The sequence below is a fragment of the Sciurus carolinensis genome, chromosome X (genome assembly GCF_902686445.1).
Source record: "Sciurus carolinensis chromosome X, mSciCar1.2, whole genome shotgun sequence".
NCBI lineage: Eukaryota > Metazoa > Chordata > Mammalia > Rodentia > Sciuridae > Sciurus > Sciurus carolinensis.
Window position 1 is genome coordinate 16,415,060 of NC_062232.1, and position 72,089 is coordinate 16,487,148.

General features: G+C 36.9%; 1 protein-coding gene and 1 non-coding gene across 9 annotated transcripts; one reads left to right on the forward strand and one right to left on the reverse strand.

Moving 5' to 3' along the window:
* Nucleotides 1-5,101: 5,101 nt before the first annotated feature.
* Zfx (zinc finger protein X-linked) lies at nt 5,102-54,973 on the reverse strand. 8 transcript variants are annotated; one of them, XM_047536476.1, is made up of 9 exons: nt 54,329-54,814; nt 48,161-48,191; nt 34,450-34,538; nt 30,696-31,265; nt 13,293-13,442; nt 12,717-12,860; nt 12,191-12,343; nt 11,514-11,654; nt 5,102-10,691 (listed from the first exon to the last, which is right to left on the reverse strand). In XM_047536476.1, exons 3-9 carry the CDS (start codon nt 34,508-34,510, stop codon nt 9,508-9,510), a joined length of 2,403 nt encoding a protein of 800 aa, XP_047392432.1. In that variant the 5' UTR covers nt 34,511-34,538; nt 48,161-48,191; nt 54,329-54,814; the 3' UTR covers nt 5,102-9,507. The 8 variants fall into 8 exon arrangements, with proteins under 8 accessions (XP_047392432.1, XP_047392434.1, XP_047392431.1 ...); XM_047536478.1 differs by lacking the exons at nt 48,161-48,191; nt 54,329-54,814 and adding an exon at nt 54,866-54,973; XM_047536475.1 differs by lacking the exon at nt 48,161-48,191.
* On the forward strand, nt 50,431-50,537 carry LOC124972785 (U6 spliceosomal RNA). Its single transcript, XR_007106559.1, has one exon. It is a non-coding gene; the product is annotated as a U6 spliceosomal RNA (small nuclear RNA).
* Nucleotides 54,974-72,089: the final 17,116 nt, after the last annotated feature.

Below are 72,089 nucleotides of genomic sequence, written 5' to 3' on the forward strand. Positions count from 1 at the left end.
GTTGATTGACCAGCAGCATCAGCATCACCAGGGAACTTGCAAGAAATGCAGAATCACAGGCCCTACTCCACTGATATGGTTTGGATAAGTGGCCCCCAAAGGTCCATGATGTTAGACTTGGCTCCCAGCATGGTGATATTGAGGTGGTGGGACCTTTAAGAGGTGGGGCCTACTAGGGGTCTTAAGATGATGAGGAGGTCATTGCAAGCATCACCTTAGGGGGATAATGAGGCCTCAGTCCCTTCCTCTTCCTCTTTTGCTCCCTGGCCATGAAGTAAGTGGCTCTGCTCCACCACATCTCCCACAATGATAGCTGCTTTGCCACAGGCCTAAAAGAAACAGGGCCAAACAATAATGGACTGGAACCTCCATAATTGTGAACCAAAATAAACCTTTTCTCTTTATAAGTTGATTATCTCAGGTATTTGTTATAGTGATGAAAAGCTAACTAATAAACCCACTGAATTAGAAATGACACTTTCACAATATCTCACGGGTGAGACATATGTACACTAATATTTGAGAAGTACTGACCTAGAGAAAATGATTTACAAAGGAAATATAGATACAAAAATTTAAGAAGAAAAGCTGACATCACAATTAATATAGAGGAGATCAGGAAAAAAAAAGACCTACCATTTATAAAGAGGTATCAGACTCAAATGCTTTCACAACTGAGTTTTGATTAATCATTAAAAATCAGAAAATGCCTCTCATTTTTAAACTATTCCAGAGTATAGAAAAATTTTCAAGTTTTTCTTATAAAACTAAAGTTACATTAATATTTGAACCTGATAACAATAGTACAAAATGAGAAAACATTAGAATTATAAACATAGATATAAAAACTCTAAATAAAATGCTAACCCATTTAAGCAACAGTATAGTTAAAGAACCATAAAATTTGCCTAAGTAGGGTACTTTGATCTTAGAAACTTAGTATGGTTTAACCTTGGAAAAAATCTATCAGTGTAATCCAATGTACTTATCAACAGAGAAAATCAAGTAATTTTAGCTATAGGTGGCTAAAAGATATTTGATAATATTGGTCATTTCTAATAAGATCTCTAAAATAATGAAAGAACCTATCTAACCTTGGTAAATGTTATTTTCCAACACCAACATTATATTAAATGGTTAAATACTGAAGTATTGCCATTAAAATCAGAAATGATACGGAAATACCTACTATAATATGTACTAGTCAGCAATGTTTTAGAAGTTCTAACTGATATAAAACACAAAATGGAAATCATTGACATCTTTTTTCTGATATGACTGCACACACAGAAATTCAGAAGACTCCTAAAGTATAATTAGAATTGGGAAGATAATGTGGTAGATTGTGTACATTAAAAATATACATAAACCAATAGCTTTTCTCTATACTCTAGCAGTATCTAGGCATCTACAAAAATTTATCCTGTACTTGTGAAAAGTATATGACCTATATGATGAAAGCAAAACTATTTCATGAAGGACTATAAAATAAAACTAAAATAAATGTAGAAACATGGATGTGAGAATAATATGATGAAAACATCAAGCTCAATTTAATATTAAAAATTCATGCAATTTCAATTTTAAAAATCCCAGTAAGTCTTTTAAGGGAAACTGGGTTAAATTATTTTAATATTCTTATGGAAGAATAAATGTAAAGAAAACTATGAAAAAGAAAAGAACTGAAGATGGACTTACTTTTTTTTTTTTTTTTTTTTGTGGTGCTGGGGATAGAACCCAGGGCTTTGTGCATGCAAGGCAAGCACTCTACCAACTGAGTTACATCCCCAGCCCTGGACTTGCTTTTTGGTATTAAAATTCACCAGAGTACTGTAAAACAGTATGACATCAGCAGAACAACAACAAATAAATCAGCAAAATAAAATAGATGTCAGAAATAAATCCAAGGATATACATAAAGTGTCATTTCAGTTCATGGCGGTAAAGGATGACTTACTGCATAAACAGCATTCTAATAATTGGCTCTCTGTCCAAGAGAAAAGAGAAACGAGACCCCTTACCAAACAACATATACCAAAAACATTTAATTGTATAAAAATCCAAACAAAATTAAAATAATAAAAATATCAGAAGAAAACCTAAGCACACATTTGTAGAATCTTGGAGTAGAGATGATCTTTTTAACCAGGACGAGAGTTATAAAGGAAAAATATAAACATATTTGAACACACAAATATTAAAGATTTTATGTATCAAAAGATTGTATAAACAGTAACAAGATAAATCAGACTATAAAAATGGGCAGCAAATGTATTAGAAAGTTAATAGGCCTTACAAAAGATTCCCAATAGAAAATGGAGCACAGAACTTGAACAATTTCTCAAGAGACAACACAAAGAACTATCAGATATATAAAAGTATTAAACTCTACTCAAAGTCCAGTCAAAACAAATTCAATGACAACATATTATTTGTTTAACCTGTGAAATCGGCCGTAACACCCACTGTAAGACCAAGGGGAATGGATCCTCCCATATATTGCTGGAGAAGTGTGAATTGATTTAATCCTAGTAATTTATCATCAGCACCTGCTATGCATCTCTCTATTCTAGGTGAACAGCAACAAAAAGAACAGACAAAAATCTCTGCATTCCTGGAATTTACATTCCAGCAGAAAATAATTTGGTAATATCTAGTAACATTTTTAAAATAGCACTTGATTTTTCACATCTTGGGGGAAGCCATTCTACAGAAATCAAAGCACAAATACAAAGGATTATATGTACAAGGATAGTCACTCCAGCCTTCTTGTAGTGGCAGAAAACTGAAAACTACCTAAATGTCCATCAAAAGAGTACTGGTTGACTGAATTATGGTAGGTTCAATCTGTATTCCCTTACTGAAGAAAATGAGATTGAGTTTGGCCTACTGACCCAGAGGAATGAACATATTAAGTGACTTGTAAAGATAAATAATCTCATTTTAAAATCCTTTAAGCTTTCTCGGGGTGTCTCTTTATATAGGTTTATATGAGCATGAAGGGAAGATCTACCATCTGTTAACTATGATTACCTCAAGAAAATAAGCTTGGAGGAAGTATGGGGGTGAGATCATTTTTTCTTTATACTTACTTGTATAACATTTGTTCCAATAACACATATTTTGCAGCTGAAGAAATCTAATAAAATTAAAATTCCCTGGTTATAGTGGTGCATACCTATAATTCCAGCAACTCAGAAGGCTGAGGCAGGAGGATCACAAGCTTGAGGCCAGCTTTAGCAACTTAGCTAGACCATGTTCTCAAAAAAATAAAAAGGGCTGGGGTTGTAGCTCAGTGGCAAAGCACCCCTGGGTTCAAATTTTAACCCCTGGGTTAAAATTAAAAATTTAAAACTCAGTAAAGACATTTTTAAAAGGATAGTAATAGTCCAGGTTACTATGGGGTTGAGGGGGAAAGTATTTTACTTTCTTCTTTGTATCCTTCTATATTTTCCATATTCTCTCCAAAAGAATATGCATTTCAGAGAACTGTTTAAAGGCAACCAATAGATTTGGTAATACACTTGATGTTGAAAAGAAAATCGTCACAGAATGGAATCAATGCTGAGGTTACAAGTCAGATAAAAGACTTAAGTGTATAGACTAAGATCACAAGAGAACAATTTCTTGAATAAAAGTGGCATTGTGAAAGATCATTTTTTTCAAATTTTTGTTACAAAAGCATGCGATAAAATTAACTTGTAAGACCTCCATCTTTGTATAGCTGTAAATTTGCCCTTCAAAAATTATTTTTAAATTTTTTTTGCCATTTTTTTTTTAGTTGACGGACCTTTATTTTTATGTGGTGCTGAGAATCAAACCCAGTGCCTCACACATGCTAGGCAAGTGCTCTACCACTGAGCCACAATCCCAGCCCCCCAAAATTACTTTTCTGAAAAATAACCAAAGCATGCTGCTTGGGAGAAATAGCAACTAAACCTTTGAAAATCTGTTACAACTACCACTTCAGGAGAGAGCAGTTTAAAAATCATTAGGAGGAAGATGGACACAAAATAAACAAGGCTGAAGTGGAGGAGAATCTCACATTTTGCTACCGTTCTAATCATAAGAGGACAACCTAGAATTGGACTAACCTATATTAGGATGGAATAAGGCAACTCTTTTCCACCTTTTCCTGTGTTACATCCTTGGACAGCTGTGGAGGATGCTCCATTTCTCTGGTAAGAGACCGAACCAGTCTCTTTTAAGCTCATGGAGGAGTGGCAGGTAGGATCCCTGCCTTTAAGTGACTGACTGCTATCAGTCAAAGCCTACACTGAGGGGAAATAAACTGGAGGTAGACCTATTTCCACCTCTGGGGCTCCCAATTCAGCTTTACTAGCAAAAGTCACACGTTAAACTGGTGGTTTTTTGTGTCTGTTTTCAATGTAGTTAGAACCCAGAGGGGAGGACAGATATTAAAACCTCCAAAACCTCAACAGATAACTTTGCAATACTTCCCCATATTTCAAAGAATCTCAAGTAAAAGGAAATGGGTTCTGCATTTAAAGTCAATCACGAGCATGGGCATTCAAAAATCAATCTCTTGGAAAACAAAATAATTAATACAGGTCTAGTTAACTATTGTATAATTTTGGCCAATGTGTTTAGATATTTCTGTGGTAATTTACATAGCTAAATGCTATCTGGAATTCCTAAGTAGGTTTTCAGAAACAAAGCATCCCTAGTGGCTTTAAGCTACTCGTGGCTTTCTTTATGCAGTGGTATTCATCAATATCAGCAAGACAAGTGATATAGGAGGCGATGGAATGGAAGAAATCAAGTAAAGTAAAACGATTCTTGATTTTGACCTCAAATTTGATGGACTAAGTATTTCCATCTTGGAGGTCAGGAAGCAATTTTAAAATCCGAGTAGGTACAGATGCCATGCCTGATATGCAATAATAATGGTTACCTTGGTGCAAGAAGTGCTAATCAAGGGTTTGCACCACTTCTAGATTGTAAGAAGGATTTATTAACTGTTATCTGAGTCTCATTTAAACATGGATGTGGATGCATATGTGTGTGTGTGTCTCCTGTCTATAGCCAACACTCCACTAGGGTAACTTAAAACAAAATAGTAATTTATTTACAACGATAGCAAAGATGTCAAAAATAACAGGAACAATATATAACAAATCCAAGAATTATTTTATGAAAAAGGCAAACAATATATACATGAAACAAAAGATAAAAACAAGTAAAATTCATAGGGCAAACTTAATTTTGACCTTATCTAAAAAGCTGCAGAATGTGGCAAAATGAATTTTGGATTTGAATTACTTAAGTAATCCTGGGCCAATTAAACACACACACACACACACACACCTTTTTTCTCTTATACTTGTCAAATTCTCCTCTGAATTCAATTTACCTTTGAGGAATGCAACTGTGGGAGTGTATTAGAATACTTAGGAAGTGTAGTCTATTTACATGTTTGTGCACTAAAGAATATATTTACTGGCAGTCTCACACCTTAACGGTAAACTGAAGGTAGGAAACTTTCTGGTCCTATTTCACTTTCACCATTTATTTCTGGTTGCTTTGTGATTTTTCTCATTTACCACCCAAAATGTTATGCCAGCGATCCTTTAAGTTCCTCAAGTGCTCTAAAATAGTGTTTTCCAAACTTGATTTGAGCATGCGACAATTACTCGGGGAACATGTTACTAGATCACTGGGCCCCACACCCAGTTTCCCAGTCCAAGGGGAACTGGGTAGGGCTGAGAATTTGCATCTTTATTGAAGTCCCACCATGCTGCCAGCACTGCCAAGTCATACTTTAGAAACCACTGCTCTGAAATATCACCCCTTTTAAGGTTTTGATGGTCATGCTTCTCCCTACATGAATCCTAGAATTTGTGGGAAATTAAAAAAATTGCTAATACTGAGATTCCCAAAGAATAGAGCAACATGTTACTTGACTGGTCAGGACCATAGTTGGATTAGATGTCATTTGTCAGGCACTCTATTACAACAAAGTTTTTTCAGCATGGTCTGGTTTTGTTGCATTTATAGCTCTGGACAGTGATGGTCATCACATTCTCTTGGTCATTTATCTCAAGTTTTGGTGGTTTACTGTTTCACCTATTAGGTCAATGTTTTGCTCCTACAGTTGAACTGCAGAATCTCGCCTTCAAAAATCAAAGGTGTCACAAATCTCTTTCAATTTCTGAAAACTTTTCCCTAACTTCTAATTTTTACTATGACAATGGCCATCCTCTACTGTGTCAGCATCTACTAGAACCCTACAAACTGGGCACAGAGGGGTAACTTGAGGGCAGGGCTTCTATCGTGGAGTGGATAGCAGTCCCCACTGATTAAATGTGCTGTGGATTGATACTGAAATGAACTTTAAGTGCTCTCAAAACCCACTTTACGCATGGGTAATTTATATCAGGGGAATTGGAGATGCTAATAAAACAAATCCTTTATGAAGATAAAAGAAAAAATGAATTTCAAGGACATGCTCATCAAAGGACTCACCAATCACCTCTTAACTTCTCTGAAATATTACTTGCAAATTCACAGGACTGAAATATTATCAGTTTGCATCCGAGTCACAAAATTCAAAGCAATCAAGCATTTTGCATTCCACTGCTGCATAAAAGGGAATTAAGAAATGGGGGGATGAAAATAATCCACTGCTTTTGATGTTTATTAGGTTTACAAAAACTGTACATTTTTTTTTTTCCTTAAGAAAAAGCATTAACTTAGTACTGGTATCAAATAGACTAAACATTCATTAACAGGAAAATATTCTGATTTTTATTTTTGCACGTTATTCTCAAGTACACAATTACAATAATGTCACACATCCCTATATGATTTTCTTTTTATGTATTTTACTTTTTTTACAAAGTATACAGAGGGAGGGACATACAATATTTAATAGGATATTTCTACAGAACAATAACTTATATTATGTCCTTGTAAAAATCTGTACCTCTTTAAAACATTTAACTGAAACATCCATTTTTTAGCTTTGCTAATCAAATTGTTTTAAGAATTAAAACTAGGTTGTAACTAATGTCAGTACATAACAGTGACTACAATTTCATTTTCTCTTTATACAGACAAATACATTTTATATTCACTTGACCAAACCCTTAAATACCTTTTAAAGGCTTCAATATTGTGCTTTAAAAAGAAAAGAACTGTGTATGATTCCAGATTATGTAAAGAGAAATATAAAGTGTGTAAAGTGTTGTGTTCTTTATCTTTCAGTTTATTTAAAAAAATATAGTTAAATGACCCAATCATTTATATTTTCTGTAATAATTTTACAGGATGTTCTAAAATTAATAAATTTCTATTTTAAGTGTTTTACATTATTTCTGGGGAAAATAAAAATTAAGGGAGATTTTAAAGGTTCTCACAAAAAAACAGACAGAGCTTTCAAGAACAGTAGGGCAATGAATGACAGAATTGTAAGTTACTTTTTTAAAAAGCATGTTATGGAGGCCGACAGGACACAGGCATTCCCTATGGGGCAGGCTAGAGAAACCCATGCCTTGACTTTGACTGCATTTAGGCTGGAGTTCACATGAGCCTAAAGCACTTGATTCAGAACTAGCCTAAATCAATCTCACACTTCAGGGGCTTGCCAAACACCGAATATTTAGATTTCTAACCCTAAAAATATAACTCTTGAATACAAATATTGATGGCAAAGAGAAAGACAAAAGGTAAAAACCTAACGGCACAAAGGGATGGAGCACCATAATGAGGTGGCAAGGCAGCTATCAAGTGGGAAGAAAATTTCTGAATCTCCCATGATGTGCCAGATCCATGTGCCAACAGCCAATTCCAGGGACCTCCCCACCCCAAACAAAAAACTGTTTTCTGTTCTCCAAGAGTCTTAACATAACTAAATTCTAATCAACCAAATTCATTTTATAAATGTTATGACTCCGATTCAGACCTACATGTTAAAAATTGCCAACTCTCGAAGAAAAACAAAACTGAAAGACTTGGTGAAGTTCCAAATAAGGCCTCAAACTTTCCTTATGCACTTGGAACACACCTCTATCTTCTAACCTAAGCCAACTTGAGTGTTAAAAAGTTTTTTAAAAGTTTGCTAACTTTAACTGCCTAAGAACTAACAGAGCAGGCTGAACTTGCCAAGTGTAAGTCATAATTAGCACCCGTTCTCTGGTCCATGGAGCCATCACTTCTTCTCTGTCCCCCTCATTTGGTGAGACAGAGCTCTCTCTCTCCAGCTTCTCAGAGAGAACTGAGGGAGTCACGTCTGGATATTCATTAGCTTTTCAGAAAAATATAAAGGCATGGAGCTGAAACTGTATGAAAACATTCTATCTAAAAACATCTTAACCTCTATTTTTTTTTTCAATTACCAAAGATATTTAAAAGAAAATACCTTTACTCTTTAAAAATACTAGTGTCCTTATTTTCCTTCTAATTCTTCACCTGAGTAGTCTCTCTGAAGAGCATGACTTACAAAATGCTCTCTCATGCATCCCTGGATCTTTCATGTTATTGTAAATTTAATACTTTTCATTATAGATTTTAAACAACTACTACTTGGGGTTGTGTGTATAAATATGTAAAATAAGCAATACACACAGATACATGTTATATATATGTGTATATATATATATATATATAATTCAGGGTACATTTACATATATAAAGTTGCAAAGATCCTATGAGCCACAAGTTACCTCTAGGAGATTCCAAAATGCAGTCCTCAGTAAATTTCATTTGTAGCACACAACCATTCCAAGACAAAGCAGCACTGACAAAATAATCAAAATACAACAGGAGCAAGCAAAATTTTCCAATAAAGTTTTCTAAAAGTTTGCTATGCTAACAAAAGATGTAAATAGTCCAAAGAAAGCCAAAAAGAAGTATATTTTGTGTGCTAAACAAAATGAAAAGTAAACACGAACCCAGCCACTATTCTTAACTCAGCAATGCCAGGGACGCAAAAGCTCAAATGGAAACTTTCATTGTCATATGGTCTGAAAATATTAAACAGAACAAGTAAACCCTTCCACGCTGTGATCATTAGACGTGACTATAAAATCTCCCATTCATATTCAATGTCTCTGACAATTTTATTGTGAGAAATTTATGGGGAAAAAGAAAATGAGTCAACATGAATACTTTCAGAGTTACCAATCTAAAGTTACCTTAAGTTAAAAGATCTTAGAAGAGTACCATCAAGGTAGGCAAGGTAAATATTTAAATAAATATAAAACTTCTAAGATAGAAAAATTCAGTATAGAACCAGGGATTACTTTATTAAAAGCAACTAACTTGTTGCTACCTTTCCCCATTTATTAAACAAACTGAATAGAATTCAGAACACGCTACTGAACAAAATGAAAAAAAAAAAAAAAAAAAAGTCAACTAGAAGCAATAATTCTATTTGTACACAGCATAAATCAATATACAGTATTGTATGTGAACAAGACTGATTGGCTTTAAAATGAATTTCCTGCTTCAAGGCCAGTATCTCTACAAATGTCTGTAGAAGTATTGTTAGGGCAGGCCAACTTCTTTGTGATGTCGCATTATGTGCTGGTTCTTTTCTGAAGGTCTTCGGAAGCCTTTCTTGCAGTACTCACAGCGATGAGGATAGTCTTTTGTATGAATGGAAATAACGTGCCGTTTAAAGCCTGAGGCATCTGTAGTGCTATACTCACAGTACTCACACTGATATACTTTCCGGCCACTGTGTGTCTTCATATGCTTTTTAAGCTCATTCTGTTGCCTAAATCCCTTTCTACATCTCTTACACCTAAATGGAAGGTCCTTTGTGTGAACCGAGAGAATATGGCGACTTAGAACAAACGGATCTGCAATCTTAAAGTCACAATGTCTACACTGGTGCATTTTTTTACCCTTGTGGGCAGCCACATGTTTCTTGAGTTCCGAAGGCCTGTGAAAGCCTTTATCACACATGTCACACTTGTGGGGGTAGTCCTTTGTGTGAACTGAAATTATGTGTCGCTTCAAATCACTGGAGTTCGAACTCTTGTGGTCGCAATGCAAACACTGGTGTGTTTTGCTTTCTTGGTGGATAAGAGCATGTTGCTGCACCTCTTTGGTATCTGAGAAAGTCAGAAGACAAATGTCACATTTGAACGGCATCTCTTTACTATGCTTAGTTTTTACATGCGTTTTCAAGTTAGAAGAGTCTGCAGACCTATATTCGCAGTACTGGCATTGGTACGGCTTCTCACCAGTATGGATTCGCATGTGCTTTTTGAGCTCCGATGGGTGCCGAAAACCTTTACCGCACTCTACACAAATATGAGGAAAGTTCTTGCTGTGGACTGCCAAAAGGTGGCGATTCAATAACCCTTGTTCAGCTGTCTCATATTCACAGAATTTACACTTGTGCATTTTGTTGGCTCCTTTTTCCTTATGCACCATTTTGTGAGTAAACAAAGCCCCAGCGTGAGAGAAATGCTTGCCACACTCATCGCATTCGATGGCCTTCTCTGCCTTGCTGGTCAGCTTGTGGCTCTCCAGGTGATTGTGTAAACTTATCTTCTTGTTGGTAGTGTAATCACAGTCAGTACAGCGGTACTTCTTCTTGGCAAGGTGTTCAGGATGGTTTTTCATGTGCCTTTTCAAGAAACCTCGTGACTTAAACTTCTTCCCACAAATCATGCAAGGGTAGACAGTCAAGGGATGTCCATCAGGGCCAATAATTATTGCTAAAAAAGGAAAAGAAAAGATCATAAGGGATCGAATCAAGTTCTGTTTTGGCTTCTTCAAAAATTTAGTATGTGCTCTGAATACTATTGGCCACGGGCTCACTCTTGTTATGCTATCCCTTTTATCATTTTTCAACATAAGAGATATAATGAGAACCTGGTCTGGAAACTTCACTAAGTAGAACTGTACCAACCTCACTCCCTTCAGTTTAACAAAATTAATGAATAAATATGTAACTTCTATTAACCAGTGGTTAAAACCTTATCAATTCAGAAATCTGGGGGAAATTATTCATAGAAAGTAAAGTTTTGTAATCAAAATTCCTACTTTGGTTATTAAAAAAAAAAATTTATGCTAATTTACATTAAAACCTAAATATATCTATAAAATTTTTAGTATGCAAGTCATTATACAAGGATAGACAGGAATGTCACATGCTTTGAAGGACTTAGACTGCTGCTCTGTAAATTATGCCTGCTTTATGCTGACATAATTAGGTTCTTTAAATATACTAATTTTTTTTTTTTTACAAAAAGTTAATGCTTGCAACATATTTGAGGAATTGCTTTTCATTTCCACATAAAAATCATCCAAGTTTTAAAGATTTTCATCCATGTTTGATCCATTTCCCGTTTCTTTTTATCCAAGGAAATCATTCATGAATATCACTGAATTCTGAAAATTATATTTTCAAATTCAATACATAAAAACTACATGTGGTCTAGCAGCTAAAATGCCATCATGACACCCCTGTGGATACATTCTAGTTTCCTCTGAGAGCTCACAGAGCTCGCTGCGCCATAGAACTCGTGCGCCCTCACCTGTTTGGTACTGCCTGGAATCAGGTCTTCTCCTTTTCTTTGGTTTTTGCTTAGCCAGTCTGCCGAGGCCAGCAGACTCATCTATGTGCAAGAGGGCACTTGCAGTGCCATTCCGGTTTTCAATTCCATCAGAATTATTACCTAACAATGCGCATTAGAAAACAAAATTATACAGTATTATAAATTATAAAGAATTAGGAATTCTTTATTAACTATGACAATGAAACGTAAGCCATGATACTCATGAATGACAGAAATGCCCCATTCTAGGTAATGGGTTTTATGAGCACATTTATTATAGTGAGACTGTAGGAAATGTCTAACTTCCAAAGCTAAAAACACATGTCAGCATTTTCCCCATGGACTCCCTTTGTGTCTCCCCAAATTATAAAGTCATGGGCCAGATATAATCAAGATGAAAGTTTCAGCTTGAAAGCCTGTGTACTTCTTGCAATACTTCCTTCTACATAATATACACATGAAGGAAATTCCTGTTAAAAATAAAGACAAAAAATAGACTTTATAATCTTCCTCTACTCTTGCTTAAGTCAAATAATCTTGATAGGGAACTGGTAGTTCAGATTTCTGAAACCTAAAACCACAGAAACTGTTTTCCAACCACGAATTGCAGTTCAAGAACCAACTCAGCCAATCCTCAGGGTTCCTGTGTGACTTACCGTAAGCTGCTGCCCATGCAATTGGCATGAAGGTTTTGATTTCATTGTCATCCATTTGCTGTTCATGCACAGCAGCAGCAGCTGCTGCTGCTGCAGCATCCTCCTCTCCTACAATCACTTCCATATAAACTTCATCAGCAATTTCAGCAACATCTATATAGAAAATATAAAAACTTTCTGACCAGGTTTACAGAGATCAAAGGAAAGATACTTATACCTGAATTCAGTTAATAAATAGAAAGAAGGTGCAAGTATTACATACCAAACAACATAGCTTTCATGTAATAAGCACTCAATAAACATCTATTGAAGGAATCATTCATTTCTTGGCTTTCATCATAATTTGGTTTTAAAGCAACATTTTAAACATACATAGTCATTGATGCTTCTCTCAGAATATGGCAGTATAATAAGTACTAAAATGATGCTACTTGTTCTCTTCAAATATTGGCCATTTTTAACAAAGAGGGAAAGAGGAAGCTATAAAAACATAAAATTTTCTCCCACAAAAAGGCCACCTACTTACTTAAATCTTCATCTTCTTGCTGAGAGTCATTGACAGTCATATAAACCATCTTTTCCCTGGGAACACGAATACTGCTGTTCTGATCAAGCAGTTCAACTCCATGATCATTCTCAGGCTCACTCTCCACAATGTCTACGGTTCCACCTATCGGAGAAGACAACTCCAAGAATTTATTTGAAAACTTCATTTCCACTTCTTCTCCCTTTTAACATACTTTTGAAAAATTACTTTTATATATGCTTTTCTGTCACTACATTAGAATTCTTGCTTAAAAGTTATCTCCAGCTGGGCATGGTGGCACATGCCTGTAATCCCAGCTACTCCGAGGCTGAGGTGGAAGGATCTCAAGTTCAAGGCCAGCCTAGACAACTCAGCAAGAAAGACCCTGTCTCAAAATAAAAAATAAAAGGGGTTGGGGATGTAGCTCAGTGGTAGAGCACCCCTGGGTTCAATTCCCTGTACTGCATGAAAAAAAGTTATCTTCAGAAAATATTTCAAATGCTGTCGCTCTAATCCAAAAGTAATCAGATTGAGTTATTTGATCAGGATGTATAATGTGCTAAGGTTTCCTCTTACCTAAGTCATCCTCTCCAGGGTCAGCTTTAAAAATGTACACCTTGATGACTTCAGGACAAGTGCCATCCACTTTACAAGGATCGATTTCCGACTCTGCATCCATAGTCATTCCAGATGAACCGTCATGTTCTATTTTTCCAGCATCATCCACTAAATAGGCAGGAAATACATCACAATTAAGATACATAAATAAAACATCACTGTTTTCCAAAGTCCTTTTCACAGCTGAGCATGGTGGTACATGCCTGTAATCCCAGCAACTCGGGAGACAGAGGCAAGGCCCTTGGCAGTTTAGCAAGACTGTCTCAAATTAAAACATAAAAAGGCTGCAGATCCAACTCCATGGTAGTGTTCCTAAGTTCAATCTCCAGTACAAAATAAAGAGAGAATCCTTTCACAAATATAAACTCTAACTTGATTCACATAAAATGTTGATGTTTTTACCTAGACAAGTAGAAGTTCAATAAATACATTTCTTTATAAAGACGTTTTAAAATAGGATCAGATGTTAAAGCAAAGACTGCTACATAGAGAAAACTACCCTGATACCCTAGAAAACTGTAACAAAGCAATATAACTAGCCTGTGCTAAGCCATAGGTAAAAGTATTCCTACATTTAAGTTATTTATTTATTAATACAATACATACTGTGAATTGAACTGAGAGGTACTACCCATGAGTTACATCCCTTTTCATTTTGATGCAAGGTATCACCAAGTTGCCAAGGCTGCCTTGAACCCAAGATCCTCCTGCCTTAGCCTCCTGAGTCACCCAGGTTTTAGGCATATCTCCACGCCCAGTTAACAAATATTTTTTTAATACTTAAGATAAGGAGTTTCAAAGAATGCCCTAGTAGTAAAATCAAAAAAACAGTCTTCATATAAATATTTTATAAGCACTACTTCATGGTTACTATTCTTGAATATCATTTGATCTGATCTATTTCCATCAGAATAAGACACTTAAAAATAATTAAATATGAATGCCAGACAGGTGCACTGTAATGAGATGGTCAATGGAAATTCTGCTTAATCTTGAAACTGTGCATAGTTTTATATACACATCATACACACAAATTTATTACAGTAATGAGTCCAGGTTCCTGATGGCAAGTGCAGCAATATGAGAATTCAAGTATATTCTCATATACCCACTGTCCTCCCAAATGGCTGTGTTACATTGAAAGGAAAAAACAGAGGTACATATAATTACTAGTAGCAGAGAGCCAGGATATACAACCAACATTACATTTTTTAAGGCTTCATAAAAGTAGCCAAGGAAATAAGTGTGCTATTATGCATAAGAATTAGAAAATAAAACAGGAAAAAAACAATGTCTTAAAAAAGACTGCTGGGGATGTAGCTCAGTGATAGAGTGCCCATGAGTTCCAATCCTAATACAAAAATAAAAACAAAAAAATAAACCAGACTCTAGATTTGAAAAATACCCAAAATATAATCCCCATACAATGTAACCTTACACTACACATCACTTCTGAGCATTTCTAGCACAAGATAAAGTGTGGCTAACGTTAATAAAACTTAGCACGTAGGGCAATTTTTTTGCAAAAACTGAATCCAACGATGTTATTCTATTAAAGAAACACTGCAGGAACGTTCTCTCTGCTCTAGGTCCAGCTAAAGACCAAACAGAAGAGAGCAGGACCAAGGCCCAGAAATGGTTTGTTTAGCTTGTCTTCAATACCCTCAACAAGTCTTTCCATTTCCCCTTTTCCCTTTTTGTTGCCTTTCTGGTTTTCCACTGCTAGACAGATCTATTTCCTTTTGGTTGGACATTTATGTTTTCTTCAATTCAGCAAACAGTAAATCACAATGGTATATTAGATTTTATGGAAGGTATTGGAGATACAAATATAAAAAAGTGATAGACTCCAGAGGTTTATAGTCTAGTGGGAAAACAGACAAATAGATAATTATTTTTAAATACAGCAATGCAGCTACCATTTATTAAGTGATTAAATTTAAGTACTATTTAATACAACAACTCTGTGAGGGAGTTGGACCAGTACTATTGACATTTTACAATACAGCAAACTTAAGTATAAAGAACTTGAGTTAAAGTCACACAAAATTCAAATCTCAAGCCACATGAGTCCTAAGAATTGATGGCTGCCATAGAAACAAAGAAAGGATGTATCACTCAGGCTAAGAACTTCTGGGGTTTGGAGGAGATGGAAACTGGCAAGGACCATGGATTTTTGAAAAATTAATAAATAGTATAACTATCTAAAGATGACTTCATTTAACTACGGTACATATGCACAATGGAATATTAGCCTTAAAGAATGAAATTATGGCATTTGCCAGTAAATGGATGGAACTGGAGGATATTATGTAATGTGAAATAAGCCAATCACAAAGAACCAAAGGTTGAATGTATTCTCTGATATGCGGATGCTAATTCACAATGGGGGTAGGGGAGAGAATAGTGGTATTTTGGACTAAACAGAGGGGAGTGAGTGGGGCTAGGAATGATAGAGTGAATCAGACATTATTACCCTAGGTGCATATATGATTACATGACCTGTGTGACTCTACACCATGTACAACCAGACAAATGAGAAGTTATATTCCATTTATGTATGATGTATAATGCAGTCTACTGCCATGTATTAATAATTAGAACAAATTAAAAAAAAAAAAAAAAAAAAGGATGCTTTCTTTTAGTTGAAATCAGATGAATGTGATGTGCCCATGACTCAGGCAGGCAGAGCCAGTACCAGAACAAATGTTAGGTGGTAGTGGCTTGACCACTGTAACATTTTAAATTCATAGTCATCTCTTATGTAAGTTATACCCATTAAACCAAGACAGAACCCGGATTTTGAGATCTTTGAAATGATTCTTCTGCAAAGTCCTATCATGCTATCAGGTCCAAAAATTACATTTATGAATTTTTATATAGAAAATCAAGATGAATGCAGTATTTCCAAAGGCAACATTAAAAAGCAAACATGTACTGACAATTTATCAACTTAGTTTCTGACTTACTGAGAATCAAGACCATCCATAACCCAGATAAATTATTGCAGAGAGCTGCCAGCCAACCACATCCCCAAACCTTTCTTGTCATTCACAAACATATATTATAAAATTTAATCAGCTTGCTTCAAATGCAAAGTGCCAAGAATCTTTGGGCTGAAAACAGTTGTTCTGGTCTACTTTTGACACTGTAACATTATTAAATAGCAAACTACATTTTAATATATATTCGATTTCAAAACCAAACATGCCAATTTAAAATACACTTGATAAATCATACTTTTCCTTACATAATTCCTTACATAATTAAAAAATGAAGGTCACCTGGCTGGGGGGGTGTAACTCAGTGGTAGAGCACTTGCCTAGCATGTACAATGCCCTGGGTTTCATCCCTGGCACGGGGGGTGGGGGGTGGGGGTGGTGAGGGAACAAAGGTCACAAAGAAAAAGCAAAACCTTGTTTACATACATTTGTGTTTACACATATTACAAGATGATACTGAAGTTGAACTGTCATGAAATCTTTAATAACAAACTGATACAGAACATGAAAGAGGATTAGTGTCAAAAGATTGGCAAATGTTGCACTGTACATTGATGGCTCCCATGGAAACAAAGAAAGGATGCATCACTCAGGCTAAGAAAAAGAGAAGCACACTTATTTCAGGTAAAGGCAAAGAGACAAAGGTAGAGACACAAGAAATGGCATGATGCTAATGGAACACATCTTTCAGCATTGCTAGGATGGAGAATAAAGCTCATCACAAAGCGTGGGAGGAAACATGGGAGACTTCTAAACCTATGCCAAGTCATGGAGGACCTCACATAACTGGCAGAGAAGCTCAAACCTGATCCTGGTAGGCTGGAGATTTCTCAATCTAATCAGGCATCCGAATCTCTTGGGGAACTTATAACATAGGCTCCCATCCCACAGTTCTACAAAATTAGAATGTGTAGGGATGATGATATATGTAGACTGATTTAGAGGTATCCTACCCTTAGGAGTCTGACCAAAGATTTGAGAATACCTGCTGTGACGATGAGAAACTTTTAAGTAGGAATGACAAGGTCAGATGCCCATTTTGCTACACCACCCTGCTGGCCTTGAAAAGGTGGATACAAAGGGATCAAGACATGAAGCAGGGAAACCACTGGTGAGTCTACTACAATAACATAGACAACAGGTAACAGATGATGTGGACTTGAATCAGGACAGAGGTAGTGCATATTGGAAAGAGCGTTAGACTTGAGGCCTATCTTAGGATTAAAATGAGCAGGACTTGGTGCACTTCTGAAAACTTAATATGACACAGGAGCCAAGGAGTATAATTGGGGTTTTTTATTTAGGGGAATGAATGACTGAGGTAAGAAATGTAAGAGAAACAAGGAAAGGGATTTCTCTTCCTGAATAGTTGATTACTTTAATATCCCAAGGATAACATCCCCAAAAGCTCTCAGAGCCAGTGCTTCTCCCTACCACTCTGTGCTACGAACACCCCTTGCTTGCTTTTCTCAGAGTATGATTCCCTGCATTATCACTATTTGCATCACCCCTGCCATCTCTCCCAATTGATAACACAAAACCTGTATTTAAGTCTTTTAAGAGTGTGGTGATAGTGATACTCAGAATATTGATGAATCAATGGTTCCATGAATGACTGAGATGTAAAGTCAGCAGCTGAATATTTAAGTCTGAGAGCTGAATACTGACACACAGATTGGGAACCATCAGCTATGTTAACTAAGTCTTGTGATCATACAGTGAGAATTTGCAGTGTGGAGGAGGAGGGGGCTGAGGACAGAGACCTGAGGAATGCCATAGTTCAGAAAGGGACAAAAAGGGCTCCCAAAGGAACCTGAAAAGAAAAAGCAGGAAAGGACAATAGAAGGGAATGAAGAAAGCCAGGGAATTAAAAGTGACAGGAAACCTAACGAGGCCCAGGGCAGTAATACAGTAGGCACACAAGCCCAGGAGGATGCCTGCACTAGCTGTGGTAACCCAATATCACTGATGTTCTTGATGAAAGCAGTGAAGGTCATGTGGGGTCAGTGCAATGCGTTGAAGACAGTCAAGGGAAAGCCTAGCACAGTGGTGCATGCCTATTAATTCTAGTGACTCAGGAGGCTGAGGCAGAAGGATCACAAGTTTGAGGCCAGTCTCAACAATTTAGGGAGCCACTTAGCAACTTACCGAGACATTTCAAACTAAAAAAATAAAAAGGGCTGGGAGCATAACTCAGTGGTTAAAGCACCCCTGGGTTCAAACTCCAGTGCCAGGAAGAAGAAAAAAAAAAAAAAAAAAAAAAAAAAAAAAAAAAACAGAGTAAATGGAAGGTATGAATTTCTTCAAGCCTTATTTATAAAAGGAAAGCAAAGGGGCAACAACTAGAACACATGGAGGGTAAAGAACTCTCCCGCTCAACTGATAAAAAATACTCAAGTCTGTTCAATCTGGGAAAGAAACAGAAGAGAAAGTGAGAGGTTGAAGCCAAAGGACACAGAAATTTCTGAATCCACATCTCAAAGAAAAGGGATATATGAAACTAGCAGCAAAAACCAACACATTTTTCTAAAATAGGAGAAACACCCTATCCTTCTGAAACCTGAGGACATATATGTGGATAAGAATGTAGCTCAACTGTATTCAGCGGTGGGGGAAGATTGTACTGTGCTAAGTTGGAGAAGTCCATGGCTGGTGGTTTCAATCACAGATGGCAATGGGAGCAGAGGACTTAGGTAAACAGTGAGAACAGCAGCCTAGGTTAAGAGGCTGAGAAGCTAGAGAAAATGAGCTGATTCAGGAAAGTGATCCACTGAACCTGAATGAAAAGGTTCAAAGAGACTACCTGGTTAAACTCTCCGCCATCAAAATAAATAAATAAACAAACAAACAAACAAAAACAAATAAATGTTCTCTGAATTCTGAATGTAACTACCTAAATTAAAGTATTGTAATTTCCTTTGTAAAATGGTTTGGGAGGCAAAGGGAGTGGGCATTATATCCTTATTTCTGGTCCAATGTTTACTTACCATTTTTCAAAGCTAAACATTTTAGACATACCCAGCTAACTAAGCCAAGGTTATTTTGGAATTTCAAACAGAATATAGCATTAAGAGGAAGCTCTCACCAAACTAGGTAGAAGAATTCAAAATAAATCAGTAATATCTTCAGCTAATTCATCTCTGAACAGTTTGACATTGATGAAACTGGCCTAAACTTTGGCAAGGTTTATCAAAACTGATTCTAACAGGTACTGGAAAATCAAATGTCCTTGTGTTTATAAAGACCAAGGCCAGGCTTGCCACTTTTGCATACAGGATTTGTCGGTACCAGCATTAACACCTTTGATGACTGGAAAATCTAATCATTTTAAAACTTACAAAATGTCTTATATTTACCTATAATTTGGAGTAAATAACCCTTCTGTTTGCTCTCATAAATGTGTAGTAAAACACATTTCAAATATAACAACTTACCTGATAGCGAAACTATTGTATTATTTTTCTAAAAGTAGAATTCACCTTCAGATTTTCACCTTGAAAACTTGCCCCACTAATTTCAACCTATGAAATTATTCTGAATATGAAATATTAGAGAAGTGATTTTAAAAAAAAACACACTTTGATGGTCCTGTTAAGTACTCAGATTTTCACTGTGATTTGAAAGCTACCATTAAAAATGAATTTCTAAAAACAGACAAAGAAGGCTTCGATAAAAGTGAGTCATCATACATATGATTTCTGCATAAGTGCCTTCTTCTAATGTAGTAATGAAGGGCTAGAGCTTTAGAATAAGGCCTCTCCAAAATAGAAGAGCATAATTTCTGGAAATTAAGACTACTTCTAATAATAACTACCATTTGCATGGCATTTTGCAATTTCCTTAGCGCTTCTATATACTTTTTATTTCAGTTGATTCTCAACTTCTCCGGATAAAGAAATAAAGGCTCTAAGATGGTATGTACTTACCCAAAGTCAGTGAGCTAATGAGGCATGAGGGAAAGGAGGACACGCCTGTCTTTAGAACCCAGATCTTCATTTTTGACTTCTGACTTTTAAAAAAATGTATGTTCATTGTCTAAAATCTAGTACTGAGGGCTGGGGATATAGCTCAGTTGGTAGCGTGCTTGCTTTGCAAGCACAAGGCCCTGGGTTCAATCCCCAGCACCATAAAAAATAAATAAATAAAATTTAAAAATAAATAAAATCTAGTACTGAAAAACTAAATAACCAATAACCCCATCAACCAGAAATTCCATCATTATAATCGGTAAATTTCTCATCTTTATTCTTTTAAAAAGTAAAACTGGCATCAGTCTCCTCAAGTCTTATACAATAATAATCTTTATATCTCATCCAGTATTTCAAACCTAAAAACTGAAGTAAAACTTTTGACTTACCAATGATGTCATTAGTAATAGCAAAATATAGGTTCCTACTACTAATGCTTCAAGGAAGCTTCAATAAAACACCCTGAAGACTGAAAATTAGGGGATGATTATTTGCAATGCTAATATATACTATGGTGTCTAAAAATATAGTTCATTAAAATTTCAGCAAACCCAACAGTTTCTGGTAAAGAAAACAATGGGGGGGGGGCTGTGGAGAGCAGGGGAAATATCCTTCAAATAAATTATTAAGGAAATGTTGATCTAATTTTTAAAAAATAATTGGCAGGCTGAGCTGATTCCTACATGAAAAGCACCATGGAAAACTTAATAGAATAAGAAATGGTGGTTGTGATAGAGGATAATAAACATTTACTCACTATATATTCCAGGCCCAGAATGATGCTAAGGTCTTAAAGAAGTATACCTTTTACTCTTAACAACCTTATGAAGCAAGAAATATTGTTTTGTAATTGTCACCTCTCTAAGCTTCTAGATGAATTTCATTATAATTTTGCCAAGATTTTTATGTATGTATAATTTCATTATGATTTTGCCAAGAATACACACACACACACACACACACACACACACACACACGCACACACACAATGTTATAGTACATGTAGAGAGGGGGGAGAATGTGTATTTGATTTGCACTGGAATTGCATTTTGTCTAAATTAACATAAAGAGGCAGTTTTACTGTTCTCAGTCTTTCCATTAAAGTTCTTGGTTGTCTGTCTCTCCAGTTACTCAAAATTGCCTCATCTCTCAAGATCAAGTTGTAAAAAGTTTATTTACCTTCTCCAAGAACAAATGAACTGTTTCTTAGTTGATCTCGGTTCCCTACGTTTCCTACCAAACACCCCTGGGCAGTGCCCCCAGTCAGCTTTCCTAAAGCAAAGATTCAGTCACCTTAATCTTTAACAGAGAAGGGGGACCCATTTCCTACCAAATAAAAGACACATTACTTATTGTAGCAATCCACCTCTGACCATATTGCCTATCCCTTCAGTACTGTCTCCCCCAAAGAAACAGACCATGTGTCCTCAACTTAAACAAGATATTATTTCCATTCCTTTATGCTTCTTCAATCTTGTTTTTTGTTTGATTGTTTGTTTGTTTGTTTGTTTTGCCAGAGATTGGATCCAGGGGCACTTAACCACTGAGCCACATCCCCGGATCTTTTTTTAATTTTGAGACAGCGTCTCACTAAGTTGCTTAGGGCCTCACTAAATTGCTGAGGCTGGCTTTGAACTTGTGATCTTCCTGCCTTGGCCTCCCAAGCTACCGGGATTATGGGTGTGCACCACTGCACCCAACCCAATTTTGCCTTTTTTTTTTTTTTTTTAATATTGCTTGTTGTAGTAATGATGCATCTTATTATTTAACAAAAAGTATTTAAGAAGTATCAGAGGTAATTAAAATGTACTCGAAATCCTACCATTCCTCCCCTTGGAACTATCAATAGAACTTACAGATCATTAAGACATTTCACATATAAAAGAATGTTAAAATGGATACTTTTTATGAAAACTGGATATTATACATACTATTTTTAAATGAAAATTATTAAATTAGAATTTACTTGAACTCAAGAACAAAACAACTTTAATTCTGTGATTCATCTCATTCCCTGGCAAACACTCTTGATTCCTTTGCCCTACCCGTTTTTTGTTTCATTATAATGGTGTGGCAGAATCACAAACTTGGCAACTTGCCTCTCTGCCTCTGGACCAGCACCTATGTAGCTAAATTCAGTTACAAACAGAGAAATTTGAACCTTTTTTTTTTGATACTTTTCCCTTCTCCTCTTTTCCAGATTCTCCTCCACCCCCAAATCTCTGATGCTACCTCCCTAATCCCACTGTTGCTGACCTTTCTTCTTCACTGAGAACAAGCAAGATAATCAGAGATTCACTATCCACCTACCAATAACCCACAAACATTTCCCCACCTGTTACCACAAACCATCTGTGTTTCTCCATAACACCTTCTCCCTTCTTTACTGCTCCAAACCCCCTTCTCTCTTTTCCCCTCCCTCTCTTGCTCACAATCATGTATCCTTCAAAGGACAGGGTGATGGTTGATTCTGTCTAGGTCTCAGCAGATAAACGGTAAATATTAACCACAAGGTCAGTCTAGAGCTCCGATTGCTTCTAATGGTTTCAAGATACAGCCCTTTTTCTAATCTTCTTGGTGGAGGGGAGGAAAAAACTAAAACATTTTTGCCTTAAGTGCTTTATTCTTTTTTCAAAAAAAAATATTTTTAAGTCATAGATGGGCACAATACCTTTATTTTATTTATTTATTTATTTTTATGTAGTGCTGAGGATCAGTGCCTCAAGCACTCTACCACTGCACCACAACCTTAGTCCAAGTGCTTTATTCTTGGTATATATCTAACTAACGCCCAGACTAAACATTCTACTGAAAACTGATTCACTAATTTTAGTGTTGACTTCTCAACAAATTTCATAGTGCCTACACAATAATTTTCAATGAAGTAACAAACCTCTTCAAATTTTATCAGAGCAAACTTTAAAAGAGATGTTCAAGGTGATAATAGTAATAATAATGTACTACATACTTGAAAACCACTAAGAAAGTACATAGATTTTAAGTGTTCCCACCACACACAAAAAAGTGAGGTAAATGCATGTTAATTACCTCAATTTAGCCATTCAACAATGTAAACATATTTCAAAACATCCTGTTTTATATCACAGATGTATACAACTTTTATTTGTTAACTAAAAATTGTAATAATAAAATATAAATAGATGTTCAACACAAACTCTCTAAAATATCCTTAGTTTAAGGCTTTCCTCACATTTCAGAAATATTCCCATTTTGATACATATTTTTTAAATTTCAAAATTTTATTCTGTGCTTTACCACACACATCCAATAATTAAACCACAGAACAAAGGAATATTCTACTATTTCTGCTGTGCCAATGGCCCCAAGAATCAATTAACTTTTAGATTTGTTGATTTTCAGAGTTAATGCATTAAACATAGGGGTTTAAACTCTATATATTCATTTAGTCCCTAAAATACAGATTACTGGAGGTCTACTCTGACTAAGGTCATACTTAATCAGAAGTTAACCTCAGACCAACTGCGCCAAAACACCTAAAGTGGATGGCCAGGACCACCACATACTCCACGTGCAGGTATCCATTTATACTGCAGTTGTACAGTGAATAAGTGTATGCAGCAACCCTGCAGAGATCTTTAGCATGTCCAAATAAGCTCCTTTTCTGGTAATAGTTTTGCCATCTACTCAGCTGCACAAAGCCAGAAACTAGGGAGTGAGCTTCAAAAACTCCCTCTTCACCAATTCAATCCAAATTCTACTTCCTAAATATGTTATGAATTAGGTTCTGCCAAACTCAATAGAGATTGATAAACCTTATTTCAAACTATTACCATCTGTTCCTTACCTGGACTAAATAACCTCCCCAATTGTGCTTTTGTTTCTCATTTCGACATTGCCATTACCTTTCTAAACTATAAATCTAAGCATGTTATTAGTAAACTGCTTAAAACCCTTTAATAACTCCTCACATGGAAAAGGTAAAGCAGGCTTCTTAGTGTATTCAAGGGTCTTTATGTTTTGGGCCCTGCCCATTTTGCCAATTTTATTTTTTACCATTTCTTCTATCTGCCTCACCAAAGCCATTATTTGCACCCCAAAGAATAAGTCTCTGAATACTCAATGAGTTTTCACATATCCCTGCCTTTTCTCTTTCCTCAGTCACCTACTGAACATTTCATTCATCCTTTGAATTGAGTTCATCCCAAACTATTTATTTTTTAAGGTTGTGATAATGACATGGTTTTTTCAAAAAGTCCTTGTCTTTGATAAATAAATACTGAAATATTTATGAAAGAAATGACTTGGAATTTACTTCAAAGTAATACAGGAAGGAGAGAAATTGATGAGAACAGAGAAGAAATAAATTTAACCACATCTTCAACTGTGCTTCCACATAACTTTGGTTTATAACAATTTTGTAGCATTTATCTCACTCTAGTATAACAAAAATGTTCCACCTTTCCTCCATTAGCTCTTCCAAAATACTCAGTACATCTATTTATATACCTTTTTATACTCAACAGTAACTGCCTGTTTCTATCTTCCCAAGACTATGAACTCTTTAAAAGCCAGGGACTTCACTGTTTTTCTCTAACATCTAGTGAGGTCCACAGTTCATTGTGGAGTTCGTTGATCAATAAATGTTTTTGAATGAATGAAGGTACTAGAAAAGTAAACATGGGCGAGAGTAAAAATAATACAGTTTATATGATTCGTTTTTCTCAAACACAAATTTGAAAAAAATTAACACTTTTTTTTTGGGGGGGGGGGTAGAATAGGGATCATAGGCTTACCTGGGTGCCTTCTACTAAAATGAGTGTTTAAGGTCCCCTCAATTTCCTGATGTTGCTAAAATTCGATCACATTGTAATTTTTAGTAATCAGTAGAATTCTACTTACCCCATCTACCAATAAACACTATTTATCCCAAACTCTACTGCTCTGTAGTATTAACACACATACATACAAACAGACACAACCAAAGACATTAAGAGAGCGGACACTTTGGAATAAAATACACTTGATTTCAAATCCTCCCTTAACGCTACCTGGATGCATATCCCTGAATAAGTTACTGAAACTGAACCTCAGTTGCTCAATCTGCCAAACAATTGTAATACCATCAAAAGGTTGAGAAAAATAATATGTATTAAATTCTGGCACACAGATATCATTGAAGGTTATTAACTATTTTTAGGGTTATCAATTTGTTACAAATCTCCAACACAATAATCTTTCTGGGATCAAAAAAAAAGGATTAGATTTTTAAAAATTAAAAATAAATTCTAAACATTTTTCCTCACCAGAAGAGGGCTTTTTCTTAACAAACCAACTGCTTTCAGTCTTTTGTTCTCACTGCCAAGTGACTCAAAGGTCAACAGAAGATGGGGCTGATGATCTGAAAGCATCCTGCATACATGAGCACCTCAGCTCTTCCTGGTAACAGTAATTCAAATTACATATGCTACAGACAAAAAACGTTTAACAGGAGCTAGTTAAGAACCAATCTACTGACTTATCAATATTCAGTTTTTATATAAGCTGTTGTGTATTCTAGGAAATAGTGTTTTGAATACTATTTTAACTTAAAACACAAAAACAATAAGATGGAGTGGATATAGTTACATTACTCCACAGTTTAATCAAAGGTTTTATTAAATTTATGTCTAAACACAGTAAAGTTTCAAATTTTATGACCAACATTTTTTAAATGGTGCTAATTTTTAAATTAGCATCTTATGCTAAATTTAAAAGGTTCTATGCTTAAATTATTTACTGTAAGTGTTCTTCATCTATTTCAAAACTGCTTTAAATAAGTGAAAACATAAAATTTATCAAAAACTGTATCAGAATGAAGCATCCTATAGATTTACATTAGAATAGAAACCATCTGGCCAAGTGTTTTTTCCATCATTGGCAGGAGGATTCCAGGCTTCAGATGCAGATGAGTTCTTTCCTTTGTTGTTACTACATACCAGCACACAATACCCAAGCACCTTTGTTTTCTTAAGAACCAATTATGTTGCTAAAAGTAATTAATTTTACTAAACCTTTTTAAACTGAATTATGTATTTTGGGCTGGACTTTAATATTTAAATTAGTAAAATTTTGCAAATTCGCTACCCACTCCTGGCAGTATGTCTTAATCTTAGTACTGTCCAATGTAAAAATTACAGGAAACAGATTAAGATACATTTTAGTCATGATATGTCCGCATCACCTAAGAATCTCCTTCTCAGTAGGCTACAATTTAATCCTGCTGTTAGTCTGGGTGGGAAGGAGTCAAAATTTCATATTCTTTGGCCAAGAGTTGAGCCATTGGGAAAACCAGCTAATGTGTATTTTAGAAGCAAACATTTATAATGCACTATTCTAAGAACTACATGCTTTACCTCAGTTAATCCTCCCAAAGGTAGGTATTATCATCATCTCCAGTTTACAGGAGAGAAAGTGAAGCACGGAGAGGTTGAGTAACTTGCACAAGGCTACACAGCCAAGTAAATGGTGGAGCTAAGACTTGAACACAGGCAGCCTGACTCCAGGACCTGAACTCTTGTTATGCTGCTTCCTGGGAGCACCACTGCAGCACCACTGGCACTGCAGAGAACAGGACACTTATTGACTACTTCTGATAGCCCACCTCATTTTTTCTTCTTGATAGGCTGTTTCCATGGGAACTAGGTCACAAAAAAATCATAAGGGACAGACAGGAGATGTCACAGACAGACGTCCCTGTGGGTCTTAGGAGTAGACTCTTTTTCTTTTTTCCCCTTTTTTAGGAATAGACTCTTACTGTGGGCCAACAGCAAATCTGTCCTTCTATTCAAGCAGTTCTGAAAAGGGCAGGCATATAAATCAATGGAACAGAATCAAAATTCCAAAAATAAACCCTTGCATTTACAGTGAATTGATTTTCAACAAGAGTGCCAAGAACATCCAATAAGGAAAGAATGGTCTTTTCAGCAAATGGCGCTGGGACAACTGAATATTCACATGCCAAAGAATGAAGTTAGATCCTTATCTCACACCATATATAAAAAAAACTCAAAATGGATGTGAGGCCAAATTAAGAGCTTAAACTATAAAAACTCACAGGAAACACAGGTATAAATCTTTATAACCTTGGATTAGACAGCAATCTCTTAAATGTGTCACCAAAGCATCAGCAACAAAAAATAGAAACTGAACTCCACCAAAATTTTAAACTTTTGTACATAAAAGGGCACTATCCAAAAAGTGGAGGCAATTGACAGAATGGGAAAAACTATTTCCCTTACCTCTTGTAAGGGCCTTATAGCTAGCATACATAAAGAACTTTTCAACTCAATAATAAAAAGACCAATAACAATTCAAAAACAGTCAAAGGATCTGCATAAATGTTTTTTCAAAAATATACAAAATGGCCAGTAAGCACATGAAAAGATGTTCAACACCACTGGTCATCAGGAAAATGCTTATCCAAACCACAACGAGATACCACTTCATATCCACTAAGATGGCTATGATCAAAAACAAAAGTACCAAATGCTGTATAGGATGTGAAGTAACTAGAACCTCCATATACTGCTGGTAAGAAAGTAAAATTGCATGGCCACTTTGGGAAACGGTTTGATAGTGACTTAATTCTACCGATTCAACTCCCATAAAATACCTAAAATTCCACCCTCATAAAACACCCAAAAGAAATGTACACAGGGGCTGGAGATGTAGCTCAACAGTAAAGCACTTGCCTAGCATGCGTGAGGCCCTGAATTCAATTCCCAGCACCACACACACACACACACACACAGTACCAAATGTTCAAAATGCCCAAAAAGTGGAAACAACACACGTCTGTCAATTGATGAACTAATATGTGATATATTCACACAATGGAGCATTATTCTGTAATAAAAAGAATGAAGTTCATGCTATAACACAGATGAACCTTGAAAACATCATGCTAAGCAAAAGAAGCCAATCTCAAAAGATCACAGATTATAGCACTTATATTTTGGTTTGCGGTTTTTTGTTTTTTTGGTTTTTTGGTACTGGGGACTGAACTCAGAGGCACTTTAACCACACTGGCTATACTCCCAGACCTTTTTATTTATTTATTTTGAGATAGGGTCTTCCTAAGTTGCTCAGGTTGGCCTTAAACTTGTGATCCTCCTGCCTCAGCCTCCCGAGTCACTGGGATTACAGGTGTGCATCCCCCCTCACTGGGCCACAGCATTCTATTTAAATAAAATATTCAGAATAGGAAAATCTAACAAGACAAAAAGTAGGTTAGTGGTTGCTTGGGTGGGGAGAGGACAGAAAGAGTTGATGGGAATGATAGCTAAATTTCTAAAACTGAAGGTGCTGACAGTTGTATAATTTTGTGAATATACTAAAAATAACTGTTAAAAGAGTGAACTGTATGGTATGTAAATTACATCTAGATAAAGCTAGTATCAAAATTTTTAACACTTAAGTTGAATCTAGGTTTAGAAAGGAATAAACTCCTACCTCTCTTCTACATAGCTGTATTAATTTAAAAAACATAGGAGATGTCAATAAGGCCTAAAGATTGATATCTTATTGATCATGTTAATATCAGAGGTACCCATAGAATATTGTGTTGCCTGCCACTGTTCAAAGGTATTATCCGACTCATCATCACCAGATCTTCTCCAGCTTTCCCTGTTGCACAAACTGATGTTTCACAAAATGGCATCTTGACTATCCAGCTGCAAAGTGAAACTCCAGGTGGCTGAAGGCCACTTGCAAAGAGATTAGGGACAATCTGGCAGCTGCCTCATATTGAAAAAAAACTAAGAAGCAACCTGAGTAACAAGTGGACCACTCAAATACTCCACCTCACAGCCAGCCAGAAAACTCTTAAGGGCCATGAAGCAGAACCACCATTATCTAGCCTGACCAGAATCAAGTAAGAGCCAATAGCTACTGGTAGGGAAGAAATGTATTGCTAAAAGCTGAGACGAGATGACCACAGGACTTCAGCTGTAACATTCATATATTCATTTTTTCAACAAATATCTATTTCACTTCTAATATGCATGTGGTCTGATGGGGAAAATACATAGCAGCTAAGATACAGTGGGCGGTTCCTGTCCTCAAGAAATACAAAATCAATTCAGAAGCAACATCTAGTCTGCAAAGACTAAAGAGGTCACCTGGACCTCAAAGGTGGCTGGCTCTTTGGAACAATGTGCATTTATGTCTACATATACTACCTTGATGCTATAAAGAATGAGGACTGCTTCATCTTCACTTTAAATGAGACCTTCAAAGGGAAAAATATCTGCCAAGATGGACACTAAAGATATTATAAAAGTTGTTGATTAGGCTCTTAGATCCACGCTTACTGAAATCTTTAAAGTGAAGAGAGTATTTGGATACCTGTTTTTGTTCTTTGACTTTCCGACTGTTGAATAAATCTAACAGTAATTCAGAGATACATCTCTCAACATATTATGACACGTATTAAAGTTGACTGCTAATAATGGCACCTCAGCATTCTCCCATCACAGATGAAATCAGGTCATAGTTCCACTACACACTTACCATAAAACCCTCATCAGTTCTAAACTTCTGAAGTTAATAAAGGTTTTAAGTTAAAAAACATCATAAAAGAAATATCTTTGGCCAAGTGTGGTGGTATACGCCTGTAATCCCAGTGGTTCAGGAAGCTGAGGCAGGAGGATTGTCAAGTTTGAGGCCAGTTTCAGCAACTTAGTGAGGCCCTAAGTGACTAAACAAGACCCTGTCTCAAAATAAAAATAATAAGATAAATGCTAATTAATTCCAAAGAATTCCACTGGATGCCAAATAAAATATTTCAATGTATGTTCCAAAAACACCTTGCTTTTTTTCAATAACCTAATAAGAATCCACAATACTTGTTTCAGAATCATATTTCAGTACTATGGCAGAGTTCTTTCCCATGCTGTTATATATACAGTATTTTACACATAATTAGAGTAAGTACATTAAGTATTACATTAGCAATTCTGCGCATCCAAGAGCTTAAGTGCGTATTTCTGGCTTTCTCTAACCAATGGTTTATTTCCTGTACCTATCAGCATAAAAGAATATAAGTAGTCTGGTAATGCATTTTTCCAAGTTGAACTCCTTATAAGTTTCACGAGGGCTCCTAACTCTAATAGAAGCTGGTAACACTCTAATCATATCCTACATGATTTCACAAAGTTCAGTTCCATTCAACCTGTGTCCTTCTAGACTGAAGAAATCCTGAGTAATCTTATAGACTCCAAACTAACACAATAATGCAGGTAGGTCTATGAGATTTATTTTAATTTTATAGACATGAAAGTTAAGAGAAATCTCACCCCAGATCCCAGATCTAAGTTAGGAAAAGCAGCCTTCGAAAACATCTCTGACAATCACCATACCCCAAGACTTACAGGAAATCATAAGGTAGTCCTCACAGTTGCTTTTGTCATCATCTTGCTGGTCCACAGGGATCCCATTGGCATCTATGACTGCTTCAGAGGCACAGTCTGCTACCAATACTTCTTCTGAAACTACATCGGTGGTCAGAGGATCAGTGACGATTTCTGCTTCTACTACGCTATCATGAACCACATGTTCAACATGCCCAACGTCAGACACGTGTATAGATTCACTTGTCAAGACGTGTTCTGGCATAGACATTGAGGCTGAAGTAATATCAGAAGCTAAAACATCATCTGGAACTGTGCAATGTGCTAAGGAAACTTCTTCAGTTACATCTGAGTCCAGCACTTGCTCGGGAATGATGACAGTTTCAGATACATCTGCTTCTTCCATGATATCTGGGCATTGAACATCTTCTATAACAACGTCCTCAATAACATCTTGAATTACAACTGAGTCAGGGTCATCAGGAACAAAGTTATGCACAGTTATGTCTGAATCCACAACATCTGACACAAAAACAGTTTCTTGTACTTCCACAACAATTTGATCACCATCCATGTGTGTTGCATCAGCTCCTTAAAAAATAAATAAAATGACGAATTTCAAGGTCAGAGTGTGTGACTATCACAACTGAGTAAATGTTACTTTATTCCTACCAGGACAACAGACTAGCTCCTCAGTTTTCTCAAACATTAAGATAGACTAAAGAAATAAAAAGGGAATCTATTTTTTAATCATATTGGAAAAATACTTTTAACACAATGAATTTTATACATTTATCTGAAATCAACAGATAAACACTAGGAAAACAAAGCAGTTGTGGCAGTCACAGAAGTACATTTGGGAAAGTAAAATTCTAGATTCTCTAATAAAATTAAACTCATATTTGTAATTACTTAAGGAATGATTATTAAAAAATATGTAATGTCACTTCAGGTGGTGAATATATGATTTTCCTCCAGTATATGTGTTCTTTAATTTTTTTTCCTCCTTGCTCCATCTCCCCCTCTTCAACTCATATTTTATCTTCTTTCCATCTCTCCCATGTGTTTCTTTTATTTCCATTTTTCCCCTTTCTTCCTTTACATCCTAACATCCTCTATCAGACCACCAACATCCTCTATCAATGACTATGGAAAATTAGATATCAATCTCTGAATATGACACAAAAGGATCAGGGCATGAATCAAAATAGGGATACAAAGTCACAGTTTAGGAGGAAAGACAATTGTCAAGGATATCTATCTCTGTGGATAGATAAAGAACAAAAAGCAGAGCTGCACTGGGGCAGTGCAGGATGAGGGTAGTTAGAGTGGTCTTACCCCAACTTCACCAGGGTACTCCACCTCCAGCTAGCCTCCTTCCTGCCCCAGGACCCCAACCCCCAAGGCAGTTCCTCACAATATAGGAAATCTTAATCTTGTCCATTTTACAGTTAAGGAATCAAAGTAGAGGATTGAATCAGTTGTAGCCCAGTGAGATTAAATGACTTAACCAAGATCACACAGTTGTTTGCACAGCATATGGTGCTCAGTAAATATTACTCCAAATGAATGCCATAAATGAGAATAGAAATTATACATCCTTACCAAAAATATAAAACAAAATGAAACAAAAACCAGTATCATGACTGTTGGTCCAGAGGAAAGCAAAGAAAGTTTTATACAAGTCTTACCAAAAAGCTATTAGTACTTCTGGTTGAGACTCAGACCAGCCTGAGTCTAAGCAGGTGCCTCAATGACTCTGTGTCACTGGCCAGGTCATCAGATAAACATATGGCTTTGTCAACAAACACAAATAAGCAAAAGCCAAAGAATACTAAAAAGTATAGAAAGTCTTTAAAAAGTCAGTTAATATCCATTTTAATTATTTCTAGAAATCAAAAATATGTTCAACTTCATTTTCTATAGAAATACAAAATGTTTCATACTCATTTGTTTTCAATATCTTCAACATCAAGTGATAAATCACTGTAATCTCCATTTGGCAGACATGAAGAGAAATGCATTTAGTGGCACTGGTTACAAAATCTAAATCAGAGAGGAGGATTATACACTTAATAGTTTTGTGACCTTGGGCAAGTCATTTAACCTCTGAGTTTCAGTTTCCTCATCAGTAAAATGAGGACAGTAGTATCTGCCATGCATACCTCACAGGACTGTGGTGATGATCAAATGGGAATGTATGGGAAGTAGTCTGAAAAACTGTAATGAGAGGTTTCATTATTATTACGACATTTGAAAACGGAGGCCCTGGCAGATTAAGTGACTTGCTCAAAGATAAACAAATACCTTAAGTGTTAATTCAATCTACTACTCAGTCCACAACCCAGGTTTGCTTGTGGCAAAATTAAGCAAACAAATACTGTGTTTTTTTCTCCAAAGAGCTTGGTCTTTCTTTCAAGCACACATTAATTATACTTCTTGTTCCAATGAAGAATTATAAATTTGGCATTTATTGCAATCAAACTGAAATTTATCAAATATCAAAGTCTATTTCAAGTTATTAAGAAAAACATACACCCTCCCCCCACTAGAGTTAAAGAAAATTCAAAAATTGAAAGTCACTAATATTTAATTTTCTGATAGTTAATTGTTATTTCTTTAATTTCCTGTAATCTGATCATTTCAAGTCTAATGGTAAACTCATTAACATTTTACTTATAAGGATAGCTAGGCTAGTGTGATGTAAAACCATGTTATATTATAAAACCAACTATAATTAATCACTTTTCAATGTTACATAATTAGAACAATGGATACTCCAAAATAATGAAACTTTTTTCTCCATTTTTAGAATTTCATGAATATAATTTTTCCTTGTACACTTAGAGAGAGAACTAAGACCATCTTCCTGAGCCAGAATGCTCTTTTTGGGAACTTTTGAGACAGAACATTATGAAAGTAGGACAGGGTCAGGATGTAGAGAACCTTGGGTTTATACTTTATCTGCTGGATAATGGAGAACAAAGAAATTACTTGATCCACTGTTATGATGGGTACTCTAATCAGTGGGCTAGATAAATAAGACTTAGGGTAAGAAAGACAGTGCAAAAGTTATTGCAAACTAAGAATGAGATGATAGAGCCTGTCTATATAACAGACTAGAATGAAGAGGAGATGTAAACAAGGAACATTTTCACAGGGACAACCAACAGAACTCAGTGGGATAACTGAGCAAGAGGAGAATAACTGAAGATAACACTAAGGTTTTGATATTGCTATTGTTACAAGTTGAGTATCCCTTATCCAAAATGCTTAGAACCAGAAGTATTTCATATTTTTTACAGATATTGAAAAAGTCACACATACAAAATGAGTTATCTTGGGGGATGGAACCAAAGACTAACCACGAAATTCACTTGTTTCATATACACCTTACACTCATAGACTGAAGGTAATCTTATACAATATTTTTAGTGTGCCTGTATTTTGACTGCAACCTATTACATAAAGTCAGGTATGGACTTTTCTACTTGTGGCTTCAAGTTGACACTCAAAAACTTTTGGATTTTGAAGCATTTTGAATTTTTACGTTAGGGATGCGCAACCTATATTGACAAGAGTATGTGAGCCGGTTGTGACGGAGCCAAGTTTTTGAAGAGAATAATAATGTGCTCACTTTCACATTTGTAGATCCTGACATTATTAACAAAATACTTAAGTGGGAATATCAACGTGAGAGTCCTAGCAATTCATCCACATGAAAACCAACTATAAATGTGGTAGATACAAAGTGGAACAAAACATATAGTTATACCTGTTGCATCAAAAAATGAGTTTGGTTCCTGTGGTTGTAATTCAAGTCCATCTTCATCCATGGCCTTTAATTCTCATCAGTCACAGCTCCTAAATCAAGGAAAAAAGGTAAACCAAACATTAATGTTTTATATCATGTATTAAAAATGTCATATTTTCATTTCTAAGACACTCAATTATGTGACAGATGAACATCTATGAAAAACAAAACGGATAATCAAAGGGTCACCTTCACCTAGATTCTGTTTTAAACTGAGGTACTGCTTACATGTATCAAATACATACATCTTGATGAATTTTAACATACACATAAACCTTCAGAACACTGTCCAGATCAAAATACAGAATATTTCCAAGACTCTAGCATTCTCGCCTCAGTCTACATACCTCATGCTTCTACAAGGGTAAATGGTTTTGTTAAAGTTCAACTTAAATTCCTAAACAATTTTCATATAACTTCTCTAAAATATAGTCTTTTTTCAGTCAATATATTGAACAATGGTAAAAAATTTATAGTGCATAATTGTAGTGAACACCCTTTGGAATTTCTGAACTTAAATGACCTCTCTTTTAACTAACCCTCTGATCCAGAGAAGTAAATTCCCACAGTGTACTGACACTCTCCTGGCCTGGGTGATTGGTACTAGCTATAAAATGGTAAAAATAAGTTCATCTTTGAGCACAATGAAATCAAAGTCCTATTCCTGAGAACCTGAAACCATGAATAAGAATCAATCTCTCCCCTTGTCTTTGTCCTTCTCTTATTCTTTTGCTCACTCTCCCTCCCTCCCTCTGTTCTGGTGACTGGAACACTGGAGATGAGGAAGGTCATTTTCCAACTTTGGCTTAGATTAGTGAGATAAAGTTTACAAACAAAAAGTAAAAAGAACTGCATGAATACCCTGAGAAACCGAATGGATAAAACAAGGAAGGGAGGTTTACCAATAGCTTTGTGGCTCCTGATTCTAAATATTTTTGGGGTCCACCAATATTTTTGCCTTAGATTTTTGCAAGACATCCCAATGACCTTAATTCTCCCCTTTCTACTTAAGCCAAAAACTTAAAAGAACCTTAGCCAATTAAATAATGTACTTCTTAATATAGTTTAACTACTTTTTCAAAACTGCAGACATCAGAGATTGTATTTGCTCACTTAAATAAGCACTACCTAAACCTCTTCATTGGTTTCCCTATCTCTATTTTCTCACCTTCCCCCCGACATTCCCCTACCGGGATTGAACCCAGGGGTGCTTTACCACTAAGCCACATCCTCAGCCCTTTTCTTAATTTTTATTTTAAGACAGGGTCTCACTAAGTTGCCAAGGCTGGCCTTGAACCTGCAACCCTCCTGCTTCAGTCTCCCAAGTGGCTGGGATTATAGGCTTGCACCTGGTTTTATTTTGTTACTTTCTAATCCAACCTAAACAGAGATATAGAGATATTAGATACATCTTTATTTTTTTTTCTTTTTTTGCTAATGACATAAGTACATGTTTATTGTTAAAAACTTTAAATAACAGAAATACAACTCATTTTTCTAAAGCATCAGCTATGTGACATCATTTCTTGTTCAAAAATGCTAATGGTTCTCTGCTGCTTCCAAATAAAGTTCACATTCTTGCCATCTCCTAAGCTCTGGCTCCAACCTACCTTTTCTGGCTCCTCTAACTTTCCTTTAAGCACCTCCCCATACCACACCCTGCATGGGCTCACAGACATTTCAGTCAAACAAAAACACCCCAAGTTCCCGAAAGACCCCAACCCTGCATCTAGCTCAGGGTTCCTTCTACCTGGAACACCCTACCCTTGTCATCTCTGCTTTGGAAATAATTTCTCCCTCTGAATTACCATAGCACTTTATCCTTCTCTTACTGTACTTGTTTGCCATATATTATGGTTATTTATATGTCTTATTTTTAGATACTAAATTATACACATATAGTCCTTGAAATATTCATGAGAAGTTCAACATTTGTAAAATAAACAAATGGATTTCTCAACATGTCAGCTATGAGACATTCTATTCATCTTCAAGAAATAGTTTATTTTATGTTATTCAAAATGCTTCAATTAAAGCAAATAATGGCTAGATTAATAAACAAAAAATTGTTCAACCATGAAAAATAAAATGTATGTGCTCTGAATAAATCGTAACTGCCCTCTCCTTGCCAAAATCACCTCTGGCCATAAAATTCTTTTCCCCCTTTAAAAATGTAATTATAAAATGATAATTGCAAGTTAATCTTCTAAGCATAATGAAATACTACATGAAATTAAGTCAATTAAGGCAATAAAGGAGATTCGTTAAGGTACTTAAGCCCTACAACCTCAACTTCCCTATATAAACCCAATCCCATCATCAGCGCTAAGAATTCTCCACCTGCAAAACAATTCTGTCTCTTGGCTTTCCTCCTCCTTGGTTTTTTATTAGAATGTGACGGATAATCAATTCCCTTGATTCTGAAGTTCACTCCTTCCTCTGTTTCTGCTAGCCACCCAGCCACCCCTCACCCTTTACCTCAGCATTGCCCAAGACAGTGCACTCAGTCCTCTTTTGCTTTCTGTCAATTCTCATGGTTTCAACTACCATTTGCACAAAGATGAGTCGCAAAATCCACATACTCAAGGTAGGTAGGGCCTCACATCACCAGACTAAGTATATTCATCTGGATAAAACCCATCTTTCTCCTGACAAAACCACTATGGCCTTTTACTTCCTTCCCACTTACATTCAGTCAGTTTGCCAATCTTGTCAATTACTTCCCCAGGACTTCTCAGGAATCTGTCCCTGTTATTATCCCCGTCACCATTCCCCCTCTCAGCTTCATACTTCCTGATCCCTGGGGCATGAAAATAGCTTCTCAAGTGGCCTTGCTTCTTTCTGTCACTCCCACAACCAATGACCAGGAACCCAATAAGGGCTGGTGCCAAGGACTAAGGCTTCCTGCAATCTGCAGATTAAAACTCCTGACACACTGCTTTGATCATGGCACTGCCCTGCTCAGAACATTCCCAATATCCGTGGGGCTTGACAACAATATTAACCCAACATACCACGATGGATTTATTTGCTGTTATTCCCAATCTTTTTACATCATAAGCACTTCCTAACAGATATTCTGACCTACATTGGAGGGGGCCCACTCACCTCATCTTGACTTAGATGAGCAGTAACCATTCTGACTGGTTATTTTCCCTTCTGTTTTGTCATTATAAAAACTCAAACAGGGAAAAAATACATTTTGTACTTCCAAGCAGAAAAGCTGATACCTCAACTTTGTAACTTCTCAGTAGTTAGAGCTGTTAATTCCATCTGACAATCAAAATGAAACCGTGTTCTTAGAATGGGGTTCTCCGGATTGTGAAAAAGTAAGGGTTAAAGAGGGTGGGTTGCTGACGTAATAGAAAGTGTCCATATGTTTGCAAAAAGAACCAAGGTTGGAGAGACACAAATAAGAAAGGTTCAGAGAACCAAGAACTAAAGGATACAGGTGAACAAGTACCAACATTTATCAAATGCCCTCAAAATACTTTCGGGACTCCGCTATCACCTCAAACTCAGTAAAATATTCCCCCCTTCCTGCTCCTAAGAGTCATGACCCTGAAAATAATTCTGAAAGCATTCACAAGGGGAAAATGAAATTTTAAGGTGAATAATGGTCTGGGAGAGAAACCCAGAAAACTCTCAAAAACTTACATCAATTCTTTAAAATAAATAAAAATACCCTAGCAAGTTAACAGATATAGCAAAGGCATATTACTACCTTTAATTAGGAACTATCAATACAATTTATTCGTTTTATATTTCTTTATACCTAAACACTTCTGTGTCTCCCTCTTAGGCAAATTAATAGGATTTATACATACATACATACATATATGTGTGTGTGTGTGTGTGTGTGTGTATTTCACTTTGCTTTTTGTAGTAAATGTGCATACAAAAATTACTTTTCAGTATCTGGTTTCCCGAAACTCACTGTCTTTTAATTCTATGATTCAATTCTAATTTATCTCCATAAGTCACGTTCAGAGAACCCAATTTTATTTTAAGTGGTACAGGGAATTGCTCAAGCTGCAGGAATGGCAAACAAAAGCAAACCTGTCTACAAAGTTTTTCTGGAGGAAATTGGAACTGGTGAAATCTGAAGCCTAATTAAGGGCTGGAGATGCAGCTCAGGGGTAGAGCCTTTCCTAGCATGGATGAGGCCCTGGGTTCCATCCAAAAAGTACCACCCCAAAATAAATAAAATAAATCCTAATTAATTAATGTTACAATCTTCTTATCTCGACCTCCCAAACAGGTGGGATTACAGGAATGTGCCATGGTGCCTGGCTCTATTTTTTTTTTTTTTTTTTTTTTGGTACTAGGGATTGAACCCAGGGGCACTTTACCACTCAGTCATATCCCCAGCCCTTTTTATTATTTGATACAAGGTCTCCCTTAGCTGCTTAGGGCCTCCCTAATTTGCTGAGGCTGGTCTTGAACTTCAGACCCTCCTGCCTCAGCTACTGAGTTGGTAGTATTACAGGAATGTGCCACTGTACCCAGCTCTATTCATTCTTATTACAGGATGTAAGGTCCCCTAAATCTGGCCTTTCACTAACTTTTTCTCTATCTTTGCCTTTGTATTAATTCTTCTAAGCTAATTTGATCGTCACCTCGTCTACTAAATTTTTATTTAAAAGACCCTGTTTTAACTTCAAAATGAACAGTTTCTTTTTCACAGCCATCTTTACTTCCCCTCCCCCCTGTGGACATAATTTTCCCAGTTATTTCTGAGATTTTAATATTTAGTCTACCCTATATTTAACTGTCTACTCTGGTGTTTCACTATTCAATCGACTGATTCTGGTAAAACTCTTTTAAACTGGTGGTTTTTCTCAAAAGCAAAGGTCCTGGGCTGGGGCTGGGGTTCTGTGGTAGAGCACTTGCCTAGCAAACATGAGGCACTGGGTTTAATCCTCAGTATCACATAAAAAAATAAATAAAATAAGGAGATACTGTGTCCATCTACAACTAAAAACAAATTAAAAAAAAAAAGCATGGGTCCTTTTGTTTGTTCACTCATTTGTAAATGAGGGTCTAGATTAGAGTTACATGTTGAGAGCAGGGGCAAACTTCCTCATCCCAGTCAAACTGCTTTACTCAACCAGAAATTCACTGTATTCTGATAAGGAATACAAGCCTCTGGTTTTATTGTTTCTCTGAATTTATATTTCCTCCTCAATTTTATTTTGGGAGGAAGATAAGTAAATGTGTGTGTTTTCTTGTCTGTGGAACTTGAAGTCATTATGGAGTGTATGCCAAATGAAACAGCATGGAAATATAGATTTTTGAATCTGAGAACAACAGAAAAAAAAATCAACAGTAGTAGGGTACAACTCTATCAACACTTAACAGATCAAATATTCTGTAAAGATGTATATGATTAATATTAATCAAATAGCTATAACTCAAATCCCATTCCCTTAGAACAGAATATTTAATTCTCCCAACCCCTGTGTCAAGAGGAAGAAAAAAATGTCTGCTGTTGTATATATCAGAGCCCTGTCCTTCTTTACCCTGTCCTACTTGGAACTCTTGTATGCTTCACTCAAAAGATTCAATGCCAAGGTTTTGTTACAGATTAGTTTTTCCATAAAACCATTTTAGGCCAATTGGTAATTTCAAGGTTTTGTTTGTTTAAAGTCTAAGAGTTCAAACTTTCACAATCTATTAAAATCTGGCCCTAAAATGACAAACCTAAAAGCCTTATTTCTCTCCCTATTCCTGCTCAGATTGAGTTGCCAAAATACCCTCTGAACTTAGTTGTACTGATGAGCCAAGAATACTATGCCGTTTTAAATACCTTTGTCTTTTTTTTTTTTAATTGTAAACAAATGGGATACATGTTGTTTCTCTGTTTGTACATGGCGTAAAGGCAATACCTTTGTCTTTAAGACTAGTTTGATGCATTTATTTTTCAGATAAAGCAATACAGCCAGCCTCCTTAATAAAACATTGCCTTTTAAATGCATGCAATAATTTATCAATCCACGTTCATTATACAACATTCTACTACATATCATAATGGAATGATATAACTCAGCTCTTTGGATCACTCTGACTTCATAGTGAAATTTTTAAAAAATAGTTTATTAGCTTTTGCTGAGACTGAACAGAAATTCTATCCACATGTTTTGTCTAATGAAGTATTAGTCTGCCTTCAGTTGCAGGTATACTGGAGTAGAGTATGTGAAACACTTGATGTGATCAAAGGAATGAAGACAGTCTTTTAACATACTATGAAGTTGAGATTACACTACGTTGTACATGGAATAAATGAAATAAAACTGTCACAAATTTTTTGAGATTAACTTCTGTCAAATGCAGTGGGTAATGAAGAAAGGTCAGTATTATCAGAAAGCATTTTCTTATGCTCTGTTTTTCTTGTACCTGCCATGTTTTCCAAAATTGGCCATTTAATTGATCTCTTAACTGGTCATTCCCATAATTGTTAGCTTAGTCAGTGCTTTCCTTATCAAACCCCTTCTCAATGAGTAATATGTCCCCTTGTATTGAGCAATCTTTCTGATAATGCATTAGAATTTGGGATGTTTTATTTTTTGCTTTGTTTAGATTAGTCCATTTTCACTTTCATTTTACTTTATTCAAGTTAGTAAAGTGCTTGCCTTAGTTTTCTGGTAACTAGGTGTAAAAATCATCCCTTGCAGCTTTATGGTTTTTTAAAAAACATGTTAAGTATTTATGAACTATGAACATTCATAACATCACTGTCTTGCCAGATCAGATACTACAACTTGACTAATACTGTTCTGACCCTACTCTACCTCACCTACATGAACACATGACTCCTATTATTGCTTTTCCTAAATTCTCTGGGTCTATGAGATTCTGTAAATGCAGTGCCAACACTAACAATGGTCTCTGTACATTAGCAATACTGGCAAGAATGTTAACATTTTAACACTGGGCCTTTCAACAACTAAAATAATTTTTTCAAATTGGCAATTGCAGAATTGTGGAGTGTTTTCACACAGATCTTTGGCTAATGCAACTAGCAATGTTTTGCATGTACTACTTAAAAAATTCTTTAATCATTAGAAACAAAAAAAAAAAAAAAAAGGAAAGGCTAGGCAATACAGGGGTTGGTTTGCAATACACTGGCTTCTCATAGAACCATTAATGAACATGCTCCAGGTTGACTATCAACAAGCATTTTTAAAATGTCATAATCAGGGGGCTGGGGTTGTGGCTCAGCAGTAGGGCACTTGCCTAGCATGTGTGAGGCACTGGGTTCAAGCCTCAACACCACATAAAAAAATAAATAAATGAATAAAAAATAAAGTTATTTAAAAAACATTTAAAAAAAAAGAAATGGTGATATTCTTTTTTTAAAAAAATGCCATAATCATTCTCTGGAGCAGAGCCTGGGAGCCAGCTAATTTTCACTAGGGGGGAAAAAAAAAAAACAAATAAAACAAACCTGGCCTCCCTGCCCCCAGAAAAGGAGACAATAAAATACTACTAAACTGGGGTAAAACAAACATAAATGAAAAAGGAAAAAACACACAGATACAGAAAAATGAAAAACTTATAAGAAAATTGTAATTTTATGCTAGCACATTGATGGAAAGTACAAATTACCAGCATTAACTCAGTAAGAGATGGAAAACCCAATCACCATGAAATTTTTAAAAAAGGTTGGGGGGGTTGTCTAATGTTACCCTTTCAAAAAGCTCCAGGCATGGGCTGGAGGTACAGCTCAGTGGTAGAGCACTTACCTAGCATGTATGCAGGCCTGGGCACAATCCCCAGCACTGGCAGAAAAAAAAAAAAAAAGCTTCAGGTTTTTCCCAAAGCTATTTGAACTAGGCCAGACCACAAAGAAAGCAAGCTTTCTCAATTCCTTTCACAAAAGTAATTTACTATTTAAAACAAAACTTCACAAAAATGATTTAAGCAGACTACGAAATTGGTTAATTATGAATCCTATGTCAAATATTTACAAATATGATTCATCATGTAAAATATAAATAATACACACCCAGGTACATACAGAAAAAGAGACTTTGATACAGTATCATTATTCCAGAGTTTAGATGCCAAAAAGCTGAAATTCAGCATCTATTTTTAATTTAAAACGAACTGTTCAAATTGGAATACTTTTGTAACAGTTAATGAAATACAAATAGGATCTGACATTACCCTATGTACATACATGACTACATGACCAGTGTGATTCTACATCATCTACAACCAGAAGGAGAAAGTATACTCCATTTATATATGTGTCAAAATGCATTCTACTGTCATGTATAACTAATTAGAATAAAAAAGACATCTAAAAAACTAAACTAAAAAAAAAAAAATACAAATAGGAACAAGCACCAATACATACACAACATGCACGACACTTAAAAACATGCTATGTGAAAGAAGCTAGACCCAAAAGACCACACATTATAGGATTTCACTTATGTGAAATGTCAAGAATAAGCAAATCTCAGTGACTTAGGAGGTTGAGACAGGAGGATCACAAATTCAAGGCCAGCCTAGGTCATTTAGACCCTGCCTCAAAATAAGAATAAGGGTTGGGGTACATCTCAGAGGCAGAGCACCCCTGGATCCCCACTATGGCAACAAAAAAAGAATAAGCAAATCTTCACAGACAGAAAGTAGATTAGTGGCTTCCAGAGGCTAAGGGGCAGAGAAAGAGGGGAGTGATTGGTGATGGTTGCACAACTATTAATCTAATAAAAACCACTGAATTGTACATTTTAAAGGGCAAATTTAATAACAGCTTTATCTCAATAAATCTTTTTAAAAAACATAAGTATATGCAATCTTAAACCAGGTCATGTTAGAACATGCATTCTGGGATATGGGAATTATGTCACTATACTTTATAACAAAAAAACATTAAACACTATGGTAAAACACTAGAAGTATTCTCTCCAAAGTCAAAATTAAGACAAGAATGCCATTATTGTTTAAGATTGTATGAGAACTTGCCAGGCATGGCAGGACATGCCTGCAATCCCAGCAATTCAGAAGGCTAAGGTAGGAAGATCCCACGTTTGAGGGTAGCCTGGCCAATTTGGTGAGACCAAATTTTTCAAAATAAAAAATAAAAGTGGTGTGGCTCAGTGACTGACTGCTTGCCCAGTATGTGTGAGGCACTGGGTTCCATTCCCAGCACTGCAAATCAAAACAAAATAGAACAAAAATTAAAAGGACATGGCTCAGTGGTAGAGTGCCCCTGGGTTCAATCCCCAGTGCTGGGGCAGAGGGATTGTATGAGAACTGCTAACCAATGCAATTAGGTAAGAAAATAAAATGCAAAATATAATTATCATTTGAAAGAAATTAAACTTATTTACATATCTAGGAAATCCAAGAGAATCAACTGGAAAACCTTATCAATATGAATTCACAAAATGTGCTACTAGAAGATTAATATACTTGAAGATAAAAGCTTTTTTATATAATATTTGAGAATAAAAAAAAAATCTCACTGCTACAAATAATATATAAAGAAACCAAGAAACCAAGCTTGCTCTTGAATATGTTGGATTAGTACTATCCATTTTCTTTTTTTGGGGGGGAACTAGAGATTGACCCCAGGGGTATTCAACCACTGAGTCACACCTCCAGCTCTTTTTTCTATTTTACTTAGAGACATGATCTCACAGAATCGCTTAGGACCTTGCTAAGTTGCTGAGGATGCCTATGAACTAGCGATTCTTTTGCCTCAGCCTCCCGAGATAATGATTACAGGCATGTGCCACCATGCATGGCTCATTTTAATTAACCTCTACCAAAATCCCAATACATTTTTATTATAAATTAACTGACCTTATATATGTAGGAATGCTTTCAGACTTCATTCTATTCCATTAATCAATATGGTTTTGCTGTTTTAATAAGCTTTGATAAATGGTAGTGTAAGTCTTCCAACATTTTTTCAGGATTGCCTTTGACATATTTGGCCCTGTGCATTTCCATCTAAATTTGAGAACTGGTCTATCCAGAAAAAAAAAAAGAAAGAAAAAACAACATCTGCTGTCCTGTTGGGACTTTGACTGGGACTGCAATGAATCTCTATCAATTCAAGGAGAACTGACATCTCCAAACTAGTGACTGGTTCACCAGCATCATCTCTCCGTCCATTAACTGAGGTCTTGTTTCGTTTCCCTTAGTAATGTTTTTTATTAAAAATCCTGATATGTTTTGTTGGGTTCATATCAAAGAAATTCCTTGACCTTATTATAAATTTTACTAGTTTTTAAATTTGATTTTCAAATTGTTTGTTATTAGTAAAAATACAATTGATTTTTGCCTATCAGTAGAGTTCCCCAACTATGAGGCAATACAATTAGAAATAAATGCCAGAGGACTGGGGATATAGCTCAGTTGGTAGAGTGCTGGCCTCGCAAGCATAAGGCCCTGGGTTCAATCCCCAGCACTGCAAAAAAGAAAGAAAGAAAGAAAGAAAAACAAGAAATAAATGCCAGAGATAATACAAGCAAGGGAGATATCGCATAAATTTGAAAAAAAAAAAGTTATAAATAATTTAATGGGCAACAAGACTATTATAAATCACAATATATTTAAAACTATATAGTTACAAAAATCAATTCATGTCAAAATCACAGTATCCATTTGCACTTTAGAGCAAAAATTACAGTTTTAAATGTATATAGCACAAAAATAATTAATGAAAAAGCCTCTTTTGGTGGGGGGGATTCTAGGGATTAATCCCAGGGGTGCTCTATAACCCCAGTTCTTTTTATTTTTTACTTTGAGAAAGGGTCTGGGTCTGGTCCCCTGCCTCAGCTTCCCAAGTCACAGAGATTACAGGGGTAGGCCACCACACCCAGGAACATTTTTTTAAATATCAGAATAAATGTAACTAAAGCAGAAGGAAATAAGTATTAACCATAAGAACATAAATACAAAGAACCAATAAAAAGAACTATCTGAAAAGTGTAATAAATACAGGCAATTTACTGACAATCCTAATCGGAAAAAAGGAACAAATTAATGAAATTAAATTTTTAAAAATTCATTAAGGAAACCTATAGTTTATACCAATAGCCTTGAAATTGCATATTTTTCTAGGAAATTGTTCACTCTGTATAAATGGAAAAAAAATTAAACAAAACCCTCACAAAAAGTCATAAAGATATCCCATGGGGGAAAAAACTATCAATAAATCAAAACCAAAAATATCTACTCACAAAAAAGAAACCAAGTATAGACAGTTTCACAGATGGTTTCTATCTAACTTTCAATAAACAGATCATGTGTATTAAACAGATCTGTTTCAGAAAAGAGAGAATACCTCCCAATTCATCTTATGAGATTAGCTGGGCACAGTGGCATGTATCTGTAGTCCCACCTACTGGGAAGTCTAAGGCAGGAGGATCAATTAAACCCAGGTGTTTGGGGTCAGCAAAGACAACATAGTGAGATCCCACCTTAAAAAAAAAAAAAAAAAACTTGAGTTCATCTCATGAGATTAACAACATAACCTTGTTATCAAAACAACACAAAGGAGTTGGGGTTGTGGTTCAGTGGTAGAGTGCATGTATGAGTCCCTGGGTTCAATCCTCAGCACCACATGAAAATAAATAAATAAAATAAAGGTATGTGTCCATCTACAACTAAAAAAGATTTAAATTTAAAAAACAAACAAACGAACCAAAAAAAAACCACAAAGAAGCCAGGCGCAGTGGCACATGCCTATAATCCTACTTACTTGGGAGGATGAAACAGGACGACCGCCAATTCAAGGCCAGCCTGGGCAATTTAGACCCTGTCTCAATAAAAAATTTAAAAGGAAATTAAAATTAAAAGCTGAGGGTATAGCTCAGTGGTAGAATGCCCTTGAGTTCAATCCCCAGTATGGGCACCCAAAGTGGGGGGGACACACAAAGACTATGTGAAAAAAGAAAAGTACATGGCAATAACAAAAGTATGCAATATTCAGGGAATCCAAAGATAGTTTAAAATAGAAAATCTATGCACTTCATCATATCAACAGATTAAAAGCTTTAGAAAAATTCAACTACTGTTCATGGTAAAAACTCTAAAATGTTAAGCAGAAGAGAACTTGACTTTTTAAAAAAAAAAATTTCTATCCCCCCCCCAAGAAAAGTCCACTACAGTATCATACGTAATAACAAAACATTAGAAGCATTCCATTAATAGGCAAGGATGCCCATTATCAGTGCTCTACTTAACACTTCATTTGAGGTGTTAGTCAATAAGCAAAATATGGAAGACAAAAAGGGAATGGAAAAGAAAAAATAAAACTATTATTCACAGGCATAACTACATAGAAAATACAAGACTTATAAACTGATATTACTCCCACATTTCACTGAATCTAAAGATACCACCAATTTTAAGATATGCCCTTATATTTCACAAAACTAAGGGGAAAAAAAAACACCAATTTTTTTTGATACCATGTTCCCTTATTACCTAGGATTTTCATTTTAGACATATCAAGACAACTCAGATTTAAACAGAATTTGTCATATCTTGTACATATATAAAAGAAAAGTAGAAGCAAAAGAATTCGGTAGGGTATTTTTAAAACTTCACATTCAGCATCCTAGAATGGATTGCCTTCTACCCAAAACTCTTCAATTTTTCCTAACAAAATTGTCCTCTGCCAACAAGTGTTGGGGATGAAGCATTTCTTAAAATGCTCCATTATTATCTATGGGATTTTCTCTCAAGGCAGACACCCACTTAGCAATTTCATCTGTCTTCAGTTGTAATGTTTCGCATGAAATAACAATGCGACAATGGGCATACTCATCTAAAGTGATGACAAAATTAAGAGCCCTGTCCAAGTTTGTGCATGTCCAAGTAATGATAACTGCTGTCTGGATAACAGTGACCACAGGGCACCATCAACTGGAGTTTTGATTTCACAGATGTTAAACTGTAGGGAGGAAAGTATATCTCAGAATCTATGAAATATGGTCATGGGAGTTCAGCAACATTAAATGATCAATACACAGTACATCAATACCCTTATTAAAAAAAAATACCCTTATAAATCAGCAAAAAATGAATAGAAATTACTGGGCTGGGGTGCAGCTCAGTGGAACAGCATGTACAAGCACTGGGTTCAATCCCCAATACTAAAAGAAAATCTTATTCACAATGATAACCAAAATTACATAGTATCTAGCAAAAAAAAAAATCTATCCTGAAGAGTTGAGCAAAAACTTTATGAAAACTAACAGCATATATCCAGATTTAAATGCCAGCTCTACTACTTAATATATCTAAATGAATCTATGTATTTATCCTATAAATTTGATGCAAATGCAATAAAAATCCAACCATTTTTCATAGAAATTTTTTAGTTTCTCTAAACTCTAAAGTAAGCAAAGAGAGGAAAATAACTAAAATAATCCTGAATAAAAAGAAAGATTTAATTATAAAGCTACCATTATTAAATCAGGGTGGTAAAGCTAGAGATAGTCAAACAGATCAATGAAACCAGAAGAGAGAAACTAAAAACATGTGTATATGTGAGAATACAGTATATCTTAGAAGCAAAGAAGAAAGACTGAACTACACAATAAATCCATATGAAAAAGATAAAATTAGATCCCTATACCACAGAGAAAAACTCCAGAAGAATTAATGACCTAAATATGAAAAGGCACAGTATCATTATTACCTTGGAGTAAGTGAAGAATTCCTTGAAGACACTGGAAAACACAAGTCACAAATGATTAAAAAAAAGTGACTACCATCACATTAAGAAGTTCTACATAAAAAGCATTCTTTAAACAAAGCTAAAAGATAAGCCAGACTAGGAAGATATTTTCAGTTTATATAACTGTGAATCATTAGTATCTAGAATATCTACAAATCAGTAAGAAAAAGCAACAATCCAATAGAAAAATGGACCAAAGATCCGCTGAGCAATTCACAGAACACTCAAATGACCAATAAACGCGGAGGAAAAAAAGGTCAACCTCAATAGTAATCTAAGAAATACAAAATGAAAACAGCAAAGAGATAGCATTTATACCCAACAGATGGGAAAAAATTGCAAAATCTAATCTTTTGGCAGTGATCTGGAGAAACAGGCTCATACACAGCTGGTGGGAGTGTCAAATGGAATAAAATTTGGCATTCTGGCAAGTTCCAGTAAAGTTGACAATGCACAGACTTCTTCAATGTAGCAATTCTACTTCTAATACAATCCCGAGAGAGAACCCCCGTATAAGGATGTTCAGAACAGCACTGCATGAAATTGCTGAAAACTGCAAATAGCCTAATGTTCCCTCCATAGGAACAAACAAACTCCTGTAAGTAATATCAATGGACTAGATCAGTAGTTTTCAAACTTCTTGTCTCAGGACCCCTTTAGGCTCTTCAAAATTAAGGACCACAGTAGTTTATCATGTGGTTCTTCTCCATAGAGATTTATTATATTGGAAATTTAAAGATATATATATTAATTGATAAAATAAACCTATATGTAAATATGAAAGTATTCATTTTAAAATATTAACTATTTTTCAAAACAAAAAATATATTAGAAACAAAGTAGTATTTTTTTTGCAAATCTCTTTAATGTGTGACTTAATAGAGAACAGATGGATCCTCAAAACTTTTTCTGCATTCAATCTATTATATCATGTGTCATGTAGTCTCTGCACAGTACTTGTATGATATACAGAAGAATGTAGGTAAAAAAGCAAATAACACTATTATAAAAAAATACTTTTGGGACAGGGTTGTAGCTCAGAGGTAGAACACTTGCCTAGCATGTGCCAGGCACTGGATTCGATCCTCAGCACCACGTAAAAAATAAATAAAACAAAGGTATGGTGTTCATTTACAACTAAAAATATTTTTAAATAAATAAATATTTTTGATCTCCTGGACCTCCTGTAAGACAAAGAGAGGTTCAGGAATCCCTGGAGCACATTTTGAAAACCAATGAACTAGATCCACATATGATGTGGATAAATCTCAAAAAGTCTTTAGTGAAAATAATACATAAAATGATGCACACAGTATGATACAGCTTACATAAAGTTAAAACACAGAAAGCAATAACTTGTTTGGGTACATACATATTAGGACAGTGGTTACTTCTGGCAAAGCCAAGACAAGAATGGGAAGGAGATGTGTGAGATTTTATTTCATTAAACTAAAACAAAAAAACATGAAGCAAACACACCACAAAACATTGAGATTCGTTAAATCTGGTGACATCTGCTTTTCAGTAATTTTGAAGTGTTTCATAATTAAAAAGTCTTAAAACATTTTTAAAATATATTTTTAGTTGTTGATGGACCTTTATTTACTTATTTATTTACATGTGGTGCTGAGAACTGAACCCAGTGCTCACACATGCTAGGCAAGTGCTCTACCACTGAGCTACAACTCCAGTCCCTAAAACATATTTTTAAAAAGCCTAATGACTATATTTCAAGGCTACCCAGTTTCCTTAAAGTATATTTCCCTTTGAGTACAATGCAGTTATAAAATAACCAGATTTTATAAAATGTTGTTCAGAAAAACAATTTGACAAGAGTAAGAAGAGGTTGGCCATATTTCAATCACACAGGGTTGAGGATGTACTCAGCTCCTGGTTCTGATCTGGGATCCTAACAAAATAAGTGTGCCTTAACATGAATACCCCTTGGTCAAAGAACACGTTGACTAGATAATTTATTTTGAATAGCTGGAAATTATTCAACTACATAAAATTTTCTGCACCCAATAATTGAGATAATTGTCTTGGGAGATAATGATCATACTCCAGGAACCGCTTATGGACAAAGATAAATGAGAATCTGTCTATATTCACAGTTTAGGAAAAAAAAATATAAACACACAGATAAAATACAGTAGATTAAATGCTAAACTAAGAATGTACACATTGTTCTATGGGACAGAGAAGACTGAGCCTAGAAAAATGATGGTGCCATGCTCACTTTGGCAGCACATATACTAAAATTGGAACAATACAGAGAAGATTAGCATGGCTCCTGTGCAAGGATGACACACAAATTTGTGAAACGTTCCGTATTTTTTACCCTATGTACATGTATGATTACACGAATGGTGTGAATCTACATTGTGTACAACCATAGAAACAAATAGTTGTACCCCATTTGTGTACAATGAATCAAAATGCAGTCTGTAAAAATAAAAAAAAATAAAATTAAAAAAAAAAAAAAAACTGTGGTGCCATTAACAGAAAACAAGAAACAGGAGGTGTTTTAGGAGCTCCAGGTGGAAAAAAAAATTTTTTTCTATAAATAATATTGAATATCTACTACATGCCAGAATAATTTGGTTTCAGCCCTGTTGAGACAGTTCAGACACCTGGGTAGATATGGCCAGTAAGCAACCACAAATACAGATGAGAAACTAGAAGAAAGGGTGGACATGGTAAGGGACACTAAAACTAGGGGAGATTTCAGAGAAAAATGGGTAGAGAATTGACCTTGAGGGAAATCCCACCATAGAAGACAGAGAAGGCACAGAGTTTGTAAAACAGAACATTTTATATGACACAGTCATTAAGATGCTGTGCAAATTTCCTAATTTGGGAAATACTGAATTTAGGAATAAGTAGGGTGAGAACAAATGAAAGTACTGGTGAAACGAAAAAGAAGACAGGTGAGGTTTTTGCAAGATGAGCAAAACTAGGACTATTTAAAGGAAAAGGGAAAGGCTCCTGCGGACTTAAGAGGGTAATGATGCAAGAGAGCACCACTGACAGAGAACATCCCAAAGGAGGCAGGCCAGGGTGGGGGCAGAGCAGCAGGACTCCAGGAAGGGCCGTTTTTCCAGTGGCAAAAGAAAAAGGAGGAAAGCCTAGGCAGAGAGAGGAAAAGCATCAAGTGGAAGGAAGGGAAACAACTGTTTACATCAGATAGTCATTTATCATTCTCAGTTAAGTAAAAGATTAGGTAATCTTTTCTAAGGATAAAGGATTTCAAGGGCCTCGCTGAAGAGTTTAAGAGGGGAGAAAAAAAAGTAGTAATAGTAGTAGTTTGGAATGGCCATTGTGCACAAACACAAATAATACAAAATAATTAGTTTTCCAGATTATCAAGGTTTGTCCTTCCATTTTTGATGGAAACTAAACTATACATTCATCTGTCTTCTTAATAATACAAAGTGAGTCTAATTTAATCCTATTGTACTGTCTACCTTTACAAAGAACTGGTTCTTTAAAGATTTTTTAAAAGAACTTCTTTATAGTTTGTCTGTGCCTTTCCCAGCTAAGACATAAAAACGACTGGTTTTCTACGTTTATGTTTACCCTTAGCACCTCAACAACCACAGCCACCTTAGCAACCTGCTTCTAGTCGGCTCCATGCCATGCACTGTACCTCAGACTTTTCTAAATCATGGCCTTTATGATAAACTGGAGACTCGGTCCCTCCACTCCTCTCATGGAGCATCAGTACTCTCACCTGTTGCAATCCAGGAAAATGGAAAAACAAAGCGAATATCTAGGCCACCTAGGTCTATAACATAAAATTCTAATAAACACATTCCCCACATGTGCATCTGGATTAGTCAAATATTAATGAAAATACAAGCAGGAAGGCTTGGCTCAGCAAACAGCCTTAGCTACCCTCTCAAACAAAACGGTGGTTACTTTCACCAAGGGGGAAGAACACGGACTGCAAAAAGGTATCTGACGGTCACTGTCTTCTGAATAATCACTGTTTCAATCCACTTTTCCAAAATGACTTCTTGAAAATTTTATCATAAGAACACTTACAGGTTCATTTCCCATTTCGGTCAAAGTAACTCACAGCGCTAGTCCTGTAATTTTCAACCACGGCAAATGAAATGGTACAAACTCCCCGTTGTTTACCACAGAAATTATAACTCTGAGCAAAAAGTTATTCGGGGTGAGAAATTAGGATAGAAAAAAAGATCACTCAAAAAGCGGCAAAATCTGCTTAACTCCTGAACATCCCTGCAAGCGTCCTGATAAGGAAAACGCTGATCAACTTAACACTGGTTATTTCTCAACTTTGAAACGTGTCCTAGACCAACGGAACTGTTGACTCTAAAGCGCAGCTCGTGTGTCATCACTGAACTAGTTGAGGGCTCCCCTGCTGCCTCCCCCACTGAGCCGAAGTCCTTACACCTGGCAAGCCAGCACTTCCTCGATCTACCTTTTCTAGCCTGATTCCTACCAATTCCCCTATCTGCACTATCCACTTCAGTCAAACTGTAAATGTTTACTGCTTTTTGAGGAAGATTCAACCTTGAAATGCCCTTTCTCCACCCGCACCGCTACCTAGCGAAGTCCCACCTCTGTAATCTCAAAATGCTATCTACTTCAAGAACCCTTCCTTCCCTGATGCTCCGAATAGAAACATTGCGTTCTCTTGAAGTCCAGTAATCAATCGAATATGCCTTTCCCGCAGCACTTAGTATATTTCACCTTGTCTCATCTGTCTCTGAACAACGAACTTCTTGCAGCCATCGTGTACAAAAAAATTTTTAATTTTTCTTAGCAACTAGCACGGTGTACCGTTAACACGGGGTTCTGAGTTTAGTAGGACAGTTGTACAGTGCGCAATCAAAAGTACTTTAGGGGATATAACATCATAAAACTTCGCAAATAAAGAACAGGAAATTAAATACTGCACCACAATGTTGTCCTTCAATAAGAAAAACCGTTCTGCCCTTATTCTTCAATTTAAAAAAATACTACAAACATCACTAATAGCTTAAATGGTGCTTTTCAAGAAAATTGTTTTCACAGAAATGAATACAAAAGACTCCTTCAAAATCTTACTCTTCCGCTTTCGTGCTGTGCACTTTTTCACTATTGGTCAAGAGTGGTGAGAACTTTCCCATCAATTTGTATTTCTTTACTCAGATACTTGAGAAGGCAATGATTAGCGGCGAACAACCGCCATCGAGGTCACCCTCTCAGCCATGTATGACTTGACTTAGCCAAAACAAAATTTCCTGGAGTCCTAAAGCAGCCAACCCACCCGGCAGCCCTCAGCCATGGAAAGCCAGGGAAAGGTTTGGGGCCAGGGGCGATGAGAGAGAGATGGCTCCGGCGCCCGGACGATGGCCGCCTGCGGCAGCACAGCTGAAATGCAGCGGAAACAGCAGCCAGTCACGGGGCTGAGGGAGGCAGGGCAGGAAGGTGGCGCTGCCGCGGAGCGCCTGGAACCCGAGCGCTCATCATGGCGGCGAGGGCAATGGCCGCCGTAGGGAGCGAGCACGCCCCTCCGCGCGCACACGCCGCCGCGCCCGGCCTCCGGTGCCCGTCACCGGCACCGCGGGCTCCGCCGCCCGCTCTCCCACCCCCCCTCACGGACTGTAGCGGAATTTTCTCTCCAGACACCGCTTTCAAGATGGCGGCTCCCCCTCCCGGCAACCCCCTCAATCGTTCCCTGCAGCAGGCGCCGAGCCGTCGCCATCTTGTCCCCCGTCCCTCCCCCCCTCGTCGATATTTACATAGCGAAAATCGGCCCGGCCGGCCTGCGGCCTTCACCTCACGCCTGCAGCCTTCGCCTCCTCGCCAGGCCTCGCCCCCGCGCGGTGCCCCGGGTGGGCCGCGGCGCCCACCCAAGACCCCTCAGCCGCTTCCCGGACCGCTGGGCAAACCTCCCCCAACCCCCGCCCGCTTACGGAGAGCGTCTCCGCCGCCGCTCGGGGCATTCGGGCTCCTCCCCGGGCCTAACTGCGGCCTCCTCGGGGCCTGCTCGGCGCCGCACGCCACGCCGCCCGGCCTAGCGCGGGAGGGCGCCTTGCGGGCCGCCGACCAGGCCGGGACCAGGCCGCCGCGCGCGCACTAGGCCCCACGGCCGCGGCGGCGCCCGGGACTCACCGGACGGGCGTGCGGGCGGTCGGCGACGGTGGCGGGTGCTGCAGGCCGGCCTTTCTCTGGAGCACTGGGCCGGGCTCCGGCTGGTGGGGCGGGCGGAGGGAGGGAGGAGGGGCCGAGCTCGGAGCTGACAAAAAGCGGCCCAGCTCCCCGGCACGGGCCCGCCGTCAGCACGTCACGTCACCGCCCGGGAGAGAGACCCAGGAAAATGCGGAAGGGTAGATGGGCCCCCTCCTCCGCCCGGTGGGTCCCCCTGGCGCCCCGGGTCGGCGCCGCTTACGCCCCGCAACCCGGGAGCCCAGTGGCCTCGCTGCGCGGGGTCTCCTGCGGCCTGAGTGTCCGTGACAGCGCCCCCCTTCTTTCCACCTCCTCCGCGCTCCCGCCCGCCGCCGCCAAACACGCGCCGCTGCCGCTGCCTCGGCCGTAAAGCCCGCGCGGGGCCGCGGTCCGCCGAACCCGCGGTGAGGCAGGCGGCCCGGGTCGCCCCCCACCTTGTCCGTGGGCCGCGGCCGCCCCCCGGGGGCCTCCCCGGAGACCTACCGCTTCTCCGCCCCGGTCCTGGCCGAGGCGCCAGCTCGAGTTGTTTGCAGGCCCTCAGACCCCCGCCCGCAGTAAATGTGTTTTCTTCATCCCCGCGGCTGGGGAAGAAGATAAATTTAGCAACCCCCGACGTCCCCTGCCTTCCCTTTAAAAAAAAAAAAAAAAAAAAAAAAAAGAAGAAGAAGGAGGAAAGAAAATCTTTGAAATAAAATGAAAATGAACTTGCCAGTCTAAAATGGGTGTGCGGGCAAGACAAGGGGGGAGAAGGGTAACCCTAGAGCAACTACCAAGCCCTTTAATTTTTTAGTAAATAAGCATTCAGTCAGAGAGCCAAACTGATTTATTATGCGGGGAGGGATGAGGAATAGGTTACGTTTTGAAACTGGTTTCGCGCATCGCAATGAACAGGGATTTTAATGGTATATTTTCTATATACCTGTGTTTCAGAGTTTGGGAACCTATGAATTGCAAGTCTCCTGTAATTTTTTCATAAATAATACATTTTCCACATTCTTACATAAACATCTAGGAATTAGCAGAATAGGGTAGGGATTCCTTTTTAACTGCTTAAACAAGTCTTTTAAAGTTTAAAAAGATGGGCGGGAGGGAAAACGTACAGGAGAAAACAAAGTATTTGTCAACTTCAAAAAATGTGTCTTGAGTTTTTCTCAATTTGTTTTTTATGCTGTTTCTATACCGAACTTGGGACTCAGACTATGTTTAAATATTACCAGGAAAAAGTTAGTGTAATCTACATTAATCTGGAATCCAACATGCTATACTTCCACACAGCGCTAAATGCTAAAGGCATTTTTATACAATAAACACAAAATTAGAAAGCAAGTAACATACTGATGTGAAATCTCTTTCAATTCAGAGGCCCTGTATTTTAGTGACCTGTCACAACAGTTTTTAAAAACCTCCCATAATGCAAATTGTCCCTTCCCTCAGAAGTCTTACAGTCATAAAATGCTTTCAAAAAAAAAAAAAAAAAAAAAAAAAACAAAGGAAGCATGAGAAGAAATCAGAAATCTCTGGGAATATACTGAATGGTCATTTTCCTCTCGGGGCTTGAGTTTTTACCTTTTTCTTTTTTTTAAGTGATCAAATTTCCTTTCAGATGTGATAAATGATAACATATCTTTCTAATTATGGGAAATTCCTTCAGGCTGCAGACAGTCTGTATTCAAAGAAAGGTAAATAAAACTAAGCAACATTGTTCAAGCAAAATAAGAAAGCCAGGTGTGGTGACATGTGCCTGTAGTCCCACCTATGCAGAAGGCTGAGGCAGGAGGATCACTAGAGCACAGGATTTGGAGGCAGCCTGGACAACACAGTGAATCCCTATCTGGTCTCAGAAAAGGGGGAGGGGAGCCGGGTTGGGAATCTAGGTCAGCCTGGAGTGCTCACCTAGCTTGTTGGAAGCCCTGGGTTCAATCAGAACCGCCAAAAGAAACACACACACACACACACACACACACAGTTTTTAGGTATTCATACTGTCGCAGAGTGCTTTGTCACTACTTTTTTAAAAATTCATTTATTTTTGGAGATTGAATCTCATTGTATTTGCCCAAACTGTCTTGAACTCTTGGGCTCAAGTGATCCTTCCTCCTCATCCTCCCCAGTAGCTGGAACCACAGGTTTGCGCCATGCCAGATTGTGATCACTTTTCATACATGAAGAGACTAACTAGGCAAGTGCCCTGGGTTAAATTAAGGGCGCACGGGGAGGTGGGGGGATGTTTGATGTTGCGGTGGGGCATACCTGTAATCCCAGCGGCTCAGGAGGCTGAGGCGGGAGCATCACAAATTCAAAGCCAGCCTCAGCAACTTAGGGAGATCCTGTCTCAAAATAAAAAATAAGGGCTGGGGATGTGGCTCAGTGGTAAACCGCCCCTTGGTTCAATCCCCAATACCAAAAAAAAGAGTGGGGTGTGGAGTAATTTATACTTCAAATCCATTTATGGAAGGCAGTAAAGAACATTGTTAAACAGTGTTAAAAGAACTGTGATAAACATTTTACTGGAAGTACACTTAATATTATGATAAAGTGAGGATGTAAAGGAAGTGTGAACAACAGAAATCAGAAATCATTTGGTACTATAATTTATGCAGTTTATGAAAGTACAGTTGGACCTTGAGGGCACCTAACATCACTGAAAGTATTTGACAATCAAGAACCAAGTGATAATGCTCAGACCTTTTGTACTTAAAGGTTCTATTACTTTACCTGGTTCTTGATACTTTCTGTCATTGTTTCAGTATTAGGGACCTACAGAGTCCTGGGCACAGGCAATAACAAAGCCTCCATGCATGCCCTTGGGGAACTTGAAAAAGGAGGCTGTATAGCAGAATAACAACATTCTTAAGTGCTTTCATTTTCTCACTTAAATAAACACAAAATAAAAGGAAAATTTAGCTAGGGAGATTGAGAGCAGAACGTTTCAAAAGCATATGCTATGAATACAAAATAGCTGGTTTCAAAGCAGTCAAAAGAATTTTGATGGTGTGCTAAAATTTATTTGTTCCTTCAAAGCTGTTAATGTATATCAGATAGTTAAAAGCTTCTACTCAAAGTTTTGACAGTGTTTTAATAACTTAACTAAAAATCTCTGACATATTTATAGGTGCTTGAGCCAGAAGCAACACAAGACCTTTCAATCATTTTTCCAAAGAAAGATTAGTCAGAAAAGAAGCCGTCCATCGATTTGCAATCCCCATCACTCAGTGATGGGAATTCAAATAGGAAACAATAAATTATTGCCCTATGAGAAAATATAGACCCTGAATAAAGTTTTTGTAATGCATTATTTTATTTATTGTTTTCTTTTTGGCACTGGGAATTGAACCCAGGGCGCTTTACCACTGAGATACATCCCCAGCCCTTTTTAATTTTCTATTTTGAGAAGGGTCTCACTAAATTGTTGAGGTAATGCATTATTTTATATCCCAAAGGTTAAAAAATATTTACCTTCCCCTAGAAAGCCTCTATTTTTATTGATCTAAACATGTCCTATAAAAATTAACTATATCTGATACCTAAATTATACTTAATATGAGCTAGTTGCATCTTCTGTTGGAATTCAATCGGTTATAATTAATGCTAAGAATTTTTAATCTGAGTCTTTAAGCTGTACACCTTCCCAAAGGAATGTAATTTTAAAATAAATAATGACAATTAGGTGATTTTGAAGCAGTATTTTTCATATGACTCATTAATTAAGTAAAACATTGTTTAATTCCTGAATATCACGAATGGCCAAATTCTACCTCGGGGATTATAAATCACAGGACACAGTAAACAGACTAGCTCTGGTAAAGAAATAAACACCAATACAGAGGCCTAGAAATAATGAGCAGCAGCAGGGAACACCTCTGGTGCCCAGATGGGGGCCTCTACAATTTTCCATTGAAGGAACCAGGGCTCCTTGGAGAAATTACTTGAGTCCTGGGCTGGAACAAGAAAGTATGAGATGAGCCAGGAACATCTCATACCAGAAAGCAAGGGGAAAAAAAATCAAAGCTTACTAGGAATGTGTCAAAAGGTCTCAGGAGTCAGTTTAAAGACTCCAGCTGGCTAACATGGAGAAAATTTGTACGTCAAAAGAACAATAATTGCTGTGGATTTAAACAATGGATATGTCCATGAATCTATGAGACTTCAAAACATGATCAACTAGTGATGGTTGCACAACTTTTCAAATGTACTAGAAACTAGTGACTTGTATGTATACTTTAAAATGTTATTTTGATGGCATGTAAATTATATCTCAGATTTTTTAAATGATCACCTTTGGAGAGTACTAGGGAACCTAATCATTACTTTGAAAACTGGTAAAGGAAAAGATGAAGCGCTTAATCCTATAAGAACTGTTTCCCACACTAACCACATCATTCAGAAAGGAAAACTTTCTTGTAGTAGTATTCCAACTGATACTTGAAGAAGTCCTGATAGAATTAGAAAATCACCATTTTGCAACCACTAATGAATTAATAATAGATCTTGGCAACAATAATCAATGGCTGCTAAGCAGAAAGACATTCAGATATATCCTCATGACAGAAATACACAATGCCACTAGCCAAGAATGAAACAAACCTGAGCTAGGAGCAACCCTCTTGTTTTACCAATTTACAGGAAATACAGGGGACAGAGAAATATATTAATGAAATCCATAGGGATGTGATTCACAAAATCCAGTTGGGAAACTGTAGGGCAAATGACCTACTTTCTTTCACAAAGAAATTACAAGAAAGAAAACTGATGGGAAAACCAATAGATTAGAAAAACCTTAAAAGACATGTCAATTAATTGCAGTGTAGGAACTTCATTTCAATCTTGATTCAACAGACAACTTTAAAAATTGATGAGACAATCTTAGAGATGTGAACACTGGATTGTTGTCAACACTGGATATATGTTGATATATAAACAAATTATTAATTCATTAAGTGTAATAATGATGTTTTGATTATATCTAAAAATGAGTCCTTATCTTAGAGATATAAGAACAAAATATTTGTGGAAAAAATGATACAATATCTGAAATGGCCTTCAAAATAACATGAGGTGGAAAAGAACTGAACAGGGAGTGGGAGTGAAGCGGGTGAGGGATATAAAGGAAACAAGATGAGCTGCAAGCAGACAGTTCTTGAGACTAGATAATAGGCATATGAAGATTTGTTATATTATTTTCCTGTGTATATACTTGAAATTTTCCACAGTAAGTTTAAATATATATGTTATACACACAAAGAAAAAATTACCTTCAAATTTCAAAGAATCTTTGAAGTAGATAGCATTGCAGGTATTAGTGCTTCCTTTCTCACTTTTCTGTGGCCATATGACACCACTTACTTTCGAAAAATTAGCATAGTCAAACAATAAATAAATAAAACTAGACCACTTTTTTAAAAAAATTTTTTTTTTTTTTTTGGGTGTTGGGGATCGAACCCAGGGCCTTGTGCTTACAAGGCAAGCACTCTACCAACTGAGCTATCTCCCAGGCCCCTAAAAATTTTTGAGACAGGGTCTTGCTGAGTTACCCAGACTGGTCTCCAACTTGCAATCCTCCTGCCTCAGTATCTAGAGTCACTGGGATTACAGGCATAGGTCACCACACCCAGCTAAAACTAGACTACTTATGATTTAAGAGAATAGCCATGTTTTTCACATTTGCAAGGGAATAACACCTTGATAAAGATGAAGGTTCCTGGGCCCCAATTCCTAGAAATTCTGATTCAGTAAGTGTGATGGTTAATATTTGCGGTGCTGAGGATCAAACCCGGGGCCCTGTGCTTGCAAGGCAAGCACTTTACCAACTGAGCTATCTCCCCAGTCCATGATGGTTAATTTTAATGTGTCAACTTGACTGAGCTAAAGGATGACCAGATAGCAGGCAAAACATTATTTTGGGGGGGGTGTCTGTTGTCTCTGAGGGCATTTCTGGAAGGGATTAGCATCTGAATTAGTAACAGAATAAAGAAGACCCATCTTCACCAATGTGAGTGAGCATCATACAACCTGTTGAGGCAGAAACAGAACCAAAATTCAGAGGAAGGGCAAATCATCTCTCTTCTTCTTGAGCTGGGACATCTATCTTCTCCTGTGCCCACACATCAGAGCTCCTAATTCTCAAGCATATGGACCCAGACTGAATTATACCACTGGTTTTCCTTGTTCTCCAGCTTATAGATGGCAGATCATGGGACTTCATGGTCTCTCTGAGCACCAAGAAAATTCACCTAATAAATCTCCTCTTATATAGCTTTTGTATATAGTATTGGCTGTTTCTCTGGGAAATCCTAATTCAGTGGAATGGGAAAGGGCCAAGGAATATATAACTTAATTGGTAGCTCAGGTGATACTCAGACAAGTGGTTCACACACCAATGACACTTCAAGAAATATTAATACATCCTAGGGTATAGGATGGGTATAGTTCAGTGGTAGAGTACCTGCCTAGCATGCAGGAGGCCCTGGGTTAAATCCCCAGCAACACACACACACAAAAGAAGAGAATATTAATACAGCCTTGCAAAAAATATTAAAACATCCTTATAAATGCCTCTTTGCCCATATCTATAAGAATTTCTCTTGTAGTATAAAAAAGTAAAATTAGCTAGGTGTGGTGGCACACACCTGTAATCCAGTGACTCGGGAGGCTGAGGCAAGGAGATCACAAGTTCAAGGACAGCCTCAGCAAATTGGTGAGGCCCTCAGCGATTTAGCAAGATCCTGTCTAAAAAATAATAATAAAAAGGTCTGGGAATATAGCTCAGTGATAAAGTACATCTGGGTTCAATCCCCAGTACCAAAAAAAAAAAAAAATAGTAAAATTGCTGTTTATGGCACATTTTCAATATTACTCTCCAAAAGTACTATACTAATATATATTCCCTCTAGCAGAATAAGAGAATTCCCAATTACCCATTCCTTGGTCAACTCTTGACAGGCTCATACTTTTTAATTTTGCCAATCTGATAAGTGAGAAATGGTGAAATTATTTACTTTACATTTCCTTGATAACAAATAAAGTTCACGGTATCTTTGAATCTTCATTAGCTACAGTTTTCCTCATGAGAAATTGCCTTGGAATACCTTTGTCTGTTTTTCTATCAAGTTGTCTTTTTCTTATTCATATGTAGAACTACTTTATATATTCTGAATATTAATCCTTGGCTTGTTACAAATATTACAAATATCATCTTCTGGTCTGCTGCTTGTCTTTCAAGTGATTTTGTCTAGGATAGCTTTTCAAGTTACACATCACAAAGTTAATTAAAATAGCCTACGGAACTTTTTAAAACTACCATTGTCTGGGTCCCACTTCCAGAGATTCTAATTTTCTCTGGGTGAGACGTTAGCGTTAGTATTTTTTTCAAAAATTCTCCAAGTTATATTAATGTATGTCAAGGTTCAGAACCATGAATTTGGTGTATTACCACCCTCTAAGCTTTGTAGAATACATCACAAGTAGTACGAATATTTTTTGGTGAAGTTGTTTCATTTTAGATATAGAGAACTGTAACAGGTCACAGTGTAAAAATTATTTTTTACCACGGGTAGGGGACAAACTTTTTTAAAAATCTGTGGTGCAAAAAGGTCAGTCATAGCTGTGCCCACCTGCCTTACAAGCCTCCAGAAGGGTTAAAGACCATCTCCACAGCCAGACATAGTGACACATGCCTGTAATCCCAGTGACTTGGAAGGCTGAGGCAAAAGGATCAAAACTTCAAGGCCAGCCTCAGCAATTTAACAAGGCCCTGTCTCAAAATAAAAAACAAAAGACTTGGGATGAAGTTCAGTGCTAAAGTGCCCCTGGGTTCAATCCAAAGGAAGGAAGGAAAGAAGGGAGGGAGGAAGGGAGGAAAGGAGGAAGGGAGGAAGGGAGGAAGGGAGGAAGGGAGGAAGGGAGGAAGGGAGGAAGGGAGGAAGGAAAAAAAGTCTCCAATTTCTTCATTAGATTTATTTCTATGTATCTTACAGGTTAGTTGTGTATGAGGGTTTTGTTCTACAATATTTTCTAAGTGGTACTGCTAATGTATAGGAACAAGGGAAATCCATAAGCCCTTATCCAAAACCCTTAGGCCAGATGTGTTTCCAAGATCAGATTTTTCAGATTTTATAAAACATTAAACTTTAAAAAATTAAAAACTAAAAAAAATTGAAAAAATTAATATTTAAATTTTTAAAAATACAGTGCAGGGGCTGGGGTTGTGGCTCAGTGATAGAGTGCTTGCCTAGCATGTATGAGGCACTGAGTTTGATTCTCAGCACCGCATACAAACAAATAAAGGTTCATCAACAACTAATAAAAATATTTTAAAAAATACAATGCATTTGCTGTATATTGTGTAACATTGTCAGATTCTGGGGCAGCACCCAAGAATCAAAGTACATTAATATTTCTATAATGAATCTTTTAAGCATTTTATTAAGCAGAATCAATTAAGACTGTAGCTAGACTAAGAGTCTTATTGCCAAAGGAATATTGGCACCAAATATTAAAAAAAAAAAAAAACAACTTGGTTTCCAGAGATTTTTTTCATTTTAGAATTGTAATTAAGGAATTTTGAGCCTGCAAATCAATACTGTATCCTGCAATCTTGCTGACTTTTGTTATTAGTTGCAAGGTTTGAACATTTCCTTCACTTTTATGAAAATAATCATATTCCCTGAAAATAATGGCAATTTTAACTTTTCATTGGCTATTTCACTGTGACTTTTCTAATGTATTTCTATAAAGTGTTTCATAATATTCTTTAGTGAGTTTGGAACTTTTACTGTTTCTGTCAGTGTCCCCATTTTTATTTCTTTATTCTTTTTTTTTTTTTTTTGTGGTACTGGGAATTGAACACAGGGCCTTATACTTGACAGGCAAGCACTCTATGAACTGAGCTATATCACCAGTCCCTCATTTTTATTTCTATCATTGCCTAGTATGCCTCCTATTTTCTCAACTAATGTTCCAAGTGATTAGTTCATTTTTATTCTTTTAAACTAATTGATTTTTAATTTTGTTGATCATTTATTTTTGTTTTCTTTGTAACATTCTACATTTATATTTGCTACTTTCTTCCTTCAATTTTCTTTGAGTTTATTAATGTTGCTTATGGAATATTGTAATTATCCCTCAATAGCTTGCTTTCTTTCCTTCATTATAATGGAATTTTAATTGGACACAGCTTCACAGCTAATATTCACACTTCCTGGTCCCCTTTGCCACTAGCTGTCACTGTATGACCAAGTTCTCACCACCAGAATGGGGGAAGAGGTGTTGCATGCCTCTTCAGGGTCTTATATTTCTAAAAATTATGCGTGCACTCTCAGACTCTTTCCTGCTGTCTGATTGCAAAGTGATGACAACAAGATAGTGCTGCTTGGGACATGCAAATGAAAGACTTATGTTGAGTTTTACACAGATGCCTGCCAACCCTGGATCTTCCACCAACCACAGGATTATTTTATGAGAAGAAAATATAGTTCTATCTTATTTAAGTTTCTAGATTTTGGGGTCTCGTTGATAAAAGTACTGAGCCTATACCCTTATATCTTTCTTTTCTAAACACTTAGATCATTAGTTATAAATACCTTTTCCTGGGACTGGGTTTGTGGCTCAGTGGTAAATCGAGTGCTTGCCTAGCATGTGTGAGGCACTGGGTTTGATTCTCAGCACCACAAATAAATGAATAAAATAAAGGTCCATCAACAACTAAATATATATATATATTTTTTTAAATAAAATCTTTTCTTCTGAAGTAAATGCATTTTATTTTATAAATGCACTTTAATATCCTTCTAAATACCACTTTAGCTGTATCATTCAAGTACTAATAAATTGTTTTGCTACTGTTCCATTCTAAATATTTTTAAATTTTCATTTCAGTTTCTTTTCTAACCCAGTCATTATTATTATTATTTTTTTTTGGTGCTGGGGATTGAACCCCAGTCATTATTTTTAAATATTTTAAATATCCCTACAAAGCCAGATATGATGCCAGATATGATGGCGTGTGTCTGTAGTCCCAGCTACTCAGGAGGCAAGAAGATGGCTTGAGTCCAGGAGTTTGAGGTCAGCCTGGGCAACAGAGTGAGACCCTGTTTCAAAAAAAAAAAAAAAAAAAAAAAAAAAAAAAAAGAGCTCCTACTACTGAAGCAAGGAAAGGTTGTGTTTTCATATTTTTATATCAAAATTTGATTTTTTGAAACCATAGAATGTGCTTGATATCAGTGCTGCTCAAATGATCTGCAGTGAAAGAATAACTTTTTATTCTTTTCTTAATCTATGAACTTTATGGATATTTTCCATTTCTTTTTGCAATCAGCTTTTTTTGGTCCTGACATTTTAATCAAATTTAATTAAACTTGCCTCTAAGGATTATTTTCAGATTCTCAAGCTGCATCTGAGAAGGTGAATTTCTTGTAAATAGAAACAAAGAAACATATTGTGGTGCATTTTTCTACCCAGATATGTGCTGCCCATAAAACCAGATCTCACAGTTAAAGTAAAAAAATCAGTAAAAATATTAAACATTATTATAGTGTTTAACAAAATAATAACATTACAGCAATCCACCATTACCAGGAGGGGATATTTTTCCAAGATCGCCCAGTAGATTTCTGAAGCCATAGATAATTCCAAATCATATATTACATATATATACATAATATATATATTGTTTTTCCTGTATTTATTGCACACTATGGCCACAACTTTTACAGTTTGAGGTACAATAGCAAAACTAAGACTAACTTTTAAAAAAATTTCCAATCTACCATACACTGATATTTCTTTTGTTTCTTTTTGTACACTGATATTTCTATAAAATATAAAAGTAAATTGTTAGGAAAATGAAATTTTAAAATAACATACAAAATACAAAGCTGAATTTTTTACTATCAAAGACAGCAGACATTAAAATTACTCATTCAACTGTTAGAAAATTTTCTAAACACATTCTCTCAATTTCTATATTTATCTTGTCACAAATGAGTAACAAAGAGTTCATTGACTGGAACCACTCTACAAATCATATTTGAAATCACATAGGCTTACATAATATGTGTAACATAAAATATAATACATAACTAACTTACATAATGACCCTTCAGTTAACAACTTTTGCCAAAGTACCTCTTGAAAATTATACCACCTTTCGAACAAAGGCTCCTTTTTTATAACATAATGACTCCCCCCCAAAAAATAAATATACTAAAAGAACTTCTAATTCAACATTACACTTTAAGGCAAAAATATACTCACCAACAACAGGACATACAAATTCCTAGTCAGAGAATATCATATGGAACACATTTGGATTGTGCCCTGTACTTGAATGAACCACAAATGTTTTCTGCTTATTTATTTCTTTTAGCACACAGACATCAAGCAAAAGAAATAAACACCCCAAATTGAGAACAAAACAGGAAGAAGCAGCTGGCAGAACTGTGGAAAGTTTTGTAATTCTCGCAAAGGTGAGGCAAGCCAAGGACACAGCAGGAGTCTGACTGAGTAAAATTAAAGTTTCAGTGTAGTCTGAATTGTGCATACAAGATTTCTAGGTGCCTGGCAACAGAGCCCCCACTTTTTGGTGATATCATATTAAGGGGAAAATTCACACGAAAATGAAGTTAGTAATAAAGAGAGTCAGAGCATTACATGATCTGATCTAGTGAGGAGTTTGGAGTTTTCTTTTACTGTAAAGAATGACTTGGTAGGTAGAAAAAAAATGGACTATGAATCAAAGGGTTAAACCGAGCCTGTGCTCTGAGCAGAGCTTCTCAAACTTTGATGTGCATACAAATCTCCTGGGGATGCTGTGCAAATGCTTATTCTGATTCAGTGGGTTCAGGACAAGGACTGAGAGTCTTTCACGTGATACTGTTGGACGCTGCTGGTCTGAGCAGAGGGGGTTCTGGGATTCTGCAGAGCTTTGCTTCTCCAGCCAGCTTTGCAGAGTCTGAGTCACTGGTAAATCACACACTGCATGTCCTTGCCAGCGCTGCTGCTAGAGAGACAGCAGGGGCTGGGAAATGGCAGAAACCCATTCCCTCAGGTGGCCTGTAGGAAGGAGCTGGGCTCTTGGTGGTCAGTGTGCCTGATATGACCCAGGAAGGTTGGGAGCAGCACAAGGAGTCAACTGCTCTTAGGATTAAGACTTTTGCCCAAGGTCAGCCCCCGAGGAGCTCCAACATTCAGAGGTGGGGGATATTCAGAGGTGGGGGAGAGAGAAAATTCTGAGATGAGATATCGGAGAGCAGAGAACGCAGAGAATCAAGTATCAGTGCACAGATAACAGTACTTGCTGTTCCAGCCAAGGGAGACAACAGTGACATATTTTAGAAAAAGATTTTCCCAAGCTCGAGGAAGATCTTTATCTGCAAACTGAAAGAACTTACCACATTTCAAGGAGAATTAACTCCCTACACCTAGACACATTCAGCAACAAGTTTTTACTACAAAAGGAAAAACTCCTGCAACCATTAAGACAAGAAAATCAATCCCTTCCTGAGAGCTGGCCTTGGGCTTGGCACTCTGCTGGGTGCTTCATGGGAATTCCCATTCAATCCTCACAGCAACCCAACACAGTGGCAGTGCTGGCCTTGAAGTCAACTGTGTTCGGGAGGTGACTGGGTTCAGGAACCCCCGTTGCCAATATTGTGGGGATCCCTTTGCTCCCTAGCTGTTCAGCCTGGTTTTTGTTTATTTGTTTGTTTGTTTGTTTTCCTGTGTGATGCCCAAGTCTCTCCAAATGCAGATAGGCTTCCTGGAAAACAGCACAGGCAGCTCCAGACCCATGTTCTCCTAGCCCCAGGAGCCCAGGAAAGGAGGGAATGTTTCTTCCTTCTGGTTTCCTATGGGTCTCCAGTTGTCTTCATACTGTGTGCTCACACTTTGATCCAGCACAGTAGCTGAAGAATGAAGTAAGATAGTTGGCCATGGGCCTATGATTGGAAATGCCACCAGAATTAAAAGGTTGGAATGAGAAACAAACAAAAGGAAGGAAGGATGGTTTGGGCAACAAATACAAAGGGCGCGTGACAGAGAGGACCTGTGAGTTGCCTCCACATTACAGATGATGACAATAAAGATTAGGGGTCAAGTCGTTTGCCCAAGGTAAGTGGGGGAGCCAGGGTACAAACCAAGACAGGCTAACTCTAGAGCTCTTAATTGATCCTCTGTAAGGGAACAGGGCCAGTTTGCTTTCAGACTTCTCTGCAACATTAGCTTTCAGAAGAAAAAGGAGCAACAGCTAGGCGCAGTGTGGCACACACCTGTAATCCCAGCAACTTGGGGGGCTAAGGCAGGAAGATAACAAATTTCAGGCCAGCCTCAGCAAGGTAGTGAAACCCTAAGTAACTTAGCAAGACTCTGTCAAAAAAAAGTGGGGTGGGGCTGGGATGTAGCTCAGTGGTAAAGCACCCCTGGGGTTCAATCCCCAATACCAAAAAAGAAAATGGAGCAATAGCTGGACTTGTTGGAGAAAAAGATTGTAACTCAAGGGGCTGGGGTTGTAGCTAAGTGGTAGAGTGCTTGCCTAGCATGTGTGAGATACTGAGTTAGATTCTCAACACCACAAACAATAAATAAATAAATAAAATAAAGGCATTGTGTCCATTTACAACTAAAAAATATTTTAAATAAAAAGATTATAATTCGAGATTCATACACTCTGCCAAATTGTCCTTCACTGTTTCACAGTAGCTAATCAGTATTAAACACATGTATAACAGGTACTGTTCTAAGTGATTTATATTTACATTGTCATTCATTTCATATACAATACCATAAAACAGAATTTCTGTTGTCTTAATTTTAGAGATGAGAAAATTGAAGTCCAGAAAGATTTAGTAACTTATCTAAGAGCCAGAATAGTTGCCTAGGCAGCCTGATCTCCTGAGCTTATGCTGTGAACTGTTCTGATTCCAGATCATGGGTTATCTTTTCATGTATTTGAGTCGTCTTTAATTTCTTTGAACATTGTTTTGGGGGTTTTAACTATTCTTTCTTCAAATATTTTTTTCTTCTCCTTTCTGTAATTCTCTCCTCCTGGTATTGCCATTATATATAATGGAATCCCACATTTCTGTGAGACTATTAACTTTTTCATCATACTTTTTTCACTGTGTTCTTAAGATTGCATAATCTCTATTGACATTTGGGTTAACTGATTCTTTCTTCTGCCAGCTCAGAATATCAGCTTGCAATACCAAAGATCAAACCCAGGGTCTCTTGACTGCTAGACAAGCATGCCATCGCTGTGCTACATTCCCAGTCACATTTTTGGCAGGGAGGTGGATTTAACTCAGGGGCACTTCACCACTAAGCTATATCCCCAGCCCTTTTCATTTGTATTTTGAGACAGGGCCTCACTAAAGTGCTGAGGCTGGTTTCGAACTTGTGATCCTTCTGCCTCAGCCTCCTGAGTTGCTGGAATTACAGATGTGTGTCAGCACAACTAATTGTAAACTTTTTGTTGAATTCTGAACATTTTAGAGACTATTTTATAGTAAATCTGGGGACTGATTCCCCCACACATACCTCCAGGACTTATTTATTATTTGTTTAATGACTTGACTGGACTAGGTTAGTAAAGTCTGAATTTCCACAAAATGGGGAGCCTCTGATGTCTTCTTCACAGGACACAACCTTGGACACACATATCATCTCCATGACTTTCAGGGTCTTTTTTTTTTTTTTTTCCTTTTTTCTTTTTTTATTTTTTTTTATTATTGTAAACAAATGGGATACATGTTGTTTCTCTGTTTGTACATGGCATAAAGGCATACCATTTGTGTAATCATAAATTTACATAGGGTAATGTTGTTTGATTCATTCTGTTTTTTTTCCCTTCCCCCCACCCCTCCCACCCCTCTTTTCCCTCTATACAGTCCTTCCTTCCTCCATTCTTGCCCCGCTCCCTAACCCTAACTCTAACCCTAACCCTAACCCTCCCACCCCCCATTATGTGTCATTCAGGGTCTTGATAGTGGTTATAGCTCAGCTCTCTATTTTGCTGTTAAGCTTCTAACTGGTTTACCTTTAATGGTATCATGCTCACCCATTAGCATCTACTAAATCTAGCTGATTGCTCTATGTTTTTGACATTGCCATGGGACATAAATTGCTTCACAGTATGATCCAATTAAAGTCAGGCCCCTTTTCAGAAGCAGAGTGTTGCCAATCTTTGAAACTTGTTCATCGAAGCTGGGGTGTCACTACAGGGCTAGGAAATACATCTACATATGCTAACCTATATAGATATACATATCTACGTTCCTGTATCTATCTCCCAATTAGAGGTTGGTGTTTATGTGTGTGGCTCAGTGGTTGACTGCCCCTGAGTTCAATTCCTGGTACAAAATAAAATAAAATAAAATAATAATCCTATTATTATTTAATTGACAAATGAAAATTGTATATGTGGCATACAACATGTTGTTTTGAAATACACATGAATTAAGCCAGGCACAGTGATACACACTTGTAATCCCAGATACTCGGGAGACTGAAACAGGATGATCACAAGTTCACGGCCAGCCTCAGCAATTTAGCAAGGACCTAAGCCATTTAGTAAGAACCTGTCTCAAAATAAAAAATAATAGGGGTTGGGTGTGTGGTTCAGTGGTTGAGTGCCCCTGAGTTCTATCCCCAGTACCAAAAAAGAAGGAGGAGGAGGAGGTGGAGGAGGAAGAGGAGGAGGAGGAGAGGAAGAAGAAGAAGAAGAAGAAGAAGAAGAAGAAGAAGAAGAAGAAGAAGAAGAAGAAGAAGAAGAAGAAGGGGAAGAAGAAGAAGAAGAAGAAGGGGAAGAAGAAGAAGAAAAATGTATACATTAAAAAGAGAAACAATAAGAAAACAAAAATAAATAAATAAATAGAAATATGTAGACATTGTGAAATAAATGGAGATAATTAACATATGCTAATAAAAATGCATCCTAATCTCACATACTTATGTTTTTTTATGGTGAAAACACTAAAAATCTACTTTCAGCAATTTTCAAGAATATAATATATTGCTATCCACTGTAATTTCCATATTGTACAATAGATCTCTTGAATTTGTTCCTTCTATTTAACAAATTCTGTATCCTTTGACCAATATCTCCCCTACTCTACTCCCAGACTCTGGTAACCACCATTCTAGCCTCTGCTTCCACCAGTTCAATGTTTTTAGATTCCACATGTAAGTGAGATCATGAGGTATTTGTCTTTCTGTGCCTGGTTTATTTCACATAACATAATGTCTTCCAGGTACAATTAAGGTCTTTAGTTACTGTTTGCATTCCATCCTGTGATCACTGACATCCAGGTTGATTTATTTTTCAATTTTATACAGTAATATTCACTCTTGCTAATGTATCATTCTATTGGTTTTGACAATTGTAGAGTAATGTATCCACCATAACCTTGTGCAGTCCATTATGTCCTCAACCTCCCCTTTCTCCCCCAATCCCTGGTAACCATTGATTTGTTTTCAGTCCTATTCTAGAATGAATAATGACCCCACAAAGATATCCATGTCTAACTCTCAGAAACCAGTGAATGTTATCCTATACAGCAAAGGGACTTTACAGATGTGATTATATTAAGAATCTTGAGAAGAGATTATTCTGGATTATTCATATGACCCCTAAATGTAAGAACAAGTACCCTTAAAAGAGGGCAGCAAGAATATCAAAGAAGGTAGTAGGAGATGTGAGGGTAAAAACAAGAAGTTGGAGTGATGTGAGGAAGGAGTCACAAACTAAGGAATGCAGATGACCTCTAGAAACTAAAAAGGGAAGGAAAACACCCCATCAGCCTCCAGAAAGAGCCAGCCCTGTCAACACCTTGATTTTAGCCTAGTGAAACTGGTCTTGGACTTCTGGCCTCCAGAACAATAAGAGAATAAATTTGTATTGATGTAAGTCACTAGATTTGTGCTAATTTGTTACTGCAGTGATAGGAAACTAAAACACATCCCTATACTTACCTTTTTTAAGATATCATATACAAAGAATCATACAATACTTTATGAGCTTTCGATTCTGGCTTCTTTCACTTGGCAAAATGCATTTAAGATTCATCCACATTTATATTATACATATTTTATTTTATTTATTTTTTGCAGTACTGGAGATTAAACCCATAGGTACTTCATTTCAAGTCCTTTCTATTTTTTATTTTGAGACAGGATCTTGCTAAATAGCTGAGGCTGGCCTCAAATTTGTGATCCTCCTGCCTCAGCCTCCAAAGTAACTGGAATTATAGGTATAGGTCACAGCACCAAACAGTTATACATATTTTACAATTAAAAATAAAAAAGATTTACCCTCACTGTTGAGGGAACCAATAGACCTTTCTTTCCTACTGCTAACCTGTATTCCATCATACATAGTACCACAAATTATTTATCCATTCACCTATTGAAGGACATCTTGTTTGTTTCTACTTTTTGATTAATAAGGTTCCTATAAACATTTGCATTCAGGTTTTTGTGAGCACACAAATTTTCAATTCGCTTGGCTATTAAAGAAAATTTATATGCATTCTTAGCTTTTAGAATATGGAAACATCCCCAGGCACAGAGGTACATGCCTGTCATTCTAGCTACTCAGGAGACTGAGGCAGGAGGACCATAAGTTAGAGGTTGACTTGGGCAACTCAGTGAGACTCTGACTCAAAATAAAAAATAAAAAAGGCGGGGCATGTAGCTCTGTGGTAAACTTCTCCTGGAT

Bases quoted from the DNA above. Each gene is read 5' to 3' on its own strand.
- Zfx (XM_047536478.1), bottom strand. From the start codon at position 34,510: ATGGATGAAGATGGACTTGAATTACAACCACAGGAACCAAACTCATTT. The intron at 13,443-30,695 runs GTAAGTCTTGGG...CTGCCTATTTAG, and splicing joins GGACTACCTTATGATTTCCT to TGGATGATGCTGGAAAAATA. The intron at 10,692-11,513 runs GTGAGGGCGCAC...TTCCTTTTTTAG, and splicing joins TTCCAGGCAGTACCAAACAG to CAATAATTATTGGCCCTGAT.